We start from the raw sequence: 72,089 nt of genomic DNA, 5'->3' as shown, positions 1-72,089 counted from the left end.
TGTGCAGGGACCGGACGGGGATGCCTGCTGATATCGTTCGGCAGGCATCCCGGCATATCGCCCAGGGGAGTCCAGAGGTCCCCCCCCCCCCATATCGGCGATCGACGCAAATCGCTCGTCAATTCAGACAAGCGATTTGCAGTTATTCCGTGTCAATCGGGTCTCTGGTGACCCGGAAAAAAATGGGTGACTGGGTCTGTCCGAGACAGCCCCATTCACCCTTACTCAGCAGGAGTGAGGTGGCACTGGTGCCACCTCACGATCACATGATTGATGGGTCGGAACGACCGATCAATCACGGACCTGCTGGGGACAGCGATCGGAGCGGAGATCGGCTCAGGCGGGGGTCTCCTACCTTTCTCTGGTCCACCGGGGGTCCCCTCAGGATCGGTGGCGGCGACAGGAGCATGCACTTTGGTAGTCTGTGCATGCTGGGAGTTGTAGTTATGCAACAGCTGGAGGCACATTTTTTCTATGAAAAAGTGTGCATCCAGTTGTTCATAACTACAACTCCCAACATGCACAGACTACCAAAGGGTATGCTGGAATTTGTAGCAGTGTGCCTCCAGCTGTTGCAAAACTACAACTCTCAGTATGCCCTTCGGCTGTCAATGCATGCTGATTGTTGCAGTTTTGCAACAGTTGGAGACACATTGGTTGTGAAACAGAGTTTGTTACCTAACTCAGGGTTCTGCAACCAGGGTGCCTCCAACTGTTGCAAAAATACAACTCCCAGCATGCACTGAGAGACTGTACATGCTGGGAGTCCTAGTTTTGCAACAGCTGGAGGCACAATGGTTGTGAAACACTAAAGTAAAGTAACAAACTCTCAGTGTTTCGCAACCAATGTGCCTCCAGCTGTTGCATAACTACAACTCCCAGCATGTATGGTCTGTCAGTGCATGGTGGGAGTTGTAGTTTTGCAACAGCTGGAGCCCCCCCCCCATGTGAATGTACATGGTACATTCACACTGGAAGGTTTACTACGAGTTCTGCTGCAAGTTTGAGATGTGGCAAATTTTCCGCAGCAGCTCAAACTCTCAGCGAGAAACTTACTGTAAACCTCTGCCTGTGTGAATGTACCCTAAAAACGCTACACTACACAAAATAAAAAGTAAAACATTACATACGCCTACACAGTCCCCCCCCACCCCTACCCCCCCAATAAAAAAAAAAGTCTTGTACGGCACTGTTTGCAAAACGGAGACTCCAGCTGTTGAAAAACAACAACTCACAGTATTGCCGGACAGCCACTGACTGTCAAGGCATGCTGGGAGTTTTGCAACAGCTGGAGACACCCTGTTTGGGAAATACTGCCATAGGGTATTTTTGTGGCAGATTCAATTCCCCAATTTAGGCCTCAAATGTGCATGGTGCTCTCTCGCTTAAGAGCCCTGTCGTATTTCAAGGAAACAGTTTAAGGCCACATATGGGGTATTTCCGTACTCGGGAGAAATTGCGTTACAAATTTTGGGGGGCTTTTTTTCCTTTTACATCTTATGAAAAGGTAAAGTTGGGGCCTACTAACATGCTGGTGTTGCCCCATACTTTAAATTTTCATAAGCGGTAAAAGGAAAAAAAGATCCCCAAAATTTGTAATGCAATTTCTCTTGAGTACAGAACTACCCCATATGTGGACGTAAAATGCTGTGTGGGCGCACAACAAGGCTCAGGAGTGAGAGCGCACTATGTACATTTGAGGTCTAAATTGGTGATTTGCAAAGGGGTGGCTGATTTTACAGCGGTTCTGACATAAACGCGAAACAATAAATTCACACATGTGACCCCATTTTGGAAACTAAACCCCTCACGGAATGTAATAAGCGGCATAGTGAGCCTTAACATCCCACAGGTATTTGACAAATTTCCGTTAAAGTTGGATGTGAAAATAAAAAAATTAAAAAAAATTCATTAAAATGCTGGTGTTACCCTACATTTTTCATTTTCACAAGGGAGAATAGGAAAAAAGCCCCCCAAAATTTGTAACCCTATTTCTTCTGACAAACAACAAAAAACGTGGTCTCAAATGGCTGGAAGTGCTCAACCCCAAATGCGGTTGTGCATTTATACTGGGGGAGCAGATCCTGCCCTTGTAGTCCGTTGCTAGGGGCGGTCCCCAGCATAAAAATGCATACAATGGAGGATGCCTGCAGCGGACTACAAGTGCCACAATAGAATCCTACACCAGATAAGCGGTGTGGATATGTAACAATTAGAATACAATACAAGAATATGGGTGCACTACTGTGGTAGATGTAAACAATACATTGGCTATCCCTCAACACTGATGTTAAAATTGAGACATTCGCCAGTGTATCCTTATATGAAGGACACACCAGAGCCCGCACACCAACGCCAAGGTTTCTCAATTCTGGTGTAGGATTCTATTGTGGCACTTGTAGTCCGCTGCAGGCATCCTCCATTGTATGCATTTTTATGCTGGGGATCGCCCCTAGCAACGGACTACAAGGGCAGGATCTGCTCCCCCAGTATAAATGCACAACCGCATTTGGGGTTGAGCACTTCCAGCCATTTGAGACCACGTTTTTTGTTGTTTGTTTAAATTTTAAATTTGGAGGTGTGTAAACTCCAACATTAATGCGCCTTGAATATCTACCAGGCAGCATTAAGGTAGCACCTGTGAGGCCAGGCACCCATAATAGCCAACTCAGGTGGGGCTTGCAGCTTGCCTCCCTCCTCCCATTGCATGTGTGCGTAGTAACACTGGAGGGTATCTGGAAGGGAGTTGTGAGCCAGCCGAATGCTGCCGTAATTGCCCACTGGCCCCTGTTCTGTTTATCAAGCACAGGTAGGACTAGCGTTAGGTCTCGCACCAAATTGAGAAACCTTGGCGTTGGTGTGCGGGCTCTGGTGTGTCCTTCATATAAGGATACACTGGCGAATGTCTCAATTTTAACATCAGTGTTGAGGGATAGCCAATGTATTGTTTACACCTATTTCTTCTGAGTAAGAACATACCCCATATATGTATGTAAAGTGCTCTGCGGGAGAACTACAATGTTCAGAAGATAAGGAGTAACATTGGGCTTTTGGTAAGAGAAGGTGTCTGAAATTGAAGGCCATGTGTGTTTACAAATCCCCCATAGTGCCGGAACAGTGGACCCCCCCCACATGTGACCCCCATTTTGGAAACTACAGCCCTCATGTAATGTAATAAGGGGTACAGTGAGCATGTACGCCCCATAGGTGTCTGACAGATTTTTGGAACAGTGTTCCGTGAAAATTAAAAATGTTATATTTTATTTGCACTGCCCACTGTTCCAAAGATCTATCAAATGCTAGTGGGGTGTAAATGTTCACTGCACCCTTTATTAAATTCTAAGAGGGGTGTAGTTTCCAAAATGGGGTCGCATGGGGGGGGGTCGACTGTTCTGGCACCATGGGGGCTTTGTAAACACACATGGCCTCCCACTTCTATTCCAACCAAATCCTCTCACCAAAAGCTCAATGGCGCTCCTTCTCTTCTGAGCATTGTAGTTCGCCCGCAGACCACTTTACATCCACATATGGGGTATTTCCATACTCAGAAGAAATGGGGTTACAAATTTTGGGAGGCTTTTCTCCAATTACCCCTTGTGAAAATGAAAAATTTGGGCTTACACCATCATTTTAGTGAAAAAAATAAATTTTTTAATTTTCTCGTCCAACTTTAGCAGAAATTTGTAAAGCACCTGTGGGGTGTTAAAGCTCACTGTATGCTTTGTTAAGTTCCTTGAGGGGTGTAGTTTCCAAAATAGTATGACATGTGTTTTTTTTTTTTTTGCTGTTCTGGCACCATAGGGGCTTACTAAATGCAACATGCCCCCCAAAAACAATTTTAGCACAGTTTGCTTTCCAAAAGCCAAATGTGACTTCTTCTCTTCTGAGCATTGTAGTGTGCCAGCAGAACACTTGACGTCCACACAGTGGGTCTTTCCATATTCAGAAGAGATGGGATTACAAATTTTGGGGGGCATTTTCTCTTATAACCCCTTGTAAAAATGTAAAAATTTGGGGGAAAACCAGCATTTTAGTGAAAAAAAAAATCATTTACACATCCTACTTTAATGAAAAGTCGTCAAACACCTGTGAGGTGTTTAGGCTCAGTGGACCCCTTGTTACATTCATTGGGGTGTGTAGTTTTCAAAATAGTATGCCATGTGGGGGGTTTTCTGATGTTTTGGCACCATAGGGGCTTCCTAAATGTGACATACCCCTTAAAAACCATTTCACAAACACTCTCCAAAATCCCATTGTCGCTCCTTCCCTTCTGAGCCTTGTAGTGCACCCACAGAGCACTTGACATCCACATATGATGTATTTCCTTACTCGAGAGAAATTGGGTTACAAATTTTGGGGGGGCTTTTTCTCCTTTTACCCCTAGTAAAATTTCAAAAACTGGGTCTACAAGAACATGCGAGTGTAAAAATTAAGATTTATTCCTTTACCTTGCTGCTATTCCTGTGAAACTGAAACTTTTGGGGGGGGGGGGGGGGTGCAGTTTTTATAAGGGGGTCATTTATGGGGTATATCTAATAAGAAGACACCTCAAACGCACTTCAATACTGAACTGGTCCCTGAAAAATTCAGATTTTGAAAATTTTGTGGAAAATGTGAAAATTGCTGCTGAATTTTGAAGCCCTTTGATGTCTTCCAAAAGTAAAAACATGTCAACTTTATGATGCAAATATAAAGTAGACATACTGTATATGTGAATCAATATATCTTTTATTTGCAATATCCATTTTCCTTAAAAGCAGAGAGTTTCAAAGTTACAAAAATGCTAAATTTTCAAAATTTGCATGAAATTTGGGGATTTTTCACCAAGAAAGGATGCAAGTAACGATGAAAATTTACCACTGTGTTAAAGTTGAATATGTCACGAATAAACAATCTCGGAATCAGAATAATTGGTAAAAGCATCCAAGAGTTATTAATGTATAAAGTGACAGTGGTCAGAATTGCAAAAAAGGGCTGAGTCCTTAAAGGGGTACTCCGCCCATAGACATCTTATCCCCTATCCAAAGGATAGGGGATAAGATGTCAGATCGTCGGGGTCCCACTGCTGGGAATCCCCGGGATCGCCACTGCGGCACCACGCTATCATTACTGCACAGAGCAAATTCGCTCTCTGTGTAATGACGGGCAATACAGGGGACGGAGCAGCGTGACGTCATGGCTCCGCCCCTTGTGACATCTCGACCTGCCCCCTTAATGCAAGTCTATGGCAGGGGGCATGACAACCGCCACGCCCCTCCCATCGATTTGTATTGAGGGGACGGGCCGTGACATCACAAAGGGGGTGGGGCCGTGACGTCACAAGGGGCGGAGCCGTGACATCACGATGTTCCAGCTCCTGTATTGACCGTCATTACTCGCAGAGCGAACTCGCTCTATGCAGTAATGATAGCGTGGTGCCGCAGCGAAGATCCCGGGGGTCCCCAGCAGTGGGACCCCAGCAATCTGACATCTTTTCCACCATCCTTTGGATAGGGGATAAGATGTCTAGGGGCGGAGTACCCCTTTAAGGTGAAAAAGGGCTCAGTCCTTAAGGGGTTAAAATACGAGAGTTCATTTTCGCTACACTTTTTTTTTTTTGCGACAAATATGCTGAGTTTGGAACCAAATTTTGAATCATGGAAAATTCTGGCGGAGCATCTCACACAATATTCCATGATTACCAGTGCCCATACAAGCAATTACTATATGAATACAACATGTCCAGGGGTTAAAAGTTCAGTGACCATAAAAAATTATTTATTTTTAACCCCTTTGACCCCTTAAGGACCCAGGGCGTATGGATATGCCCTCGGTTTCTGATCATTAAGGACCCAGGGCATATCCATACGCCCCTTGGGAATTCCAGGCCCCACCGCGCGGGGATGGGGATGCCTGCTGAAATCATTCAGCAGGCATCCCGTGCAAATGCCCAGGGGGGTCCTGCGACCCCCAATGTCGACGATCGCAGCAAATCGCCTGTGAATTCACACCAGCGATTTGCGCCGATTCCGGGTCATAAGGGTCTATGGTGACCTGGAATATAAGGGGGATCGCGGTTGTCCAAGACACCCACGATCCCCCTGAAGGGAAGAGGTGCCACCCCTCCTATCCCTCCTATCCCTGCTATTGGTCATCAAGAAGCAACGACCAATAGCAGATTGGGGGCGGGGGGGGGGGGGGGTTAACTTTCGGTTTCCCCGTTCTGCCCACCCACAATAGGCAGGGCAGAACGGGGAAACCGACAGGGACCGGCACCGAAGTACACTCACCTGTCAGCGGCAGCTGCGGGTGGCGATCGGTGGCAGAAGAGGATGGCGATGTGGCTCCCTGGATCCGACGGAAGCTAGTGAGTTGCCTAGCAACATCTGGAGGGCCACAGTTTGGAGATCACTGTGCAGTGGTCTCTAAACTGTGGCCCTATAGATGTTGCAAAACTGCAAATCCCAGCATGCCCAAACAGCAAACAGCTGTCTCGGCATGCTGGGAGTTGTAGTTGCGTACCTCCAGCTGTTGCATAACAACATCTCCCAGCATGCCCTTTGGCGATCAGTACATGCTGGGAGTTGTAGTTTTTCAACAGCTGGGGGCATACTGGTTGGAAAATACTGAGTTAGGGAACAGAACCTAACTGAAGGTTTTCCAACCAGTGTGCCTCCAGCTGTTGCAAAAGTACAACGCCCAAAATGCAGGGTACATTCACACGGGCGAGTTTACAGTGAGTTTTCCGCTTCAAGTTTGAGCTGCGGCAAATTTTTCGCCGCAGCGCAAACTCCTAGCGGGGAAACTCACCATAAATGCCCACCAGTGTGAATGTACCCTACAAACACTACACTACACTAACACATAATAAAGGGTAAAACACTACATATACACCCCCTTACACTGCCCCCCCCCCAATAAACAAAAAAAATAAAAAATATATCGTACAGCAGTGTTTCCAAAACGGAGCCTCCAGCTGTTGCAACACAACAACTCCCAGCATTGACTGTCCAGGCATGCTGGGAGTTTATTAACAGCTGGAGGTACCCTGTTTGGGAATCACTGGTGTAGAATACCCCTATGTCCACCCCTATGCAATCCCTAATTAATTCCTCAAATGCACATGGTGCTCTCTCACTTTGGAGCCCTATTGTATTTCAAGGAAACAGTTTAGGTCCACGTATGGGGTATTTCCGTACTTGGGAGAAATTGCACTACAAATTTTGGGGGGCTTTTTCTCCTTTTACCCCTTATGAAAAGGAAAAGTTGGGGGCTACACCAGCCTGTTAGTATAAAAAAATAAAAATGTTTTACACTAACATGCTGGTGTTGCCCCATACTTTTTATTTTCACAAGTGGTAAAAGGAAAAGCACGGAAATACCCCATATGTGGGGTGTAAAATGCTCTGTGGACGCACAACAATGCTCAGGAGTGAGAGCGCACCATGACCATTTGAGGCCTAAATTGGTGATTTGCACAGGGGTGGCTGATTTTACAACGATTCTGACATAATCACAAAAAAATAAATACCTACATGTGACCCCATTTTGGAAACTACAACCCGCACGGAACATAAGGGGTATAGTGAGCCTTAACAATCAAGAATTTTCATTAAAGTTGGATGGGAAAATGAAAAAACAAACATTTTTTGACTAAAATGCTGGTGTTACCCTAAATTTTTCATTTTCACAAGGGAAAATAGGAAAAAAATGCCCCCCAAAATTTGTAACCCCATTACTTCTGAGTAAGAACATACCCAATATGTGGATGTAAAGTGTAACCCCACATGTAACCCCAATTTGGAATCTACACCCCTCACATATTGTAATAAGGGGTGCAGTGAGCATTTACGCTCCACAGGTGTCTGACAGATTTTTGGAACAGTGGTCCGTGAAAATGAAAAATGCAATTTTTCATTTGCACAGCTCACTGTTCCAAAGACCTGTCAAACATCAGTGGGGTGTAAATACTCACTGCACCCCTTATTAGATTCTGTGAGGGGTGTAGTTTCCAAAATGGGGTTACATGTGGGGGGGTCTACTGTTCTGGCACCACGGGGGGCTTTGTAAACGCACATGGCCCCTGACTTCCATTCCAAACAAATTCTCTCTCCAAAAGCTCAATGGCGCTCCTCCTCTTCTGAGCATTGTAGTGCGCTGGGTCCAGAGATCTTGAGACCAGAGAAGTAGATTGTCGATATTACTGATCAGTATTAACCCCTTGGGGACGGAGCCCATTATAACCCTAAAAAAGGGAGCATTTTTTGCAAATCTGACCACTCACTTTAAGCATTGATTACTCTGGGATGCTTTTACTTATAAATTTGATTCCGAGATTGTTTTTTCATGACATATTCTACTTTATGGTAGTGGTAAATTTTTGTCGATATTTGCATCATTTCTTGGTGAAAAATTCAAAAATTTGATGAAAAATTTGAAAATTTTGCAATTTTCAAACTTTGAAGCTCTCTGCTTGTAAGGAAAATAGACATTCCAAATAAATTATACATTGATTCACAAATACAATATGTCTACTTTATATTTGCATCATAAGTTTGACATGTTTTTACTTTTGGAAGACATCAGAGGGCTTCAAAGTTCAGCAGCAATTTTCACATTTTTCAAAAAATTTTCAAAATCGGAATTTTTCAGGGACCAGTTCAGGTTTGAAGTGGATTTGAAGGGCCTTCCTATTAGAAATACCCCACAAATGACCCAATTATAAAAACTGCACCCCTCAAAGTATCCAAGATGACATTCAGTAAGTTTGTTAACCCGTTAGGTGTTTCACAGGAATAGCAGCAAAGTGAAGGAGAAAATTCAAAATCTTAATTTTTTACACTCGCATGTTCTTGTAGACCCAGTTTTTTTACAATTGGTAATAGGAGAAAAAGCCTCCAAAAATTTGTAACTCAATTTCTCTCGAGTAAGGAAATACCTCATATGTGTGTGTCAAGTGTTCGGCGGGTGCAGTAGAGGGCTCAGAAGGGAAGGAGCAACAATGGCATTTTGGAGAGTGAATTTTGCTGAAATGGTTTTTGGGGGGCATGTCACATTTAGGAAGGCCCTATGGTGCCAGAACAGCAGAAAACCCCACATGGCACACCATTTTGGAAACTACACCCCTCAAGGCACGTAACAAGGGGTCCAGTGAGCCTTAACACCACGCAGGTGTTTGACGACTTTTCGTTAAAATCAGATGTGTAAATTTTTCCACTAAAGTGCTGTTTCTTCCCCAAATTTACAATTTTTACAAAGGGTTATGGGAGAGAATGCCCCCCAAAATTTGTAACCCCATCTCTTCTGAGTATGGAAATACCCCATGTTAGGACGTAAAATTCTCTGCATGCGAAATACAATGCTCAGAAGAGGAGGAGCGCCATTGAGCTTTTGGAAAGAGAATTCGTTTGGAATGGTAGTCAAGGGCCATGTGCGTTTACAAAGCCCCCTGTGGTGCCAGAACAATGGACCCCCCACATGTGACCCATTTTGGAAACTACACCCCTCACAGAATTTAATAAGGGATGCAGTGAGTATTTACACCCCACTGGCATTTGACAGATCTTTGGAACAGTGGACTGTGCAAATGAAAAATACAATTTTTCATTTTCACGGACCACTGTTCCAAAAATCTGTCAGACAAATGTGGGGCGTAAATGCTCACTGTACCCCTTATTACATTACACGAGGGGTGTAGTTTCCAAAATGGGGTCACATGTGTGGGGGGGGGGGGTCCATTGTTCTGGCACTATGGGGGCTTTGTAAACTCATGTGGCCTTCAATTCCGGACACATTTTCTCTTCAAAATCCCAATGGCGCTCCTTCTCTTCTGAGCATTGTAGTGCGCCTGCCGAGCACTTTACATCCACATATATGGTATGTTCTTACTCAGAGGAAATGGAGTTAGGAATTTTGGGGGGCTTTTTTCCTATTTTCCCTTGTGAAAATGAAAAATTTAGGGTAACACCAGCATTTTAGTGAAAACATTTTTTTTTTCATTTTCCCATCCAAATTTAATGAAAATTCGTCAAACACCTGTGGGGTGTTCAGGCTCACTATACCCCTTGTTACGTTCCGTGGAGGGTGTAGTTTCCAAAATGGGGTCATATGTGGGTATTTAGGTTTTTGCGTTTATGTCAGAACCACTGTAAAATCAGTCACCCCTGTGCAAATCACCAATTTAGGCCTCAAATGTACATGGTGCGCTCTCACTCCTGAGCCTTGTTGTGCATCCGCAGAGCGTTTTACGCCCACATCTGGGATACTTCCGCACTCAGGAGAAATTGCTTTACTAATTTTGGGGGGCTTTTTTTTTCCTTTTTCTGCTTGTGAAAATAAAAAGTATGGGGCAACACCAGCATTTTTTTTTTACACTAACAGGCTGGTGTAACCCCCAACTTTTCCTTTTCATAAGGGGTAAAAGGAGAAAAAGCCCCCCAAAATTTGTATTGCAATTTCTCCCAATTACGGAAATACCCCATATGTGGCCCTAAACTGTTTCCTTGAAATACGACAGGCATCCGAAGTGAGAGAGCGCCATGCGCATTTGAGGACTAAATTAGGAATTGCATAGGGGTGGACATAGGGGTATTCTACGCCAGTGATTCCCAAACAGGGTGCCTCCAGCTGTTGCTCAACTCCTAGCATGCGTGGATAGTCAGTGGCTGTCCGGAAATGCTGGGAGTTGTTGTTTTGCAACAGCTGGAGGCTCCGTTTTGGAAACACTGCCGTACAATACGTTTTTCATTTTTATTGGGGGGGGGGGGGGGGGGACAGTGTAAGGGGTGTATATGTAGTGTTTTACTCTTTATTATGTGGTAGTGTAGTGTATTTAGGGTACATTCGCACTGGCGTGTTACGGTGAGTTTCGCGCTAGGAGTTTGAGCTGCGGCGAAAAATTTGCCGCAGACCAAACTTGAAGCAGGAAACTTACTGTAAACCTGCCCGTGTGAATGTACTCTGTACATTCACATGGGGGGACAAACCTCCAGCTGTTTCAAAACCACAACTCCCAGCATGCACTGACAGTGCATGCTGGGAGTTGTACTTTTGCAACAGCTGGTGGCACACTGGTTGGAAAACCTTCAGTTAGGTTGTGGGGCAAAATTGAAAAAAACAAACGCCATTTTGAATTTTTTTTTAGGGGCTTACGGTTCTACACAGTGCAGTTTTCGGTAAAAATTACACCTTATATTTATTCTGTAGATCCATACAATTAAATTGATACCCAGCTTATTAAGGTTTGATTTTGTTTTACTTATTATAACTTTTTTTTTTCTTCTCCTTTTTTATTTGCTCAAAAAAATGCATACAAAATTGTGTTACAAAAAAAAAAAAACACACTGATAAATTTTATGCCTATACGAGCCCATCTCCTTCTCACTCTTCCCTTCATTCAACAATAGGATTATAATGGATTCCCTCATAGAAAGTGGCAACCCTAATCCCTTCCCACTAGAGGACAAAACTCAGGCTAATGCTGGTAACAGGCAGCTACTGTATCTTCTGTATACCTCAAAAGGGAGGCCATCACTCCCAGGGGTGGTATTACCCCGTGTTTTTTTAAGAGCATGTTCTAATTCCCCCACACTTACTGAATTCTCCATTTCCTCCCTAACTTCACTCGGGATTTGAGGGAGCCCTATTACTTGTAGGTACTTTTTTATTTCTTTACTTTCTTTCTCTATTTCTGATGTATATAATTCCTTGTAATATTCTCCAAATTTTCTAAGAACCTCTTTCCTTCCCACACATTCCTTACCTTCCCTCCCTATAATTCTCTGAGGCCCTGGAGAGGCTCTCTGCTACCTCACCAGTGACATCAGAAACTTATTTGAGGTACCCGCCTCTACCAGTCTCTGGTGTCCCTGGAAAAGGGACTTGCTCTTACTTTTACGTAACAGATAGCCGTCCAGGGCATCCTGGCACTCCTGCCACTTACTTTTACCTTCCTCCGTGGGGTTCCGTACTTGTTGTTCTTCTGCCTTCAAACAATTGTTCCTCAGCTCTTCCTCCCTACTCCTAAACTCCCGCTTCTTTCTTTTAATTGCTCTTATTAACTCTCCCCTGAGGAACGCCTTCCCCGCTTCCCATACCATCTGGTCACTCGCTGTCCCCCAGTTGTTCCTAAAGTACTCTACAAGACTCTTTAATATCCCTCCATTATCTATAAGTGTAAACCAGTGTGCGTTAATTTTAACAAACCCTCCCAGGGCAACCCTCCCGTAATAATATTTATCTCTATCACTGCGTGGTCAGACAGGCAGCGAGTGAGATAAGGAATCTGGCTTATTTTATCCCAGCTTATTTTATCCCAGCTCCAAATATCCTTCCATCCGAACTCTGTGCAGATTTTAGCCAATGGGGACACCCCCGTACTTCTAACTGCTCCCTGCATACGAAGTCTATCCATTTCCTCTGAGCTTACACAGTTTATATCTCCCTGCAGGAACATAGGACAGTCCTTCCCTACACAAAAATCCAAAAGCTTAATCAAAATATCTGAGGAGAAAGGAGGAGGGACATAAACAAATGCTAGAACACAAATCAAACCATCCATATTGCCATGTAAAAAGATGAATCGCCCATACTCATCCACCCTCTTCCCAAACAGCTCCCATTTTATACGGCTATGAAAGAGAACCGAAACTCCCCTTGAGTGAGAAGAGAAAAAGGAGTGGTAGCTATTACCCCACCAATTTCTTCCCAGGAGGTGCACCGTGTCCCCCGTAAGGTGTGTCTCGAGCAAGCCCACCACACACGGGAGGTGGTTTCTTACTACCCTCATTACTGCCATCCTCTTAACATTGTCCCCTAATCCCCTAACGTTCCATGCGAGAATCTTAATTTTGTTTACCTTATTCTGCAACACAACAGAGGGGATGGGAAAGAGCAACGCCTAGGCATCCTAACCATTGGGAAAGAATAAAGAAAGCAGAGGAGAAAGAAAAAAAAAAAGAAAAAAGAAAAGGAAACCATCACAACCCCCTCTGGGCATGCCCACCCCCTTTTTTTCATGTCTTCTCTTATTAGATTTATATCTACCCCAATTACACCAATCTGACCAGAGAGATCATCTATGGAGTTGTTACACTTGTAACTTTTTGCACAAAAATTAGTAGGTTTAAAATTGTCCTCTTCTGGCCTCTATAAATTTTTTATTTTTCCATATACAGGGATGAATACAGCAAAAAACTTAGCCCTCATACAGTTTAAAACATACTTATATTGTTTAAAAAGTTTGATATATATTTATATTTTTTGAAGCAGTACTGTTACGCCGAGCGCTCCGGGTCCCCGCTCCTCCCCGGAGCGCTCGCTTCACTCCCTCCGCTGCAGCGCTCCGGTCACGTCCTCTGACCCGGGGCGCTGCGATCCTGCTGCCAGCCGGGATGCGATTCGCGATGCGGGTAGCGCCCGCTCGCGATGCGCACCCCGGCTCCCCTACCTGACTCGCTCCCCGTCTGTTCTGTCCCGGCGCGCGCGGCCCCGCTCCCTAGGGCGCGCGCGCGCCGGGTCTCTGCGATTTAAAGGGCCACTGCGCCGCTGATTGGCGCAGTGGTTCCAATTAGGGTTTTCACCTGTGCACTTCCCTATATTACCTCACTTCCCTTGCACTCCCTTGCCGGATCTTGTTGCCTTAGTGCCAGTGAAAGCGTTCCTTGTGTGTTCCTTGCCTGTGTTTCCAGACCTTCTGCCGTTGCCCCTGACTACGATCCTTGCTGCCTGCCCCGACCTTCTGCTACGTCCGACCTTGCTTCTGCCTACTCCCTTGTACCGCGCCTATCTTCAGCAGCCAGAGAGGTGAGCCGTTGCTAGTGGATACGACCTGGTCACTACCGCCGCAGCAAGACCATCCCGCTTTGCGGCGGGCTCTGGTGAAAACCAGTAGTGGCTTAGAACCGGTCCACTAGCACGGTCCACGCCAATCCCTCTCTGGCACAGAGGGTCCACTACCTGCCAGCCGGCATCGTGACAGTAGATCCGGCCATGGATCCCGCTGAAGTTCCTCTGCCAGTTGTCGCTGACCTCACCACGGTGGTCGCCCAGCAGTCACAACAGATAGCGCAACAAGGCCAACAGCTGTCTCAACTGACCGTTATGCTACAACAGTTGCTACCACAGCTTCAGCAGTCATCTCCTCCGCCAGCTCCTGCACCTCCTCCGCAGCGAGTGGCCGCTCCTGGGATACGCTTATCCTTGCCGGATAAATTTGATGGGGACTCTAAGTTTTGCCGTGGCTTTCTTTCCCAATGTTCCCTGCATCTGGAGATGATGTCGGACCTGTTTCCCACTGAAAGGTCTAAGGTGGCTTTCGTAGTCAGTCTTCTGTCCGGAAAAGCCCTGTCATGGGCCACACCGCTCTGGGACCGCAATGACCCCGTCACTGCCTCTGTACACTCCTTCTTCTCGGAAATCCGAAGTGTCTTTGAGGAACCTGCCCGAGCCTCTTCTGCTGAGACTGCCCTGTTGAACCTGGTCCAGGGTAATTCTTCCGTTGGCGAGTATGCCGTACAATTCCGTACACTTGCTTCAGAATTGTCCTGGAATAATGAGGCCCTCTGCGCGACCTTCAAAAAAGGCCTATCCAGCAACATTAAAGATGTTCTGGCCGCACGAGAAATTCCTGCTAATCTACATGAACTTATTCACCTAGCCACTCGCATTGACATGCGTTTTTCTGAAAGGCGTCAGGAACTCCGCCAAGATATGGACTCTGTTCGCACGAGGCGTTTCGTCTCCTCGGCTCCTCTCTCCTCTGGTCCCCTGCAATCTGTTCCTGTGCCTCCCGCCGTGGAGGCTATGCAGGTCGACCGGTCTCGCCTGACACCTCAAGAGAGGACACGACGCCGTATGGAGAACCTCTGCCTGTACTGTGCTAGTACCGAACACTTCCTGAGGGATTGTCCTATCCGTCCTCCCCGCCTGGAAAGACGTACGCTGACTCCGCACAAAGGTGAGACAGTCCTTGATGTCTACTCTGCTTCTCCACGTCTTACTGTGCCTGTGCGGATGTCTGCCTCTGCCTTCTCCTTCTCTACAGTGGCCTTCTTGGACTCTGGATCTGCAGGAAATTTTATTTTGGCCTCTCTCGTCAACAGGTTCAACATCCCAGTGACCAGTCTCGCCAGACCCCTCTACATCAATTGTGTAAATAATGAAAGATTGGACTGTACCATACGTTTCCGCACGGAGCCCCTTCTTATGAGCATCGGATCTCATCATGAGAGGATTGAACTTTTGGTCCTCCCCAATTGCACCTCGGAGATTCTCCTTGGACTTCCCTGGCTTCAACTTCATTCCCCAACCCTGGATTGGTCCACTGGGGAGAACAAGAGTTGGGGGTCCTCTTGTTCCAAGAACTGTCTAAAACCGGTTCCCAGTAACCCTTGCCGTAACTCTGTGGTTCCTCCAGTAACCGGTCTCCCTAAGGCCTATATGGACTTCGCGGATGTTTTCTGCAAAAAACAAGCTGAGACTCTACCTCCTCACAGGCCTTATGATTGCCCTATCGACCTCCTCCCGGGTACTACTCCACCCCGGGGCAGAATTTATCCTCTCTCTGCCCCAGAGACTCTTGCCATGTCCGAATACGTCCAGGAGAATCTAAAAAAGGGCTTTATCCGTAAATCCTCCTCTCCTGCCGGAGCCGGATTTTTCTTTGTGTCCAAAAAAGATGGCTCCCTACGTCCTTGCATTGACTACCGCGGTCTTAATAAAATCACGGTTAAGAACCGCTACCCCTTACCCCTCATCTCTGAACTCTTTGATCGCCTCCAAGGTGCCCACATCTTCACTAAATTGGACTTAAGAGGCGCCTATAACCTCATCCGCATCAGAGAGGGGGACGAGTGGAAAACGGCATTTAACACCAGAGATGGACACTTTGAGTATCTGGTCATGCCCTTTGGACTGTGCAATGCCCCTGCCGTCTTCCAAGACTTTGTCAATGAAATTTTTCGTGATCTGTTATACTCCTGTGTTGTGGTATATCTGGACGATATCCTAATTTTTTCTGCCAATCTAGAAGAACACCGCCAGCATGTCCGTATGGTTCTTCAGAGACTTCGTGACAACCAACTCTATGCCAAAATTGAGAAATGTCTGTTTGAATGCCAATCTCTTCCTTTTCTAGGATATTTGGTCTCTGGCCAGGGACTACAGATGGATCCAGACAAACTCTCTGCCGTCTTAAATTGGCCACGCCCCTCCGGACTCCGTGCTATCCAACGCTTTTTGGGGTTCGCCAATTATTACAGGCAATTTATTCCACATTTTTCTACCATTGTGGCTCCTATCGTGGCTTTAACCAAGAAAAATGCTGATCCCAAGTCCTGGCCTCCTCAAGCAGAAGACTCCTTTAAACGACTCAAGTCTGCCTTTTCTTCGGCTCCCGTGCTCTCCAGACCTGACCCTTCCAAACCCTTCCTATTGGAGGTTGATGCCTCCTCAGTAGGAGCTGGAGCTGTTCTTCTACAAAAGAATCCTTCCGGGCATGCTGTCACTTGTGGTTTTTTCTCTAGGACCTTCTCTCCAGCGGAGAGGAACTACTCCATCGGGGATCGAGAGCTTCTAGCCATTAAATTAGCACTTGAGGAATGGAGGCATCTGCTGGAGGGATCAAGATTTCCTGTTATTATCTACACCGACCACAAGAACCTCTCCTACCTCCAGTCGGCCCAACGGCTGAATCCTCGCCAGGCCCGGTGGTCTCTGTTCTTTGCCCGATTTAATTTTGAGATTCACTTTCGTCCTGCCGATAAGAACATTAGGGCCGATGCTCTCTCTCGTTCCTCGGATGCCTCAGAAGTTGATCTCCCTCCGCAACACATCATTCCACCTGACTGCCTGATCTCCACTTCTCCTGCCTCCATCAGGCAGACTCCTCCAGGAAAGACCTTTGTTTCTCCACGCCAACGCCTCGGAATCCTCAAATGGGGTCACTCCTCCCATCTCGCAGGTCATGCGGGCATCAAGAAATCTGTGCAACTCATCTCCCGCTTCTATTGGTGGCCGACTCTGGAGACGGATGTTGGGGACTTTGTGCGAGCCTGCACTATCTGTGCCCGGGATAAGACTCCTCGCCAGAAGCCCGCTGGTTTTCTTCATCCTCTGCCTGTCCCCGAACAGCCTTGGTCTCTGATTGGTATGGATTTTATTACTGATTTACCCCCTTCCCGTGGCAACACCGTTATTTGGGTGGTCGTTGATCGATTCTCCAAAATGGCACATTTCATCCCTCTTCCTGGTCTTCCTTCTGCGCCTCAGTTGGCTAAACAATTTTTTGTACACATTTTTCGTCTTCACGGGTTGCCTACGCAGATTGTCTCGGATAGAGGGGTCCAATTCGTGTCTAAATTCTGGAGGGCTCTCTGTAAACAACTCAAGATTAAATTAAATTTTTCCTCTGCATATCATCCCCAGTCCAATGGACAAGTAGAAAGAATTAACCAGATCCTGGGTGATTATTTGCGACATTTTGTTTCCTCCCGCCAGGATGACTGGGCAGATCTCCTTCCATGGGCCGAATTTTCGTATAACTTCAGGGTCTCTGAATCTTCCTCCAAATCCCCATTTTTCGTGGTGTACGGCCGTCACCCTCTTCCCCCCCTCCCTACCCCCTTGCCCTCTGGTCTGCCCGCTGTGGATGAAATTTCTCGTGACCTTTCCATTATATGGAGAGAGACCCAAAATTCTCTCTTACAGGCTTCTTCACGCATGAAGAGGTTCGCGGATAAGAAAAGAAGAGCTCCCCCCGTTTTTTCCCCTGGAGACAAGGTATGGCTCTCCGCTAAATATGTCCGCTTCCGTGTCCCTAGCTACAAGTTGGGACCACGCTATCTTGGTCCTTTCAAAATTTTGTGTCAAATTAATCCTGTCTCTTATAAACTTCTTCTTCCTCCTTCTCTTCGTATCCCTAATGCCTTTCACGTCTCTCTTCTCAAACCACTCATCCTCAACCGTTTTTCTCCCAAATCTGTTCCTCCCACTCCTGTTTCCGGCTCCTCGGACGTCTTCTCGGTCAAGGAAATTTTGGCTGCCAAAAAGGTCAGAGGGAAAAATTTTTTTTTAGTAGACTGGGAGGGTTGTGGTCCTGAAGAGAGATCCTGGGAACCTGAGGACAACATCCTTGACAAAAGTCTGCTCCTCAGGTTCTCAGGCTCCAAGAAGAGGGGGAGACCCAAGGGGGGGGGTACTGTTACGCCGAGCGCTCCGGGTCCCCGCTCCTCCCCGGAGCGCTCGCTTCACTCCCTCCGCTGCAGCGCTCCGGTCACGTCCTCTGACCCGGGGCGCTGCGATCCTGCTGCCAGCCGGGATGCGATTCGCGATGCGGGTAGCGCCCGCTCGCGATGCGCACCCCGGCTCCCCTACCTGACTCGCTCCCCGTCTGTTCTGTCCCGGCGCGCGCGGCCCCGCTCCCTAGGGCGCGCGCGCGCCGGGTCTCTGCGATTTAAAGGGCCACTGCGCCGCTGATTGGCGCAGTGGTTCCAATTAGGGTTTTCACCTGTGCACTTCCCTATATTACCTCACTTCCCTTGCACTCCCTTGCCGGATCTTGTTGCCTTAGTGCCAGTGAAAGCGTTCCTTGTGTGTTCCTTGCCTGTGTTTCCAGACCTTCTGCCGTTGCCCCTGACTACGATCCTTGCTGCCTGCCCCGACCTTCTGCTACGTCCGACCTTGCTTCTGCCTACTCCCTTGTACCGCGCCTATCTTCAGCAGCCAGAGAGGTGAGCCGTTGCTAGTGGATACGACCTGGTCACTACCGCCGCAGCAAGACCATCCCGCTTTGCGGCGGGCTCTGGTGAAAACCAGTAGTGGCTTAGAACCGGTCCACTAGCACGGTCCACGCCAATCCCTCTCTGGCACAGAGGGTCCACTACCTGCCAGCCGGCATCGTGACAAGTACAAAAATAGTAAAGTGTTTACCCAAGCATTGACCCGCAGTATAAAAAGAACATGTCGGTGTTATCATACAGTTCATTGTGTAAAAACAAAAACTATCAAAAGTTGCAAAATTGCGGTTTTCTTCTCAATTTCCTGTCGCAAATAATATATATATTTTTTTATAGTACCATATATTCTATGTTAAAATGAAAGGCTTCATTACAAAGTACAGTTGGTTGCAAAAGAAATAAACCCTCATATTGGTCTTTAGGTTGAACATTTTAAGATTTATGGCTCTTAGAAGGGGAGGAGGAAAAAATTTTAAGGTAAAAATGAAAATTTCCTGTGTCCTCAAGACCAAAAAGGGCTGTGACCCTGAAGGGGTTAAAGCTGTAATCTTCAAATCCTTTGTAAACCCCCAGTATATAACTGTACATAGTGTAAGTAAAGTACAGTACAGCCATTACAATGGATACACATACACGTGATGTCATCTGCTGTGACATCACACATCAAAGAGACTTTCTCCAGGGTAGAATCCAATCCCTAACACTTATTTCCTCGGTTCGGCGGGTGAACACGTTCTCCTACTAGACCTGCGCTTATTTTGCAAATTGAAGATAATTTTGTCTATTTAGGCAAAAGGATCCTGTAAGGGCGGTGACCATGAAGCTAAGAGGTAGGAATAATGAAACCTTCCAAAATTTCAGTTTATAAATGGATTTAACATGAATGTATTAGTGTAAAGTTAATATAGTAGAGTGCAGTAAAGTTACTGATGTTCTCTTGTACAGTCTATCCTGGGTGGCTTTGATGGGGTACTCTGCTGCCCCCGGGGTCGTGATGTCAGGGCCACGCCCCCTCAATGTAAGTCTATGGGAGGGGGTGTGGTGGCTGCATTGAGGGGGTGTGGCGTGATGTCACGAGGGGCGTGGCCGTGACATTATGACCCTGTCACCCAGTGTTGTGAACGAATGCTGGGTGCTGCACAGAGATTACTGAGGTACCAGCTGCGAGACCCCTGCGATCAGACATCTTATCCCCTATCCTTTGTATAGGGGATAAGATGTCTAGGGGCAGAGTACTCCTTTAAGTCTCTTACAGCAATTAGGAAAAGGTTTACTCCTGTGAGATAAATGATTTTAGTTTGTGAATCAATGTTTTAAGTATTTTGCCTTCTAAAAGAAAACATGGGAAACTACTCTGAAATAATAATATTTGATTAATAATATATAAATAATACATTTTTATACATATATATTATATGTGTGAATATATCAATTTACATATATATACATAAATAAATGAATGAATATAGGTCTAATATATTGTATCCTGTCGCTATTTTGCAGATATCCCAGTTCTATCGGTGCCTGTCGTGTGTCTCATACATTACGTGACGAGTTTCCTTTGGCGGTATACTAACCTATATCATTATAAGGTCACTCCACCATATTATGAGATCCATAAAATACCTGGGAAGAAGATTAAGCACCGTGGTCAGCGAGCAGATGTGGCTATTGACATGGCTTTAGGTGACAATTCAGACCCACATGAATCCAGGCACAGCGATCATGTGACAGTCACCATGGCGGATAACCAGATGGATTTACCAACAACCTCTGAAGATGCCTCGGAGCCCAAAGTGTCTTGGCTGCAGCGGACTTGGCAATATGCTAAAAGCAAACTGAAGTGGTCCAATTATGTATCCAATGTGTGGGTTGGAGCATGGGCCATGGCCAACCGCACACTAACCGGCATGATGACCACATTCAAGATGCCATTTTACTTCCTACATACAAAGCTAAGAAGTATTACAGCAAAGGCCATTGACGATCAATGTGAACCAATTTAACAAGATGCTGATTGGGTCACACAAGGTCTGCATATGGTTGGGGGTGGGGGTGGGGAGGAGCCCGAAATGCAGCCACCTCCACGTGGTGGGCTCTGGGTCACTTGATACATTAACAAGTGAGCGAGGAGCTGCATAATTCAAGGCACATTTCCCATATTGGACATACAGCTTGTAATGGAGACAGAAGATATTGTCCATCTAGAAATTTTTTTGTACATAAGTGGGAAACAAGCCCCCCTATTGGATGATTAAGGAATCAGAGATATGTAGAAGGGGAGAGGTGGATTCCCAGGAATGGAGGATGACAATATATCTCTAGCATAAAATCTCTGGATAAGTGGATATGGTAGAAACAGTATAATTATTATTATTATTACTATTACTTTTATTAACCCCTTAACCCCTTAAGGACCCAGGGCATATGGATACGCCCTGGGTTTTTGATCGTTAAGGACCCAGGGCGTATCCATACGCCCCTGGGAATTCCGATCCCCACCACACGCTGGGCGGGAACCGGACCGGGATCCCAGCCGAAATCATTCAGCAGGCATCCCGTGCAACATGTCGGCGATCGCTGCAAATCGCCGGTGTATTTACACCGGCGATTTGCGCCGATTCCGGGTCATACACATAGGCGTGCGCACGGGGTGTGCCGGGTGTGCCTGGGCACACCCTAATCAAGCCCAGGCTCAGGGGCGTCACTAGGTCATTTTATTCGGGGCCTGGGCCCCGGATGTCAGCTGCTCCGGCTTTTTTTAAAATCTTCCTCCATTTTTTAAATATATTTGTAAAACAGTGGGGCCACTCTGGCACGCAGAAAGGGACCCCACTCAGGGCAGGTCCTCCGGTCCCAAGTTCCTTAGGCCGGGCCGGGGACACTGCTACTTTAGGAGTAGCACACTTCCGTGCGCAGGCACGCCCCCCTGCCCCGGCTGCTCCGAGCAGGACGGAAGCTCGGAGCTTAAACCACTGCAGAAGGCAGCAGCCAGGCGTGACCAGGAGGGGGGGTGGTTGTTGGGGTCAGGGATCAAAAGATTGTGAAGGAGGGGGTCTGTGGAGGGACAGTCACAGAACAGTGCGAAGAAGTGGTGGCAGAGGGGGCTGGGAAGGAGCAAATGTACAGGAGGAGGGGACAGAGGGGCAGGGGGCAGAGGAGTCTAAAGTAGGGTGCCACCTGGCCGGTATTTATATAACCAATCCACCAACTACCAGAATGTTGCACCATATACTATACCAGTGTTTCCCAACCAGAGTGCCTCCAGCTGTTGCAAAACTACAACTCCCAGCATGCCTGGACAGCTGTTGGCTGTCCGGGCATGCTGGGAGTTACAGTTTTGCAACAGCTGGAGGCACCTCTGGTTGGGAAACACTGATCCATACTATATTCTACTATATAGTCCAACATGCTGCTGAGCCACAGGCTGTATCAAGGCATGCTGGGAGTTGTAGTTAGTAACTAACTGCAACTCCAGAATTTAATCAAAAAGACAAAAGAAAGCAATCAAAAGGTCCCATCGAAACAAAAATGGAACCGTTAAAAATCACAGATCGGGGCGCAAAAAAATGCCCCTCATACAGGACATATAAGGAGAAATAAAAAATAGGGGTCAGAATAGGAGAAAATATCCCCCGCATATGTGTATCCTGTGATGTCACGCATATATAATTAATTGTGTGTATATTTTGTGTGTTTTTATACACTGTTTTTGCCCTTTATATGGAGTTTATCCTGAGAGACTACTTATACTCAAGTGCAATAAGATAAATGTGTCCTAATCCATAGGTGATCGGTGGCAGCCTGTATATTTTGTAGTGTAAGTCGATATTTTATTGGAACATAATAAAAGGTATATTTAATTGTATGGAAGGTCCCTATTCAAATCAGTGTCTATATTATTAATGTACTGGGAAACCCATCATTTTAACCTGAAAAGTGTTAATTCCTACCTGCCAATCTAGCTAACAACCTACCTACCTGGTTTCCTACTTCCCTGGCTATCTAACTACCTGGCTACCTACATAGCAAGCTGGCTACCTGACTATCTACCTGGCTATCTAGCAACCTGAATATCTACCTACCTAACTATCCATCTACCTAACTACTTGGCTACCTACCTAGCTATCTATCTACCTAGCAACCTAACTACATGGCTACCTAGCTAGCTAACAACCTACCTAGCTAATTGCCTACCTGGCTACCTAGCTAGCTACCCACCTATGTTGCTAATAACCAACCTTGCTACCTACCTAGCTATTTACCTAGCAACCTAACTACCTACCTGTATGGCTATCTACTTAGCTAGCTAACAATCTACCTAGACACTTAACAAGCTATCTAGCTAACAACCAACCTAGCTATGAACATACCTAGCTACTGACATAGTTGCAACCTACCCATGTAGCTAGCTACCTACTTACCTGCCTACCTACCTATCTAGATAGCTAACAACCTACCTACTTTCAGACGTATTTATCTAATGAGGGGGTCTATGGTGGGGGAAAGGCCTACTTAATGGGGTACCTACTATTCCTTATTATGAGAGGGCATTGCACTGGAAAAATGCAGAGTCTAACATGTTTTTCCTGCAGATGCTAAAGAGATGGTTTTTACCTGGAAGAAGTTGACATGTCAATCTGATCCAGATACACAAGAAAAGGAAAGAGGACATCGCTGATCATAAATTATGTTACCTGTGAGTCCCTAGATGTAACTATAATCCCCTATATGGTATACAGATCCTGTGTACAGCTGGTATCTACCTTTATATGATCCTGGATACAATTACTTATATGGTATACAGGTTTGCAACAAAGTCCAAGACCACAGCACCAAAAATTATAAACTGATACGTGCAAAAGAACTGTAGTTTATTAGTTCCCCAAAAGTTTTTTTGAGGAACCAATAAATAATAGCTCTTTTTTTCCAATTTTGGTGCTGTGGTCTTGGACTTTCTTGCATGTTTGGTATCTGTATTGGCTATCTGGATGACTACGGGGACAATGGATTTATCTAGTGGTGTCTTCTCTGTTTATGTATGTGTGCATGCAAGCAAGAGTGTATTTGTGTGTTTGTATGTGTGTGTGTGTGTATGTATATGTATGTATGTATATATATATATATATATATATATATATATATATACGCATGCGTGCGGCGTGAGTTTGTACTTTAGGATGCACACCCTAATGCAATAGGCTGCGCACGCCTATGGTCATACAGGTCTATGGTGACTGGTATATGAAGGGGATCGCGGTTGTCAAAGAAACCCACGATCCCCCTGAAGGGATTGGAGTGAGGTGGCAGGGGTGCCACCCCTCCTATCCCTGCTAATGGTCATCAAGAAGCGACAACCAATTGCAGATCGGGGGCAGGGGGGTTAACTTTCAGTTTCCCCTTTCTACCCACCCACAGTAGGCTGGGCAGAACGGGGAAACCGACAGGGTCCGGCACCGAAGCCCAATCACTAACCGGCGGCGGCAGCAGGCGGCGATCGGCAGGGGTGATCGGCGGCAGAAGAGGAGGACGGCGATGCGGCTCCCTGGATCCTACGAAAGCCGGTGAGTTGCCTAGCAACATCTGGAGGTCTACAGTCTGAGACCAATATACAGTGGTCTCTAAACTGTAGCCCTCCAGATGTTGCAAAACTACAACTCCTAGAATGCCCACAAAGCAGTTTGCAGTCTGGGCATGCTGGGATTTGTAGTTTTGCAACATCTGGAGGCCCACAGTTTGGAGATCAATGCACAGTGATCTCCAACCTGTGACCCTCCAGCTTTTGCACAACTACAAATCCCAGAATGCCCAAATAGCAAACAGCTGTCTTGGCATGCTGGGAGTTGTAGTTGCGTACCTCCGGCTGTTGCATAACTACATCTCCCAGCATGACCTTCGGCGATCAGTACATGCTGGGAATTGTAGTTTTGCAACAGCTGGAGGCACACTGGTTAGAAAGTGCTGAGTTAGGTAACAGAACTTAACTGAAGGTTTTCCAACCAGTGTGCCTCCAGCTATTGCAAAAGTACAACTCCCAGCATGCACGGTCCGTTAGTACATGCTGGGAGTTGTAGTTTTGAAACAGATGGAGGTTTGCCCTCCCATGTGAACATACAGGGAAAATTCACACGGGCGAGTTTACAGTGGGGTTTATGTTTCAAGTTTGAGCTGCGGCAAATTTTTCGCCACAGCGCAAACTCCTAGCGGGAAACTCGCTGTAATCCGCCAGTGCGAATGTCCCCTAAAAATACTACACTAACACATAATAAAGGGTAAAACACTATATATACACCCCCTTACACTGTTCCCCCCCAATAAAAATGAAAAACGTATCTTACGGCAGTGTTTCCAAAATGGAGCCTCCAGCTGTTGCAAAACAACAACTCCCAGCATTTCCAGAGAGCCACTGACTGTCCAGGCATGCTGGGAGTTTAGCAACAGCTGGAGGCACCCTGTTTGGGAATCACTGGGATAGAATACCCCTATGTCCACCCCTATGCAATCCCTAATTTAGTCCTCAAATGCGCATGGCGCTCTCTCACTTCGGAGCCCTGTCATATTTCAAGGAAACAGTTTAGGGCCACACATGGGGTATTTCCATAATCGGGAGAAATTGTACTACATATTTTGGGGGGCTTTTTCTCCTTTTACCCCTTATGAAAAGGAAAAGTATGGGGCTGCACCAGCCTGTGTAAAAAAATAAAAATGTTTACACTAACATGCTGGTGTTGCCCCATACTTTTTATTTTCACAAGCAGTAAAAGGAAAAAAATACCCCTAAAATTTGTAACGCAATTTCTCCTGAGCACGGAAATACCCCATAGGTGGGCGTAAAATGCTCTGCGGACGCACCACAACGCTCAGGAGGGAGAGTGCACTATGTACATTTAAGGTCTAAATTGGTGATTTTCACAAGGGTGGCTGATCTTACAGCGGTTCTGACATAAACGCAAAAAAAGAAATACCCACATATGACCCCATTTTGGAAACTACACCCCTCAAGGAATGTAACAAGTGGTATCGTGAGCCTTAACACCCCACAGGTGTTTGAAGAATTTTTCATTAAAGTTGGATAGGAAAATAAAAAAGTAAAAAAAACAGAAAATAGGAAAAAAGCCCCCCAAAATTTGTAACCCCATTTCTTCTGAGTAAGAACATACCCCATATGTTGATGGAAAGTGCTCTGCGGGCGAACTACAATGCTCAGAAGAGAGGAGCACCATTGGGCTTTTGAAGATAAATTTTGTCCGGAATTGAAGGCTACGTGTGTTTACAAAGCCCCCATAGTGCCAGAACAATGGACCCCGCCCCACACATGTGACCCCATTTGGGAAACTACACCCCTCACATAATGTAATAAGGGGTACAGTGAGCATTTACACCCCACATGTGTCTGACAGATTTTTGGAACAGTGGTCCTTGAAAATGAAAAATGTAATTTTTAATTTGCACAGCCCAATGTTCCAAAGACCTGTCAAACGCCAGTGGGGTGTAAATACTCACTGCACTCCTTATAAAATTCTGTGAGGGATGTAGTTTCCAAAATGGGGTCACATGTGTGGGGTCCATTGTTCTGGCACCACGGGGGCTTTGTAAATGCACATGGCCCCTGACTACTACTCCAAACAAATTATCTCTCCAAAAGCTCAATGGCGCTCCTTCTCTTCTGAGCATTGTAGTTCACCAGCAGAGCACTTGACATCCACACATGGGGTATTTCCACACTCAGAAGAAATGGGCTTACAAATTTTTGGGGTCATTTTCTCCTATTACCCCTTGCAAAAATGTAAAATTTGGGGGGAAAACAGCATTTTAGTGTAAACATTTTTTTTCACTTACACATCAGACTTTTTTTTTTTCAAACAAGTTTTTATTTTATTTTAAAGTCATTAACGCACAATACAAAGAGATAAGGAACAAAGGTAGGCGAGGGGGTCGCTGTCGCAGCAGCGCCTTCTCCATCATAGTATAGATAACAGTACAGATCTGGCATCAAAACATTGACCTGCACTTATTAACATCTGAGTTTTTCCTACCCAGGTTTTTCCTACCCATCCATAGGATCAGGGGAAGATCATATCCAGCCAATGTCTCTTTAATCTCTGCTAGTAGGGGTTTGAAGTTAAGTTGAAAAATGCTTGTGAGCGAGCTAGGTATTTTAACCCCTAGATACGTGAGTGACGATTTGGCCCAGGGGAAAGGGGACAGGGAGCCGATCTCCCTAATCTTAGCTGCAGATAGAGTAATGTTTAATAATTCCGACATAGAAACATTTACTTTAAAGTACGACAGCGAGCCAAATTCTCCGAACAGGTCTAATAAACTAGGCAGTCCGTGTGCAGGGTCACTTAAGAGAAATAGTAAATCATCTGCGAAGGCTAGTGCTTTAAGCTCTCCCCTCGGGGTTTTGTATCCTGAGATACTGGTCAACTGTCGAACTCTCTTTAAAAGCGTTTCCATTGTTAGTATAAAAATGGTTGGGGACAGGGGGCATCCCTGCCTGGTCCCGTTTGTGATCCAGAACGGGGGGATATGTCATCGTTGACCATCAACGAAGCATACGGTTGTGTGTAAAGGGACATAAGAGCTGTTATAAACTGCAGGGGAAATCCGAAGCGGTGTAGCGTCTCCTTCATATACTCCCAATTGACCCTATCAAATGCCGTCAATGCCAAGAAGGACAAGGGGCAGTCTTTTCATGTGAGCATGTTGGATCGCAGTTAGCAGTCTCAATGTGTTCGTGCGACCCTCCCTACCTGGTACAAATCCCGACTGGTCCACGTCTACTAAGTGGGGAAGATGACTCTTGATTCTCAAGGAGAGCAGTTTAGCCCAGATTTTGAGGTCTAAGTTCAGAAGTGATATTGGTCTGTAGCTCCCACAGTCTTCTGGGTTCTTGCCTTCCTTGTGAATGAGAGTGACATGTGCTTCAAGGGACTGTTTAGGGAGAGGAGACCCACGGAATAAAGCCTCGCAAACAGAGGTGAGGTGGGGGATCAGAACGTCCGCAAATTTACGGTAGTATTCCAGTGGAAGACCGTCCGGGCCCAGACTCTTCCCCGGTGGGAAAAAAGAGACCACTCTCTGCACTTCTTCTGGGGTAATAGGTAGCATGAGTTCTCTCTGCATGTGTTCGTCTAAAGTAGGGAGGTTTAGTGATGTCAGAAATCTTTTCGTCGCCTCTCTACGTCCGGAAGCAGAGTCCGGGGACTCTCCCTCTGATAAATTATACAGAGAGGTGTAAAACGTCTGGAAAGCTTTAGCAATGGAGGGCGTGTCTGTATACCGGTGGCCTCTCTCATCTCTCACTGCATGAATGTGTTGTTTTGTTCTCGCCTTCTTTATAAGTGTGGACATGAGCTTACCTCCCTTGTCCCCGTGTGCATAAATACGGTGCCTGTGGTGGAGGTAGGCCTCCGCTGATTTTTCGGTGAGGAGAGTATTAAGGGTGGTGCATAGGGATTTAAGTGTCTCCTGAATCGCTATCGCCCCGGTACACTTGTGTATCCTCACCAGGGTGGAGATTTCAGACAGAATGTCAGTGATCTTGCGCTGCCTCTCTTTCTTCAGTTTGGAACCCCAGGAAATGAATATCCCTCGCATGAAGGCCGTTCCCGACTTAGAGTTTAAATCAAAGTATAAGGATAACTGTTGCGTAATGTCAGCTAGAGCAGTCTGATTAGAAAGGATGCCTTCATTCAATCTCCAGCGCCAAGAATTGGAGGGGAAAGGGGACAGAGACAAAGAAAGATGTACAGGAGCGTGATCGGAGACAGTAATAGAGTCAATACCTGTGGTCATGAGCGCCGGGAGGTCGTGGGCGCAATGTCCTGGTACAGTGTAACTTCTAGACATGTGCAATTCAGTTCAGCACGAATGTCTAATTTACCGAATTTTACCGTTTTCGGGCATTCGGACCGATCCGAATGCACGAAAACATATTTTGAACATTCCCGAATAGCCACGATAATACGAATAGCTGTAAATAACGAATGCATTCATTATCCCTAAATGACGTAAAGAATTCATTCTGATAACAAAGATAATAAAAAGGATAAAGATGCAATTTGATTTTTCGGATACATTCGGTATTCGGGTACATTCGGTAAATCTTTTTATTCTTTTTTTGGACTTTAGCGATCCTAAAAAATTATGGAGATACCTTTTTTATTAAAATTTCGTAGGGTACCATAAAAAAAATCATAATAAAATAGATACAGTAGTGATGGAAAAAATTGTATCTAACGAAATGTATCTTTTTTATTATGAAATGTTTATTCATTTTTAAACAGGGATCAATTTATGTGAGCGGGTAAAGCACTAAAAATGTAGCCGACAATAATAAAAATGTAGTGTGTGCGTGTTTTTCACTTTTCTAAAAAACATTTTTTAGGTAGTACTACTACTCCCAGCATGGAACACACTCTTCCATGATGGGAGTAGTAGTTACCTGTACTAATTGACAGATCGCAGGGATCCCTTGCAATCCTCTTGTATAAGGTATAGATGCGGTGGCAGCTCTTCTATGGTCCCCTGCACTCACGTATATATACACATATTCATATTTCCCGCAGAGCTGTGATTGGCCAGATGGTTCCAGCCAATCACAGCTCTCTGTGAGAAATAGGAATATGTGTATATATACGGCCGTGCAGAGGACCATAGGAGCGCGGCCGCCGCATCCATACATTATACAGGAGCATCACAGCGGGTGTCAGGAGTGATACCTGCAGTGATCTTTCCTTTACTACAAGTACTATTACTCCCAACGTGGAGTACACTCTGCCTCATGCTGGGAGCTGTAGTACCTGCATTAATAGACAGATCGCAGTGGGTGTCAGAAGTTACACTCTGCTGCGATATGTCTATTAATGCAGGTACTACAGCTCCCAGCATGGAGAAGAGTGTGCTCCATGTTGGGAGTATTAGTACCTGCAGTAAGGAACAGATCCCAGGGATGTCACTTCTCCTGACACCCGCTGCGATCCTCCTGATGTGAATGTCGGGATCAGCTGTTCTCAGGGCTACATAGCCGGGAGAACAGCTGACGCTGAGCCGTAGGTATACATCGTATATCTACTGCCCAGCAAGAACTTACAGTGAGCCTGCAATGTGTATACAGTATACACATTGCTGGCTCACTTAACCCCTTGCTGAGCTGTGCGCTATGTGCAAGCCCAGCAAGGGAAGATTTAACTTACACTGCTGGACAGTGTAGGTTAACCCTTTGGGCGTTATACACTATATACAGCTATCTCTAGATAGAAGACCTATATCGCAGTGAGTTAGGCCTGAGCCTTGCGGCAACGGCTGAATGATCTAAATTATAGAGTGTGTCATCCCCTAAGCACTCTGCAGTATCACCGGACCCAATATTTCCCCTAAATCCGGACGGATCTGCACATCACTCCCTAAATTCAGAAACTACAAGTTTAATGCAAGGTCCGCAACTTCTGCCAGTCGCTAAGCAACCTAAGAACTGTTATATGAGACTGTTACTACGCATTGGATATTGCAAGCACTGCAGTAAAGTTATTCAAGTTCAAGGTAAATCTGCTTGTGGACCTTCAGTCATTTCATTGCACCTATCGTTTCTGGGAAGGGCGGTGATAGGCCGGAACATGGATTCAGCATACCACCCCTCACCCTGGCGTCACGAGTGGCTGGGTTAATATTAACCCCTCATATACCAACATTATACCATCCCTACCATACACCCCCCAAGGGCTACCACATGTATGTAGTGTATACAGAAGACGAAGTCCGCTTACTTCCCTCGAGTACCGGGCAGGTCCATGTAGCTCCACCCCCTAGTGATGACGTCATTAGAGGGCGGAGCTACAGAAGGGAACAAGGCTAGTTAATCTGAAGCTCTGTTCAAATTGTCCGTTTTGCATAATGTTAACAGACCCTTCTGGCAGTGTCTACCCAGACAGGGAGACTCCAGCTGTTGCTAAACTACAACTCCCAGCATGCCCAGATAGCCAAAGGCTGTCTGGGAATGCTGGGAGTTGTAGTTTTGCACCAATTGGTGGCTCCCTGTTTGGGTAGACATTGCATCATGGGTGCTCTCCCCAGCGGACAGCGCCAAAAATGTCATAACCAATTTTTTGTGTTGTTTTTCTTTCTTCTCGTTTCAGATGCGTGTATACAGAGGATTACTGCGGATTTGATGGATTACGGCGGATTATTATTTTTTTCTTTTAATAAAATGGTTAACGAGGGCTGTGGGGGAGTGTTTTTTAAATAAAATAATTTTTCCAATGTCTTGTGTTTTTCTTTATTGAATTTTCAGGCTTATTAGTGGAAGCTGGTCTTATTGACTGACTCCATTACTAAGACAGGGCTTAGTGCTAGCCCCAAAAACAGCTAGAGCTAACCCCCAATTATTACCCCGGTACCCACCGCCACAGGGATGTCGGGAAGAGCCAGTACCAAAAGGCCCGGAGTGTCAAAAATGGTGCTCCTGTTCCTAGGCGGTAACAGGCTGGCGTTATTTAGGCTGGGGAGGGCCAGTAACAATGGTCCTCGCCCACCCTGGTAACATCAGGCTGTTGCTGTTTGGTTGGTATTGTGCTGAGAATGAAAATACGGGGAACCCTATATGTTTTTTATTTTATTTAAATAAAAAAAATAAAAAAAAACGTAGAGGGTTCCCCGTATTTGCATTCTCAGCACAATACCAACCAAACAGCAACAGCCTGACGTTACCAGGGTGGGCGAGGACCATTGTTACTCTCCCTCACCAGCCTAAATAACGCCAGCCTGTTGCTGCCTAGGCCCAGGAGCGCCATTTTTTGACGCTCCGGGACTGTTGGTACCAGCTCTTCCCGGCACCCCTGTGGCGGTGGGTACCGGGGTAATAATTGGGGGTTAGCACTAGCTGTTTTTGGAGCTAGCACTAAGCCCTGGCTTAGTAATGGATTCAGTCAATAAGACCGGCTTTCACTACTAAGCCTGAAAATTCAATTAAATAAAAAACACACATTGGAAAAATTATTTTATTTAAAAAAAACACTCCCCCACAGCCCTCGTTAACCATTTTATTAAAATAAAAAAAGTAATCCGCCATAATCCATTGAATCTGCAGTAATCCTCTGCATACATGGATCTGAAACGAGAAGAAAAAAACACAAAAAATTGGTTATGACATTTTTGGCGCTGTCCGCTGGGGAGAGCACCCATGATGCAATGTCTACCAAAACAGGGAGCCACCAATTGGTGCAAAACTACAACTCCCAGCATGCCCAGACAGCCTTTGGCTGTCTGGGTATGCTGGGAGTTGTAGTTTAGCAACAGCTGGAGTCTCTCTGTCTGGGTAGACACTGCCAGAAGGGTCTGTTCACATTATACAAAAGGGACAATGTGAACAGAGCTTCAGATTAACTAGCCTTGTTCCCTTCTGTAGCTCCGCCCCCTAATGACATCATCACTGGGGGCGGAGCTACACGGACCTGCCTGATACTCGAGGGAGGAAAGCGGACTTCATCTTCTGTATACACTATATACAGCTATCTATAGATAGCTGTATATAGTGTATACTGCCCAAAGGGTTAACCTACACTGTCCAGCAGTGTAAGTTAACTCTTCCCTTTCTGGGCTTGCGCATAACGCACAGCTCAGCAAGGGGTTAAGTGAGCCAGCAATGTGTATACTGTATACACATTGCAGGTTCACTTTAAGTTCTTGCTGGGCAGTAGATATACGATGTATACCTACGGCTCAGCGTCAGCTGTTCTCCCGGCTCTGTAGCCCTGAGAACAGCTGATCCCGACATTCACATAAGGGCGATAGCAGCGGGTGTCAGGAGGAGTGACACCCGCTGGGATCTGTCCTTTACTGCTGGTACTAATACTCCCAACATGGAGCACACTCTGCTCCATGCTGGGAGCTGTAGTACCTGCATTAATAGACATATCGCAGCGAGTGTAACTTCTGACACCTGCTGCGATCTGTCGATTAATGCAGGTACTACAGCTCCCAGCATGGAGCAGAGTGTACTCCATTGTTGGGAGTAGTAGTACTTGTAGTAAAGGAAAGATCACTGCGGGTATCACTCCTGACACCCGCTGTGATGCTCCTGTATAATGTATGGATGCGGCGGCCGCGCTCCTATGGTCCCCTGCACGGCCGTATATATACACATATTCCTATTTCTCACAGAGAGCTGTGATTGGCTGGAACCATCTGGCCAATCACAGCTCTGCGGGAAATATGAATATGTGTATATATACGTGAGTGCAGGGGACCATAGAAGAGCTGCCGCCGCATCTATACAAGAGGATCGCAAGGGACCCCGGCGATCTGTCAATTAGTACAGGTAACTACTACTACCATCATGGAACAGTGTGTTCCATTCTGGGAGTAGTAGTACTACCTAAAAAATGTTTTAAAAAAAAGTGAAAAACACGCACACAATACATTTTTATTATTGTCGGCTACATTTTTAGTGCTTTACCCGCTCACATAAATTGATCCCTGTTTAAAAATTTATAAACATTTCACAATAAAAAAAGATACATTTCGTTAGATACAATTTTTTCCATCACTTCTGTATCTTTTTTATTATTATTTTTTTATGGTACCCTACGAAATTTTAATAAAATCTCCATAATTTTTTAGGATCGCTAAAAAAGTCCAAAAAAGAATAAAAAGATTTACCCGAATGTACCGAATACTGAATGTCCGAGACAGCACCAATCACAATTGCCCAGCAGGAGTGAGGTGGCACTGGTGCCACCTCACGTTCATGGTGATTGGTCGGCTGAGACCGGCTGATGAATCATGGCGTCTTCTGGGCTGTCCTGACGGCACCCGTTCTGCCCCTAGTCTGGAGGGCGAGAGCGGGTACCGACCATGTAGTGTGCAGCGGCGGGGAAAGCTTACTGTCGGCGGCAGGAAATGACTGGCAGCAGGAGGTGAGGCCTGTGTGCCTCCTACTGTTTCATAACTACAACTCCCAGCATGCACAGCCAAAGGGCATGCTGGGAGTTGTAGTTATGTAACAGGTGGAGACACCCTGGTTGGGAAACACTGTGCTGTACAGATGCAGTGGGGCCGGTATGAGAATAGCTCTTAGTGTAAGATTATATGGGAATGGTCCTAACCTTTGAAGTGGGAACTTGCACTTAATGCAGATTCCATTTCTTTGGAGCCAAAAGCAACACGAGTTGTGTGTCTCATCTTGCTCCTCCGCTGCTGCTGAAGCCGTCTCCAGAATTTTTGTGATCTGGAGTATTGTTATTGGAAGTCTCCTTGGCAGCTCTGGAAGACGGATATCATGGTAGAGACGTCTGTGCCGAGAAACGAAGTTCCAGAAAAAACTTTTTGAAGGAGATTTATCATTCTTTTCAAACGTACGGCTTTTATATGACAATTGTTTTTTAACTTACTTTTGCTTATGTGTGACCTATTTATCAAAAAGTCGCACGACTTTGAAAAATAAATCGCACGGAAGCAAAACCTGGGAAACCCACTTGCAAAAGCATTTTTTTAAAATAGAAAAGTTTTCCCTTATGTTTAATAGCCGAAGTTCTTTATCTACCCTTTATTACCATTAGTGTTACTAGAGAGTGACTGGGAGGGGGTGTACTGCATCAGGTGACACCCTGACTGGCCTCCCTGGCACTAAATAGCTGCACTCCAACTATCCCGCAACAACCCATCCACCCTCCTCTGAAATTAAAAAAGTATTAAAAACATACTATGCCGCACCATGAATATCCGTACCCTGGGGGCTTTTTTGTTTAATTTTGAGACCACATTTTGTGACGTTGGTGGGTGGAGACATGCGTCACCGCGCTGAGGAAGGAGTTTACATCAGGAAGGAAGGCAGCGCAGCACCAACAGGCACATAAACAATAGTGAAGCCACAAAAAAAAAAAAAAAGCGGCTCGGTACATTACCCACCCCAAAATGTGCATGAAGCTGCATTACTATGGATTTTTTATTTTTTTTTTTATGGAAAATTTTAGTGCCACATATGGGTTATTTACGTAGTCTGTAAAAATCTTACACAATTATTTTGTGCCTTATTCTATTTTTTACACAACATTTTCAAATTTAGTGGGTACGCCAGCATGTACGTGTCCTACAATTAACAAGGTGTGCAGTGTGTATTTTTAACCATAAAATAATAGAGTTGTTATATAATTGTTTCTATAATTAACATTAAGCTTTGTGGTGTCCCGGTACAGGACCTATCCTGTACCATCCTTAAGTCCCCTCAGGAAGAGTCCCTTAGGTTCATAGGGCTCTCCTGCAGGGCTCCCCCCTTGTCTTATAAATGCAGTGTATATTCATTATGTGTATTAATTGTTCATATGTATAAATTTGTACAGTTTGTATAAAATGTATAGGACCTTCATTGGTCATGTGATCTACTGTCATGTGATATACCCAGAGTTCCATCGGCACAGGAACCCCAGGCATTAGCAACCAATGGGCTTTAGTCCAGCCCCCTAGTATATAAGTGGCTGTAGTCTCTATACTCTCTTATTTCTTGGACTCAAAAGGAAGCACAAAGTCCTGTATACTGCAAATTCATCTCATCTAGACCAAAGCCAAAAGAAACACAACCACTTCTAAAACATGAGTTACAATTCTCTCTACAAATCCAGTGACTACTCCTCAGCTAAGGAATATATCAGTAGCACAGTGGTCTACCTAAATATCTCAATAATAACAAGTCCAAGCAAACCTGTGAGGTATCCTGTGTCCCGGTTGCCTCTGAAGGAACTGCATAATTGTAAAGACTGTTCCCTAAACAAGTAAACGTTCCAGTTTATTTAGAATCCTTGCTGTGGACATTCCTTTATTACAAACCGTTCTTGGGTTGATTGATGGCGGTTACCATACCAGAATAACCACATCCTGGCATCACGAACACTAAGGGGTTAACAACATCTTGCCCCCAGGGTTTATACAACCAGACCCTGTTACATACTGCTACACCCCAGTCACCACATCTCAATGTAGTAGCAGCAACAGTGAGATAATGTCGAGTATGTATAACCATTGCAGACATCATGCATACCATACAGTGGGGATCAAAAGTTTGGGCACCCCAGGTAAAAATTTGTATTAATGTGCATAAAGAAGCCAAGGAAAGATGGAAAAATCTCCAAGAAGCATCAAATTACAGATTAGACATTCTTATAATATGTCAACAAAATTTAGATTTTATTTCCATCAATTACACTTTCAAAATAACAGAAAACAAAAGTTTGGGCACCCTGCAGAGTTAATATCTTGTACTGCCCCCTTTGTCAAGTATCACAGCTTGTAAACACTTTTTGTAGCCAGCCAAGAGTCTTTCAATTCTTGTTTGAGGTATCTTTGCCCATTCTTTCTTACTAAAGTTTTCCAGTTCTTTGAGATTTCTGGGCCGTCTGTCACGCACTGTTCTTTCAACATCTATCCATACATTTTCAATTATGTTGAGGTTGGGAAATTGTGAAGGCCATGGCAAAACCTTCAGTTTACGCCTCTTGATGTAATCCCCCGTGGATTTCGAGGTGTGTTTAGGATCATTATCCATTTGTAGAAGCCATCCTCTATTTAACTTCAGCTTTTTCACAGATGGCATCAAGTTATCATCCAAAATTTGCTGAAGTTTTATTGAATCCATTTTTCCTTCTACTCGTGAGATGTTCCCTGTGCCACTGGCTGCAATACAACCCCAAAGCATGATTGATCCTCTCACCCATGCTTAACAGTTGGACAGAGGTGCTTTTCATTAAATTCTGTTCCCCTTCTTCTCCAAACGTACCTTTGCTCATTCCGGCCAAAAAGTTCAATTTTAACCTCATCGATCCACAGAACTTGTTTCCAAAACGGTCAAACGCTAATTTTTGTGGTGAGGATGTAAAAGAGGTTTTCTTCTGATGACTCTTCCATGAAGACCATATTTGTACAAGTATGTTTTTATAGTGGAATAGTGTACCACAACTCCAGTGTCTGCCAGATCTTTCTGGGTTTTGAATTGTTTTTCTCACAATCCTGCGAGCTGTTCTGTTTGATATTTTTTTGGTCTTCCAGATCTTGTTTTAACTTCCACTGTTCCTGATGACTGCCATTTCTTAATTACATTCCGAACAGAGGATATTGACACCTGAAAATGTTTTGCTATCTTCTCATAGCCGTCTCCAGCTTTGTGAGCATCAACTATTTTCAGTTTCAGATTTCTAGACAACTGCTTAGAAGAACCCATGGTGCTGATTGTTGGGGCAAGGTCAGATCAGTCTGGGCATTTAAAACCTTTGAGATTCACATCACCTGGTCTTCCCAGATGATGATTGAGAACAATCCATGACACTGGCAGGTCTCAGCTGTGCAAAGGGGGCAGTGCATGCTATAAATTCTGCAGGGTACCCAAACTATTGCAGACGCCATCTTTTTGTTTTCTGTTATTTTGAAAGTGTAAATGATGGAAATAAAATCTAACTTTTGTTGACGTATTATAAGAATGTCAAATCTGTAATTTGATGCCTTTTGGAGATTTTTCCATCTTTCCTTGGCTTCTTTAATACAAATTTTTACATGGGGTGCCCAAACTTTTGATCCCCACTCTATATAGCAGTCAAATGTCAGTAAGATTGTCAGTCAGTCAAATGTGATAGTACTAATAATATGTGCATAGTCATTAGAGATGCATAGTAATATGTAGGTATATCTCTATAAAAAAAACAATAATAAAAATAAATAAAGGTATTGTTGTAAAATGTAAAAGTATTGTTACCATATTCATGGCTGTGTTCTTAAAGGGGTACTCCGCTGCCCTGTGTCCGATGCTCCGCTTCCCAGCGTCCGGAAGTTTATTGTTCCGGACGCTGTGTGCGGGCTTCCGTGTTCAGGGCTGCCCCTCGTGACGTCACGCCCGCTCCCTTCGTGATGTCACGCCCTCCCCCTCAGCGAAAGACTATGAGAAGGGGGGCACGATGGCCATCATGCCCCCTTCCCATAGACTTTCATTGAGGGGGCGGGCATAACATCATGAAGGGGGCGGGCATGACGTCACGAGGGGCAGCCCTGAACACGGAAGCCCGCACACAGCGTCAGGAACAATAAACTTCCGGACGCTGGGGAGCGGAGCTTCCGACACAGGGCAGCGGAGTACCCCTTTAAGGAACCTTGTGTCAACAATTAAATGGTAAATTATATCCAGCAAGTACTAAAGTTAACCAATATCCTCCTGTTCCCAAGTTACAGAGCATGTATGGACATTTTAATGTGTACTGAAATTGGACGTTATAGTTAAATGCTTCAGAACTGCATTCGGCCCAATGGCCATTTCGCTCCTCTCCCTAAGGGGACAGACGTTGAGGGCGACTTTCATTAAACAAGGGGATTTGAGGTGTCCCGGTACAGGACCTGTCCCCTCAGGAAGAGTCTCTTAGGTCCATAGGGCTCTCCTGCAGGGCTCCCCCCTTGTTGTCTCATATAAATGCAGTGTATATTCATTATGTGCATCTATTATTCATATGTATAAAGTTGTACAGTTTGTATAAAATGTATAGGACCTTCCTTGGTCATGTGATCTACTGTCATGTGATATACCCAGAGTTCCATGGGCACAGGAACCCCAGGCATTAGCAACCAATGGGCTTTAGTCCAGCCCCCTAGTATATAAGGTGCTGAAGTCTCTATTCTCTCTCTCTTATCTCTTGGACTTAAAAGGAAGCACAAAGTCCTGTATACTGCAAATTCATCTCATCTAGGCCAAAGCCTAAAGAAACACAACCACTTCTAAAACGTGAGTTACAATTCTCTCTACAAATCCAGTGACTACTCCTCAGCTAAGGAATATATTAGTAGCACAGTGGCCTGCATAAATATCCTCAAAACTACAAGTCCCAGCAAGCCTGCAAGGTATCCTGTGTCCCGGTTGCCTCTGAAGGAACTGCATAATTGTAAAGACTGTTCCCTAAACATTTCAAGTAAAAGTTCCAGTTTATTCAGAATCCTTGCTGTGGACATTCCTTTATTACAAACCATTTCTGGATTGGTTGACGGCGGTTACCATACCGGAATAAACACATCCTGGCGTCACGAACACTAAGGGGTTAACAACATCTTGCCCCCAGGGTTTATACAACCAGACCCTGTTACATACTGCGACACCCCAGTCACCACATCTCAATATAGTAGCAGGTAAACTCAGACTTACAAGTGGGTTGAGTTCAGTTCACATTGGGTGAGATATTAAAAAATTACTGTCATTTCTGTTCCAGCGATATTAATCACACCATTTTTTTTCTCCTCACATTTTTAAAGGTCTCTTGTGCTGCTTTTAAAATATTAACCCCTTAAGGACGCAGGGCGTATCCATATGCCCCCATTTCCGAGTCCTTAAGGACTCAGGGCGTATAGGTATGCCCTGCGTTCTTCCAGCTCCTGCCGTTCGCTGGGCATGGACCGGGATGCCTGCTGATATCGTTCAGCAGGCATCCCGGCATATTGCCCAGGGGGGGTCCAGAGGTCCATTCAGATGTGCGATTTGTGGTTATTCCGTGTCAATTGGGTCTCTGGTGACCCGGTGACCCGGAAAAAAAGGGTGAATGGGGCTGTCCGAGACAGCCCCATTCCCCCTTACTCAGCAGGAGTGAGGTGGCATGGGTGACACCTCACGATCACGTGATTGATCGGTCGAAGCAGCAGCAGGATTGGGCCCGGCGGCAGGATACAGTGCGGCGGTCCCGGCGGCAGGATACAGCAGGAGGTGAGGCCTGTTCACCTCCTGATGTTGCTTAGCAACAACTCTCGGCATGCAAAGCCAAAGGGAATGCTGGGAGTTGTAGTTTTGCAACAGCTGGAGTTCCAACTACAACTCCCAGCATGCCCTTTGGTAGTCTGTGCATGCTGGGAGTTGTGGTAATGCAACAGCTGGAGGCACATTTTTTCTATGAAAAAGTGTGCATCTAGTTTTTCATAACTACACCTCCCAACATGCACAGACTACCAAAGGGTATGCTGGGAGTTGTAGCAGTGTGCCTCCAGCTGTTGCAAAACTACAACTCTCAGCATGCCCTTCGGCTGTCAATGCATGCTGATTGTTGCAGTTTTGCAACAGCTGGAGACACATTGGTTGTGAAACAGAGTTTGTTACCTACCTCAGTGTTTTGCAACCAGTGTGCCTCCAGCTGTTGCAAAAATACAACTCCCAGCATGCACTGAGACTGTACATGCTGGGTGTTCTAGTTTTGCAACAGCTGAAGGCACAATGGTTGCGAAACACTGAGTAAAGTAACAAACTCTGTGTTTCCCAACCAATGTGCCTCCAGCTGTTGCATAACTACAACTCCCAGCATATATGGTCTGCCAGTGCATGCTGGGAGTTTTTCCAAATTTTCCATCGCAGCTCAAACTTACTGTAAATCTCCGCCCATGTGAATGTACCATAAAAACACTACACAACCAATGCCGTTACTGAGACATGGTTTAATGAAGGGAATAACTGGGACATATCCATACCAGGGTACTCTTTATACAGAAGAGAAAGAGAAGGCAAGAAAGGAGGAGGAGTGGCCCTGTATGTGAAAGATAGCATAAAATCTAACCTAATACAAGTTAGTGAGGAAACCACAGAGTCAGTTTGGGTTACGTTGCAGTTTGGTAACCGTGCAGTCACTCGTGTAGGTGTGATATACAGACCACCTGGCCAAGTTAAAGAAGTAGATGATCTACTAGTTGAAAAAATATCTAAAATGACAATGAAAGGAGAAGTTATCATTATGGGAGACTTCAATCTTCCGGATATAAACTGGAAAACCAAAATAGCTGATTCGGCCAGGAGTACAAATATTCTAAATTCCCTACTGGGATTATCTCTACAACAAGTGGTTGAGGAGCCAACGCGGAAGGAGGCCATTTTGGATTTGGTATTCACATATGGGGATTTGGTATATGATGTTATTGTAGGCGAAAGCTCTGGATCTAGTGATCACCAGTCAGTGTGGTTTAATATAAGAACAGTGAAGGAGTCACACCAGGAGTCATAAATGAGTCCCTATCAGACTGGAACAAATTACATGGAGTTCAGGAGAAATGGGACTACTTAAAAGACGCTTTATTGAAGGCAACAGAAAATTGCACAAGACTTGTCAGTAAAAGCAGAAAAAGGAAGAGACCACTGTGGTACTCAGCAGAAGTGGCCAAAATCATAAAAAACAAAAAACTAGCATTTAGTAATTATAAAACAACCAGAGCAATGAAGATAGGCAGAAAGAGACCAAGCAAGTTATAAGAACTTCTAAAGCACAGGCAGAAGAAAAACTAGCTCAGTCTGTGAATAAAGGGGATAAGACATTCTTCAGATATATAAATGAAAAAAGGAAATCAAAAAAAGGAATAACTAAATTAAAAACAAAGGAAGGAAGGCATGTAGAAGAGAATAAGGGGCTAGCCGACTGCCTTAAGTGAAGACAAATAAATCACAGGGGCCTGATGGGATACACCCAAAATTATTAAAAGAGTTTAGTGGTGAGCTAGCAAAACCGTTAGCAGATTTATTTAACCAATCAATGGTAACAGGAGCCGTCCCGGAAGATTGGAAATTAGCAAATGTTGTGCCCATTCACAAGAAAGGTAGTAAGGAGGAATCAAGCAACTATAGGCCAGTAAGTCTGACATCAATAGTGGGGAAATTAATGGAAACCCTACTAAAGGATAAGATTGTGGAACATCTAAAATCCCATGGATTGCAAGATGAAAAACAACATGGGTTGACTTCAGAGAGATCATTTCAAACAAATCTTATAGATTTTTTTGACTGGGTGACTAAACTAATAGATGGCGGAGGGGCAGTAGACATTGCATATCTAAATTTTAGTAAGGTTTTTGACACTGTCCCACATAGAAGACTTATCAATAAACTACAGTCATAGAGCTTGGACTCCAATATTGTTGAGTGGATTAGGCAGTGGCTGAGTAACAGACAACAGAGGGTTGTAGTCAATGGAGAATATTCAGAGCAAGGTCTTGTCACCAGTGGGGACCTCAGGGATCTGTACTGGGACCAATATTGTTTAATATCTTCATTAGCGATATTACAGAAGGTCTCGATGGTAAGGTATGTCTTTTTGCTGATGACACAAAGATATGTAACAGGGTTGATGTTCCTGGAGGGATCCGCCAATTGGAAAAGGATTAAGGCAAACTAGAAGAATGGTCAGAACTCTGGCAACTGAAATTAAATGTGGATAAGTGCAAGATAATGCACCTGGGGCGTAAAAACCCTCAGGCAGAATATAGATTATTTGACACTGCCCTGACCTGAGTATCTGAGGAAATTGATTTAGGGGTAATTATTTCAGAAGACTTAAAGGTAGGTAGACAATGTAAAAGAGCAGCAGGAAACGCTAGCAGAATGTTTGGCTGTATAGGGAGAGGTATAAGCAGTAGAAAGAGAGAAGTGCTCATGCCGCTGTACAGAACACTGGTGAGACCTCAATTGGAGTATTGTGCGCAGTACTGGAGGCCGTATCTCCAGAAGGATATAGATACTCTAGAGAGAGTTCAGAGAAGAGCTACTAAACTAGTACATGGATTGCAGAATAAAACTTACAAGGAAAGGTTAACCCCTTAAGGACCAAGGGCGTACAGGTACGCCCTTGGTCCTGCTCTCCTGATATAACGCGGGGTTACACAGTAACCCCGCGTCATATCACGGCGGGCCCAGCGTCATAGTGAAGCCAGGACCCGCCTCTAATAGCGCGCAGCGCCGATCGCGGCGCCGCGCGCTATTAACCCTTTAGCCGCGCGCTCAGAGCTGCATCGCGGCATCCCGAACAGCTGACAGGACAGCGGGAGGGCCCCTACCTGCCTCCTCGCTGTCCGATCGCCGAATGACTGCTCAGTGCCTGAGATCCAGGCCTGAGCAGTCATGCGGCAGAATCGTTGATCACTGGTTTCTTATGAGAAACCAGTGATCAATGATGAAGATCAGTTTGTGCAGTGTTATAGGTCCCTATGGGACCTATAACACTGCAAAAAAAAAAGTGAATAAAGATCATTTAACTCCTCCCCTATTAAAAGTTTGAATCACCCCCCTTTTCCAATAAAAAAAAAAAACACAGTGTAAATAAAAATAAAAATATATGGTATCACTGCGTGAGGAAATGTCCGAATTATAAAAATATATCATTAATTAAACCACTCGGTCAATGGCGTGCGCGCAAAAAAATTCCAAAGTCCAAAATAGTGCATTTTTGGTCACTTTTTATATCATTTAAAAATGAATAAAAAGCGATCAATAAGTCCTATCAATGCAAAAAATGGTATCGTTAAAAACTTCAGATCAGGGCGCAAAAAATTAGCCCTCATACTACCCATACACAGAAAAATAAAAAAGTTATAGGGGTCAGAAGATGACAATTTTAAACGTATTAATTTTCCTTCATGTAGTTATGATTTTTTCCAGAAGTCCGACAAAATCAAACCTATATAAGTAGGGTATCATTTTAATCGTATGGACCTACAAAATAAAGATAAGGTGTCATTTTTAACGAAAAATGTACTACGTAGAAACGGAAGCCCCCAAAAGTTACAAAACTGCGTTTTTTTTTTCAATTTTGTCGCACAATGATTTTTTTTTCCGGACCGGAGGTTTTTCCGTTTTTGCATTTTCGTTTTTTGCTCCTTGCCTTTAAAAAATCATAACTCTTTCAAATTTACACCTAAAAATCCATATGATGGCTTATTTTTTGCGCCACCAATTCTACTTTGTAATGACGTCAGTCATTTTGCCCAAAAATCTATGGTGAAGCGGGAAAAAAAATCATTGTGCGACAAAATTGAAAAAAAAACGCTGTTTTGTAACTTTTGGGGGCTTCCGTTTCTACGTAGTACATTTTTAGGTAAAAATGACACCTGATATGTATTCTATAGGTCCATACGATTAAAATGATACCCTACTTATATAGGTTTGATTTCGTCGGACTTCTGGAAAAAATCATAACTACATGCAGGAAAATTAATATGTTTAAAATTGTCATCTTCTGACCCCTATAACTTTTTTATTTTTCCGTGTATGGGGCTGTATGAGGGCTAATTTTTTGCGCCGTGATCTGAAGTTTTTAACGGTACCATTTTTGCATTGATAGGACTTATTGATCACTTTTTATTCATTTTTAAATGATATAAAAAGTGACCAAAAATGCACTATTTTGGACTTTGGAATTTTTTTGCGCGCACGCCATTGACCGAGCGGTTTAATTAATGATATATTTTTATAATTCGGACATTTCCGCACGCGGTGATACCACATATGTTTATTTTTATTTACACTGTGTTTTTTTTTTTATTGGAAAAGGGGGGTGATTCAAACTTTTAATAGGGGAGGAGTTAAATGATATTTATTCACTTTTTTTTTTCACTTTTTTTTTGCAGTGTTATAGGTCCCATAGGGACCTATAACACTGCACACACTGATCTTCTATGTTGATCACTGGTTTCTCATAAGAAACCAGTGATCAACGATTCTGCCGCATGACTGCTCATGCCTGGATCTCAGGCACTGAGCAGTCATTCGGCGATCGGACAGCGAGGAGGCAGGAAGGGGCCCTCCCGCTGTCCTGTCAGCTGTTCGGGATGCCGCGATTAGCCGCGGCTATCCCGAACAGCCCGACTGAGCTAGCCGGGAACTTTCACTTTCACTTTTAGCCGCGCGGCTCAGCTCTGAGCGCGCGGCTAAAGGGTTAATAGCGCGCGGCGCCGCGATCGGCGCTGCACGCTATTAGAGGCGGGTCCCGGCTTCACTATGACGCCGGGCCCGCCATGATATGACGCGGGGTTACTGTGTAACCCCGCGTTATATCAGAAGAGCAGGACCAAGGACGTAGCGGTACGTCCTTGGTCCTTAAGGGGTTAAAGAAGAAAAACTACCACAAGAGGACATAGTTTTAAATTAGAGGGGCAAAGGTCTTTGCAGTAATATCAGGAAGTATTACTTTACTGAGAGAGTAGTGGATACATGGAATAGCCTTCCTGCAGAAGTGGTCGCTGCAAATACAGTGAAGGAGTTTAAACATGCATGGGATAAGCATAAGGCTATCCTTCATATAAGATAGGGCCAGGGACTATTCATAGTATTCAGATTATTGGGCAGACTAGATGGGCCAAATGGTTCTTATCTGCCGACACATTCTATGTTTCTATGGTTCTGCAAGAACATACGAGTGTAAAAAATGAAGATTTTGAATTTTCTCCTTAACGTTGCTGCTATTCTTGTGAAACACCTAAAGGGTTAACACACTTTCTGAATGTCAGTTTGAATACTTTGGGGGGTGCAGTTTTTATAATGGGGTCATATATGGGGTATATCTAATAAGAAGACCCCTCAAACGCACTTCAAAACTGAACTGGTCCCTGAAAAAATTTTGTGGAAAATTTGGGGATTTTTCACCAAGAATGGATGCAAGTAACGATGAAAATTTACCACTGTGTTAAAGTTGAATATGTCGCGAATAAACAATCTCGGAATCAGAATAATCAGTAAAAGCATCTTAGAGTTATTAATGTATAAAGTGACAGTGGTCAGAATTGCAAAAAAGGGCTGAATCCTTAAATGGGTACTCCGCCCCTACACATCTTATCCCCTATCCAAAGGATAGGGTATAAGATGTCCGATCGCCGGGGTCCCTCTGCTGGGGACCCCCGGGATCGCCGCTGCGGCACCGCACTATTATTACTGCACAGAGCGAGTTCACTCTCTGCGTAATGACGGGTGATACAAGGGACGGAGCAGCGTGACGTCACAGCTCCGCCCCTTGTGACATCACGGTCCACCCCCTTAATGCAAGTCTGTGGCAGGGGGTGTGGCAACCGCCATGCCCCCTCCCATAGACTTGTATTGAGGGGGCGGGTCGTGACGTCACGAGGGGGCGGAGCCGTGACATCACGATGCTCCGTCCCCTGTATCACCCGTCATTACGCGCAGAGCAAACACGCTCTGTGCAGTAACAATAGAGGTGTGGCGCAGCAGAGATCCTGGGGGTCCCCAGCAGCGGGACCCCGGCAATCTTCCATCTTATCCACTATCCTTTGGATAAGGGATAAGATGTCTAGGGGCAGAGTACCCCTTTTAGGTGAAAAAGGGCTCTGTCCTTAAGGGACTAAAATATGTGAGAGTTCTTTTTCGCAACCCTTTTTTTTCCGTCAAAATTGCTGAGTTTGTCACCAAATTTTGAATCATGGAAAATTCTGGCGGAGCATCTCATATAATATTCCATGATTACCAGTGCCCATACAAGCAATTACTATATGAATACAACATGTCCAGGGGTTAAATGTGAGTGCAAGTGCAGTGACCATAAAACATTTATTTATTTATTTTTAGCAGTTTGGGGACAGGGGGGGACGGGGGTTAACTTTCGGTTTCCCCATTCTGCCCACCCACAATAGGTGGGTCAGAACGGGGAAACCGACAGGGACCGTCACCGAAGTCCACTTACCATTCGGTGGCAGCAGCGGGCGGCGATCGGCGGCAGAAGAGGATGGAGGTACGGCTCCCTGGATCCTACGGAAGCTGGTGAGTTGCCTAGCAATATCTGGAGGGCCACAATTTGGAGATCACTGTGCAGTGGTCTCTAAACTGTAGCCCTCCAGATGTTGCAAAACTGCAAATCCCAGCGTGCCCAAACAGCAAACAGCTGTCTTGGCATGCTGGGAGTTGTAGTTGCGTACCTCCAACTGTTGCATAACTGTAGGGTGGGCCATTTATATGGATACACCTTAATAAAATGGGAATGGTTGGTGATATTAACTTCCTGTTTGTGGCACATTAGTATATGTGAGGGGGGAAACTTTTCAAGATGGGTGGTGACCATGGCGGCCGTTTTGAAGTTGGCCATATTGAATCCAACTTTAGTTTTTTTCAATAAGAAGAGGGTTATATGACACATCAAACTTATTGGGAATTTCACAAGAAAAACAATGATGTGCTTGGTTTTAACGTAACTTTATTCTTTCATGAGTTATTTACAAATTTCTGACCACTTACATAGTGTTCAATGTGCTGCCCATTGTGTTGGATTGTCAATGTAACCCTCTTCTCCCACTCTTCACACACTGATAGCAACACCGCAGGAGAAATGCTAGCACAGGCTTCCAGTATCCGTATACACTGCTATATACTACTATATACACCGCAGGAGAAATGCTAGCACAGGCTTCCAGTATCCGTAGTTTCAGGTGCTGCACATCTCGTATCTTCACAGAATAGACAATTGCCTTAAGATGACCCCAAAGATAAAAGTCTAAGGGGGTCAGATCGGGAGACCTTGGGGGCCATTCAACTGGCCCACGACGACCAATCCACTTTCCAGGAAACTTTTCATCTAGGAATGCTCGGACCTGACACCCATAATGTGGTGGTGCACCATCTTGCTAGAAAAAACTCAGGGAACGTGCCAGCTTCAGTGCATAAAGAGGGAAACACATCATCATGTAGCAATTTCGCATATCCAGTGGCCTTGAGGTTTCCATTGATGAAGAATGGCCCCACTATCTTTGTACCCCATATACTACACCATACCATCAATTTTTGTGTTCCAACAGTCTTGCAAGGATCTATGCAATGTGGGTTAGTGTCAGACCAATAGCGGTGGTTTTGATTGTTAAAGGGGTACTCCACCCCTAGACATCTTATAGCGAGATGTCTGATCGCGGGGGTCCCGCCGCTGGGGACCCCCGCAATATAGCATGCGGCACCCACCTTTTTTTCTGCTCGGGAAGCGCTGGAGGGTCTGAGTCCCGACCATGGGAACAGAAGTTTGTGATGTTATGACTCCTCCCTCATGTGACGTCACGCCCCGTCCCCTCAATGCAAGTCTATGGGAAGGGGCGTGAGGCTATCAGGCATCTTATCCCCTATCCTTTGGATAGGGGATAAGATGTCTAGGGGTGGAGTACCCCTTTAACTTCACCATTCACATAAAAGTTTGCCTCATCACTGAACAAATCTTCTGCGTAAACTGAGGGTCCTGTTCCAATATTTCTTTTGCCCATTCTGCAGCACCTGAAACTACGGATACTGGAAGCCTGTGCTAGCATTTCTCCCGCGGTTTTGCTATCAGTGTGTGAAGAGTGGGAGAAGAGGGTTGCATTGACAATCCAACACAATGGGCAGCACATTGAACACATTTTAGAAGTGGTCAGAAACTTCTAAATAACTCATGAACATTAAAACCAAGCAAATCATTGTTTTTCTTTTGAAATTCGCAAAAAGTTTGATGTGTCACATGACCCTCTTTCTATTGAAAAAACAAAAGTTGGATTCAAAATGGCCAACTTCAAAATGGCCGCCATGGTCACCACCCATCTTGAAAAGTTTCCCCCCTCACATATACTAATGCGCCACAAACAGGAAGTTAATATCACCAACCATTCCCATTTTATTAAGGTGTATCCATATAAATGGCCCACCCTCCCAGCATGCCCTTTGGCGATCAGTACATGCTGGGAGTTGTAGTTTTGCAACAGCTGGAGGCACAATGGTTGGAAAATACTGAGTTAGGTAACAGAACCTAACTGAAGGTTTTCCAACCAGTGTGCCTCCAGCTGTTGCAAAAGTTCAACTCCCAGCAGGCACGGTCTGTACAGGGTACATTCACACGGGCGAGTTTACAGTGAGTTTTCCGCTTCAATAAAGAAAAATGTATCGTATGGCAGTGTTTCCAAAACGGAGCCTCCACCTGTTGCAAAGCAATGACTCCCAGCATTTCCAGACAGCCAAAGACTGTCCAGGCATGCTGGGAGTTTAGCAACAGCTGGAGGCACCCTGTTTGGGAATCACTGGCGAAGAATACCCCTATGCAATCAATAATTTAGTCCTCAAATGCACATGGCCCAGTCGTATTTCAAGGAAACAGTTTAGGGACACATATGGGGTATTTCCGTTCTCGGGAGAAATTGCACTACAAATTTTGGGGGGCTTTTTCTCCTTTTACCCCTTATGAAAAGGAAAAGTTGGGGGCTACATCAGCCTGTTAGTGTAAAAAAATTAAAATTTTTACACTAACATGCTGATGTTTCCCCATACTTTTTATTTTCACAAGCGGTAAAAGGAAAAGCACGTAAATACAACATATGTGGGTGTAAAATGCTCTCAGATGCACAACAAGGCTCAGGAGTGAGAGCCCACCATGACCATTTGAGGCGTAAATTGGTGATTTGCACAGGGGTGGCTGATTTTACAGTGGTTTTGACATAAACGCAAAAAAATAAATACCCACATGTGACCCCATTTTGGAAACTACAACCCGCACAGAACATAAGGGGTATAGTGAGCCTTAACACTAAAGAATTTTCATTAAAGTTGGATGGGAAAATGAAAAAAAAAAAAAAAAAATCACTAAAATGCTGGCATTACCCTAAATTTTTCATTTTCATAAGGGAAAATAGGAAAAAAAGCCCCCCAAAATTTGTTCTTCAGATTAAGAACATACCCCATATGTGGATGTGAAGTGCTCTGCGGGTGCACTACGATGCTGAGAAGAGAAGGAGTGCCATAGGGCTTTTGAAGATAAATTTTGTCCGGAATTGAAGGCCACGTGTGTTTACAAAGCCCCCATAGTACCAGAACAATGGACCCCCCCCCACATGTAATCCCATTTTGGACACTACACCCCTCATGTAATGTAATAAGGGGGTACAGTGAGCATTTACACCCCACAGGTGTCTGACAGAATTTTGGAACAGTGGTCCTTGAAAATGAAAAATGCATTTTTTCATTTGCACAGCCCACTGTTCCAAAGACCTGTCAAACGCCAGTGGGGTGTAAATGTTCACTGCACCCCTTATTAAATTCTGTGAGGGGTGTAGTTTCCAAAATCGGTTCACATGTGGGGGGTCCACTGTTCTGGCACCACGGGGGCCTTTGTAAACGCACATGGTCCCTGACTCCCATTCCAAACAAATTCTCTCTCCAAAAGCTCAATGGCGCTCCTCCTCTTCTGAGCATTGTAGTGCGCCATCTCCAGAGATCTTGAGACCAGAGAAGTAGATTGTCGATATTACTGATCAGTATTCAAAATCAAAAGATAGCTATTAACTGTTATAATTTAATAATGGGAATAAGTATCTCCTCCAATAAAAAAATTAATTCCCCCTCTTCCCATTTTACAAATAAAAATTTGTAAAAAAAAAAAAAAAATGAATCAACATATTTGGCATAACAATGTCCAGAAAAGTCAGAATTATTAAAATATAGTGTTAATGATTCCATATGGTGAACGGCATAAAACGTAAAAATAAAAAAAAGTCCAATGCTGAATTGTGATCACATCCCAGAAAAAAATAAAATAAAAAAAAGTCATCAAAAATCACATGTACGCAAATGTGGTACCGATAAAAACAACAAATCACAGATTAAGTGCCAATACAAGCATAACCATATGAATAAAACATGTCCAGGGGTTAAATGTGAGTGCAGGTGCAGTGAACATGAAAAATTCAGGACAACAGGTTTTCATTTTTGCGCTTAAGTTTTTTCCTCCTCACCTTCTTAAAATCATAACACAGACTCCTATAAGGGCTGTTTTTTTGCGCCACATATTGTACTTTGTAATGACATCAATCATTTCACCACAAAATCTACAGCAAAACGAGAAAAAAAATATTAGTGGGGCAAAATTGAAAAAAAAACAAACACCATTTTGAATTTTTTTTTAGGGGCTTCCGATTCTACACAGTGCACTTTTCGGTAAAAATGACACCTTGTTCTTTAGATCCATACAATTAAATTGATATCCAGCTCATTAAGGTTTGATTTTGTTTAACATTAAAAGTTATAACTTTTTGCACCAAAATTAGTACGTTTAAAATTGTCCTCTTCTGACCTCTATGACTTTTTCCGTATGCAGGGATGTATACGGAAAAAAATTAGCCCTCGTACAATTTAAAACGTACTTACATTGTTCAAAAAGTTTGATTTTTTTTTTTTAAACAGTACAAAAAGAGTAAAGCGTGTACCCAAACATTGACCCACAGTATAAAAAGAACATGTCAGTGTTATCATACACTTCACTGTGTAAAAATAAAAACTATCAAAAGTTGCAAAATTGCCGTTTACTTCTCAATTTCCTGCCGCAAATAATATATATACATTTTTATAGTACCATATATTTAATGTTAAAATTAAAGGTTTCATTACAAAGTACAGTTGGTCGCAAAAGAAACAAACCCTCATATGGGTCTTTAGGTTGAACATTTTAAGATTTATGGCTCTTAGAAGGGGAGGAGGAAAAATTTTAAACATAAAAATGAAAATTTCCTGTGTCCTCAAGACCAAAAAGGGCTGTGACCCTGAAGGGGTTAAAGCTGTAATCTTCAAATCCTTTGTAAACCCCCAGTATAACTGTACATAGTGTAAGTAAAGTACAGTACAGCCATTACAATGGATACACATACACGTGATGTCATCTGCTGTGACATCACACATCAAAGAGACTTTCTCCAGGGTAGAATCCAATCCCTAACACTTATTTCCTCGGTTCGGCGGGTGAACACGTTCTCCTACTAGACCTGCGCTTATTTTGCAAATTGAAGAGAATTTTGTCTATTTAGGCAAAAGGATCCTGTAGGGACGGCGACCATGAAGCTAAGAGGTAGGAATAATGAAACCTTCCAAAATTTCTGTTTAAAAATGGATTTAACATGAATGTATTAGTGTAAAGTTAATATAGTAGAGTTCTGAATGCTTGGAGCGGGCGGTGGGGGTCGTGACATCACGGCCACGCCCCCTCAATGTAAGTCTATGGGAGGGGGTGTGGTGTGATGTCACGAGGGGCGTGGCTGTGGCGTTACGACCCTGTCACCCAGTGTTCTGAATAAAGGCTAGGTGCTGCACAGAGATCACTGGGGTCCCAGCTGCGGGACCCCGGCGATCAGACATCTTATCCCCTATCCTTTACATAGGGGATAAGATGTCTAGGGGCAGAGTACCCCTTTAAGTCTCTTACAGCAATTGGGTAAAGGTTTACTCCTGTGAGATAAATGATTTTGTGTGAACATACACACAGACATATATATATATATATATACATAAATAAATGAATGAATATAGGTCTAATATATTGTATCCTGTCGCTATTTTGCAGATATCCCAGTTCTATCGGTGCCTGTCGTGTGTCTCATACATTACGTGACGAGTTTCCTTTGGCGGTATACTAACCTATATCATTATAAGGTCACTCCACCATATTATGAGATCCATAAAATACCTGGGAAGAAGATTAAGCACCGTGGTCAGCGAGCAGATGTGGCTATTGACATGGCTTTAGGTGACAATTCAGACCCACATGAATCCAGGCACAGCGATCATGTGACAGTCACCATGGCGGATAACCAGATGGATTTACCAACAACCTCTGAAGATGCCTCGGAGCCCAAAGTGTCTTGGCTGCAGCGGACTTGGCAATATGCTAAAAGCAAACTGAAGTGGTCCAATTATGTATCCAATGTGTGGGTTGGAGCATGGGCCATGGCCAACCGCACACTAACCGGCATGATGACCACATTCAAGATGCCATTTTACTTCCTACATACAAAGCTAAGAAGTATTACAGCAAAGGCCATTGACGATCAATGTGAACCAGTTTAACAAGATGCTGATTGGGTCACACAAGGTCTGCATATGGTTGGGGGTGGGGGTGGGGAGGAGCCCGAAATGCAGCCACCTCCACGTGGTGGGCTCTGGGTCACTTGATACATTAACAAGTGAGCGAGGAGCTGCATAATTCAAGGCACATTTCCCATATTGGACATACAGCTTGTAATAGAGACAGAAGATATTGTCCACATGGAAACAAATTTTGCACATAAGTGGGAAAACAAGCCCCCCTATTGGATGATTAAGGAATCAGAGATCTGTAGAAGGGGAGAGGTGGATTCCCAGGAATGGAGGATGACAATATAACTTTAGCATAATATCTCTGGATAAGTGGATATGGTAGAAACAGTATCATAATTTTTATTACTATTATTATTATTAACCCCTTAACTCCTTAAGGACCCAGGGCGTATGGATACACCCTGGTTTTTTTATTGTTAAGTACCCAGGGCGTATACATACGCCCGTGGGAATTCAGGTCCCCGCCGCGCACCGGTTGGGGACTGGACTGGGATGCCTCCTGAAATCATTCAGCAGGCATCCCGTGCAACATGTCGCCAATTCCGGGTCATACGGGTCTATGGTGACCCGGAATATAAGGGGGATATCAGTTGTCCGAGACACCCACGATCCCCCTGAAGGGATAGGAGTGAGGTGGCATGGGTGCCACCCCTCCTATCCCTACTATTGGTCATCAAGAAGCGACGACCAATAGCAAATTGGGGGCGGGGGGGGGTTAACTTTCGGTTTCCCTGTTCTGCCCACCCACAGTAGGCAGGGCAGAATGGGGAAACTGACAGGGACTGCCGCAGAAGTTTAATTACTCATGGGCGGCGGTAGCAGGCGGTGATCAATGGGGGTGATCGGCGGCAGAAGAGGAGAACGACGATGCGGCTCCTTGGATCCTACGGAAGCTGGTGAGTTGCCTGGCAACATCTGGAGGTCTACAGTCTGAGACCACTATACAGTGGTCTCTAAACTGGAGCCCTCCAGAAGTTGCAAAACTACAACTCCTAGCATGCCTACACAGCAGTTTGCTGTCTGGGCATGCTGGGATATGTAGTTTTGCAACATCTGGAGGGCCACAGTTTGGAGATCACTGTACAGCGATCTCTTAAACTGTGACCCTCCAGCTGTTGCAAAACTACAAATCCCAGCATGCCCAAACAGCAAACAGCTGTCTCGGCAAGCTGGGAGTTGTAGTTGCGTACCTCCAGCTGTTGCATAACTACGTCTCCCAGCATGCCCTTCTGCGATCAGTACATGCTGGGAATTGTAGTCTTGCAAAAGCTGGAGGCACACTGTTTGGAAAGTACTGAGTCAGGTCACAGAACCTAACTGAAGGTTTTCCAACCAGTGTGCCTCCAGCTATTGCTAAAGTACATCTACCAGCATGCATGGTCTGTCAGTGCATGCTGGGAGTTGTAGTTTTGAAACAGCTGGAGGTTTAACTCCCCATGTGAATGTACAGGGTACATTCACATGGGCGAGTTTACAGTGAGTTTTCTGCTTCAAGTTTGAGCTGCGGCAAATTTTTCGCCACAGCCCAAACTCCTAGTGGGCAACTCAACGTAAACCTCCGCCAGTGCGAATGTACCCTAAAAACACTACACTACATAATAAAGGGTAAAACACTACATATACACCCCCTTACACTGTCTCCCCCCCCCCCCCAATAAAAATGAGAAACGTATCGTATGGCCGTGTTTCCAAAACAGATCCTCCAGCTGCTGCAAAACAACAACTCCCAGCATTTCCGGACAGCCGCTCACTGTCCAGGCATGCTGGGAGTTTAGCAACAGCTGGAGGCACCCTGTTTGGAATCACTGGCGTAGAATACCACTATGTCCACTCCTATGCAATCCCTAATGTAGTCCTCAAATGCGCAAGGCGCTGTCTCATTTCGGGGCCCAGTCGTATTTCAAGGAAACAGTTTAGGGCCACATAAGGGGTATTTCCGTACTCTGGAGAAATTGCACTACAAATTTTGGGGGGCTTTTTCTCCTTTTACCCCTTATGAACAGGAAAAGTTGGGGGTTACACCAGCCTGTTAATGTAAAAAAATAAAAATGTTTACACTAGCATGCTGGCGTTGCCCCCTACTTTTTATTTTCACAAGCAAGTAAAGGAAAAAAAGACCCCCAAAATTTGTAACGCAATTTCTCCTGAGCACGGAAATACCCCATATGTGGGCGTAAAATTCTCTGCGGACGCACAGCAGGGCTCAGGAGTGAGAGCACACTATGTACATTTGAGGTCTAATTTGGTGATTTGCACAGGGGTGGCTGATTTTACAGCGGCTCATTTTGGAAACTACACCCCTCACGGAACGTAACAAGGGGTACAGTGAGCCTTAACACCCCACAGGTGTTTGAAAATTTTTCATTAAATTTGGATGGGAAAATGAGAAAAAAAAAACTAAACATAATATGCTGGTGTTAACCTAAATTTTTCATTTTCACAAGGGAAAATATGAAAAAGCCCCCCAAAATTTGTAACCCCATTTCTTCTGAGTAAGAACATACCCCATATGTGGATGTAAAGTGCTCTGCGGGTGAACTACAATGCTCAGAAGAGAAGGAGCACCATTGGGCTTTTGAAGATAAATTTTGTCCGGAATTGAAGGCCACGTGTGTTTACAAAGCCCCCATAGAGCCAGAACAATGGACCCCTCCCACATGTGACCCCATTTTGGAAACTACACCCCTCAAGTAATGTAATAAGGGGTACAGTGAGCATTTACGCCCCACAGGTGTCTGACAGATTTTTGGAACAGTGGTCCTTGAAAATGAAAAATGTAATTTTTCATTTGCACAGCTTACAGTTCCAAAGATCTGTCAAACGCCAGTGGGGTGTAAATACTGGGTCTTCAATTTTCTCCTTAAACTTACTGCTATTCCTGTTAAACACCTAAAGGGTTAACAAACATTCTGAATATAATTTTGTATACTTTGATGGGTGCAGTTTTTATAATGGGGTAATTTATGGGGTATTTCTAATATGAAGACCCCTCAAATCCACTTCAAATCTGAACTGGTCCCTGAAAAATTCAGATTTTGAAAATTTTGAGAAAAATTTGAAAATTGCTGCTGAACTTTGAAGCCCACTGATGTCTTCCAAAAGTAAAAAAAAAAAACATGTCAACTTTATGATGCAAACATGAAGAGATTGTATATGTGAATCAACATATAATTTATTTGGTTTGTCTATTTTCCTCACAAGCAGAGAGCTTCAAGGTTAAAAAAAAAAAAGCAAAATTTTAAAATTTTGGAATTTTTTACCAAGAAATGATGCAAGTATTGACGAAAACTTACCACTATGATAAAGTAGAATATGTCACGAAAAAACTATCTCGGAATCAACTTCATAAGTAAAAGCATCCCAGAGTTAGTAATGCTTAAAGTGACAGTGGTCAGATGTGCAAAAAATGCTCTGGTCCTTAAGGCCAAAATGACCTCGATCCTTAAGGGGTTAAAGCAGAAAAGTTTTCCCTTATGTAAATAGCTGAAGTTCTTTATCTACCCTTTATTACCAGTAGCATTGCTAGAGAGTGACAGGGGGGGTACCGCATCTGGTGACACCCTAACTAGCCTGCCTGGCACTAAATAGCTGCACTCCAACTATCCCGCAAAAACCCATCCACCGTCCTCAGAAATAAAAAAAGTATTAAAAACATACTATGCCGCACCATGAATATCCGTACTCTGGGGGCTTTTTTGCTCAATTTTGAGCCCACATTTTGTAACGTTGGCAGACCAGAGAAGTAGATTGTCCATATTACCGATCAGTATTAATTGATCGTCCTAATCAGCGAGTACTTGCCGCGTTAGATGAGCCGGCTCGTCCTGAAGCTAAACTGTCACAGCATGTAAACATGGAAACATGCTGTGACATTGAAGTGACTTCAGCTTTCATAGACAGCTGATCATCACAGACATCGTCCGCGGGTCTCCCCATGGCTGGCCTGGCCCCCTGATTGTTGTGATTGGTCAATCAATCCAGATTGACCAATCACAGCAGAGGCAGTTGAAAAAAACTGCCTTTCACAGCTCCGATCTCCTCAGTGTAGGGAGATCTGTGAGGAGATTGGAGCTGTGTGAGCTCTGTGTGAAATAAAACATCAAACAGACCCCTATAACCCCCCCATACCCATCCTAGTGCTCCTGTCTAGGGGACATCAGCTGTCTTGGACATCTGATTGTCACCATGCAGTGATTTCTGTAAACTGTAAGCCTCCTTATGTTGCTAAACTACAACTCCCAGCATGCCCAGACAGCTGTTGGCTGTCAGGGCATGCTGGGATTTGTAGTTTTGCAACATCTGGAGAGCCACAGTTTGGAGATCACTGTGCAGTGATCTCTAAACTGTGGCCCTCCAGATGTTGCAAAACTACAACTCCCAGCATGCACGAACAGCAAACTGCTGACTTGCCATGCTGGAAGTTAGAGTTGCGTGTGTGGTAAGTCTCAGGGGTAGGGGTAGTACAGTCAGAGATTTGCTTTGGTATATCAGGGGTTAATGTTAACCCTATAGTTCGTGACGACAGGCTGAGGGCTAGTATGTTGAGATGACTCTCCGGCCTATCGCCGCCCTTCCCAGTAACGATAGGTGCATAAGAATAAAGACTGAAGGTCCACAAGATAGTTGAATTTGAACTTGCATAAACTTTACTTAAAGGCTTGCGGTACATCCACAGAGTTGTAACAGTCTCAATTAAACAGTCTCTCTATACTTAAATGACTGACAGATGTTGCGGACCTTGACTTTAGATAATAGTCTCTGAATTCAGGGTATATTGCGAAGATCCGTCCGGATTTAGGGGATAGATAAGGTCCGGTGGTCTTGCAGAGTGTTTAGTGATTGATACACTCGCAATTTGGAATAGAACAGCCGTCGCCGCAAGGCTAAGGCCTAGACACACTGATGACAGCAGCGCAGATCCTTTCTCGTCAACAGCCAGAAACCAAGAGAGATTAATGGCCACCGCGCCCTTATATGGGCAGGGGCGGGGCCGTTTTGATTGGTCCAGCCATCTGTCCCTCACCGTCACAAAGGAAATGAGTGCATTATGTCACAGGGACCTCCAAAGGTCCTCAAGCAAAAATACCATTGAGTTTACCTGATCACGTGACCCGCAGGTCCTGCTACGCTTCTCAAAGGTAATTAACTATTTATGTACATTTTATACAGTTAAACTTCCACAAATAAGGAGCATATGACTAGAGTAATAACTATAGGGGTGAGAGGTGACTAGGGGTGGACTAGGGGTGGGCGCTTCGGGCCCAGAATAGTCACGTTGCCTTGACGACAACGCAGGGGGATGTTCATTACCAACGTCCGTCTGCGTCGTCGTCAAGGCAACGCCTCTATTTCGGGCTCGAAGCGCGGAGAAGAGGCCCCCCGGTGAAGATGGCAGCCCGGAACCACTATCCCACCGGACGACCTCCCCACCGGACAGTATTGCAGCACCGGACCAGTGGAGCACCGTCCCGCCGAACGGAGGTGAGTACAGAACTAAAGGGGGTGAGAGGGGGAGGCTGGATGATGTCGAAGGCCGCAGTGGTCTTCAACCTGCGGACCTCCAGAGGTTTCAAAACTACAACTCCCAGCAAGCCCGGACAGCCGATGGCTGCCCGGGCTTGCTGGGAGTTGTAGTTTTGAAACCTCTGGAGGTCCGCAGAAGACCACTGTATCAGACATTGACAAGCGGTGATGATGAAGGTGGGGGGGGGGGGAGGGACTGATGACAAGGGGATAATGACAAGGGGATGATGAAGGGGGGGGTGTGGGATGATGACAAGGGGATGATGAAGGGGGGGGGATTATGACAAGGGGATGATGAAGGGGGTGGGGATGATGAAAAGGGGATGATGACAAGGGGATGATGAAGGGGGGTGGGGGTGATGACAAGGGGATGATGATAAGGGGATGATGAAGGGGGGGGGTGTGGGATGATTACAAGGGGATGATGAAGGGGGGTGGGGATGATGAAAAGGGGATGATGACAAGGGGGTGATGAAGGGGGGTTGTGGGATGATGACAAGGGGATGATGAAGGGGGGGGTGATGACAAGCGGTGATGATGAAGGGGGGGGATGATGACAGGCGGTGATGATGAAGGGGGAATGATGACAGGCGGTGATGATGAAGGGGGGATGATGACAGGCGGTGATGATGAAGGGGGGATGATGACAGGCGGTGATGATGAAGGGGGGATGATGACAGGCGGTGATGATGTATTTTCTGGGATTTTGGGGTGAAATTAGGGGCCTCTGCCTATATTCGGGTCGGCTTATACTCGAGTATATACGGTGTGTGTATATATATCAAATTTTTTTCAAAGCTGCAAAATTGTGTTCTTTAGTCATTTATTGGTTTTTGCTTATGTGTGCAAAAAAAAAAATGGTATTCAAAAGTGATTTATTGGTTTTTGCTTATGTAAGCCAAATTTATCAACCCCCTGTAGTAGTTTAATAATGTGTCACACAAAGCAAAACCAAAAGCAAGAAAAGATGGCAGCCCGGAACCACTATCCCACCGGACGACCTCCACACCGGACAGTCCTGCAGCACCGGACCAGCGGAGTACTGTCCCGCCGAGCGGAGGTGAGTACAGAACTAAAGGGGGTGAGAGGGGGGGCTGGATGATGTTGAAGGCCGCAGTGGTCTTCAACCCTTCGGACCTCCAGAGGTTTCAAAATTACAACTCCCAGCAAGCCCGGACTATACAAAAGGACCCCGACATCCTAGGGACTCTGGCTATGGGGACCTATAAACAGGTACCGTATAGGATGCGGTACCGGGACACCACACGTGCCTCAAGCTGTTGCATAACTACAACTCCCAGCATGCCCTTTGGCCATCAGTGCATGCTGGGAGTTGTAGTTTTGCCACAGCAAGAAGCACACTGGTGACGAAACACAGTAAGGTAACAGAACCTAACTCAGTGTTTCCCCACCAGTGTGCCTCCAGCTGTTGCAAAACTACAACTCCCAGCATGCACTGACAGACCGTTTATGCTGGGAGTGTTCGTTTTGTAACAGCTGGAGGCACCCTGGTGGGGAAGCACTGAGTTTGTCTGTTCCCTAACACGGTTTTCCTCACCAGTGGGCCTCCAGCTGTGGCAAAACTACAACTCCCAGCATGCACGGTCTGTGAGTCCATGCTGAGAGTTGAAGTTTTGCAACAGCTGGAGGTTTGACCCCCCCCCCCCCCCCCCCAATGATGTGAACGTACAGGGTATATTCACACAAGCTGGGGTTTACAGTAAGTTTCCCACTACAAATTTGAGCTGCAGAAAATTTTCCACCGCAGCTCAAACTCCCAGCGGGAAACTCACTATGAACCCCCGCCCGTGGGAATATACCCTAAAAACCCTACACTACGCTACCACAAAATAAAGAGTAATACACTACATATACATATACCCTTACACAGTGTACACCCTCCCCCATAAAAATTTAAAACGTCTGGTACGGCACTGTTTGCAAAAAGGAGCCTCCGGCTGTTGCAAAACAACAACTTCCAGCATTGCCGGACAGCCATTGACTGTCCAGGCATGCTGGGAGTTTTGCCACAGCTGGAGGTACCCTGTTTGGGAAACACTGCTGTAGGGTATTTATGGTAGCAGAGTCAATTGTAATGCTTGCATCTGGGTCCTCCCCTATGCAAATCTCTAATTTAGTCCTCAAATGCGCATGGTGCTCTCTCACTTTGGAGCCCTGTCATATTTCAAGGAAACGGTTTAGGGACACATATGGGGTATTTCCGTACTCGGGAGAAATTGTGTTACAAATTTTGGGGGCTTTTTCTAATTTTACCCCTTATGAAATGGAAAAGTTGGGGTCTACACCAGTATGTTTTTTTACACTAACATGCTGGTGTTGTCCCATACTTTTTATTTTCAAAAAAGACCCCCAAAATTTGTACGGAAATACCCCATATGTGGGCGTACAATGCTCTGCGGATGCACAACAAGGCTCAGGAGTGAGAGCGCACTATGTACATTTGAGGCCTAAATTGGTGATTTGCACAGAGGTGGCTGAAAGTTGCAACGGTTCTGACATAAACACACAAAAAAAATACCCACATGTGACCCCATTTTGGAAACTGCATCCCTCATGGAACATAACAAGGGGTATAAAAATCTAATTTTTCACTTTCACGTCCAACTTAAATGCAAACCTGTCAAACACCTGTGAGGTGTTAAGGTTCGCTGTACCCCTTGTTACGTTCCTGGAGGGGTGTCGTTTCCCAAATAGTGTGCCATGTGTTTTTTTTTTTTGCTGTTCTGACACCATGGGGGCTTGCTAAATGCAACATGCCCCCCAAAATCCATTTCAGCAATATTCACCCTCTAAAAGCCCACAGTTGCTCTTTCCCTTTTGAGCCATGTTGTGAGCCCACAGAGCACTTTGCGTCAATATATGAGGTATTTCCATACTTCAGAGAAGTTGGGCTACAAATTTTGTGGGACTTTTTCTCCTAAGAACCCTTACAAAAATGTAAAAAAAAATTGGGCCACATGAACATGTTAGTATAAAAAATGGAAATCTTAATTTTTCTCCTCCACTTTGCTGCTGTTCCTGTAAAACACCTAAAGGGTTAACAAACTTTCTTAATGGCATTTGAATACTTTGAGGGGTGCAGTTTCTACAATGGGGTCATTTGTGGTATATTTCTCACAGAAAGGCCCCTCAAATCCACTTCAGACTTAACTGGTCCCTGAAAAATTCAGATTTTTTATTTTTCGTGAAAAGTTTGAAAAAATGCTGCTATACTTTGAAGCCCTCTAATGTCTTAAAAAAATAAAAACATGAAAACTTTACGATGCAAACATAAAGTAGACATATTCGGGGACATTTATCATTGTTGCTTTGGTAATCGAGTTCTGTTGGCATTTTTTTCTTGCTTTTGGTTTTGCTTTTGTGTGACACATTATTAAACTACCACAGGGGGTTGATAAATTTGGCTTACATAAGCAAAAACCAATAAATCACTTTTGAATACCATTTTTTTTTTTTTTTTTTTGCACACATAAGCAAAAACTAATAAATGACTACAGAACACAATTTTGCAGCTTTGAATTTTTATATATATATATATATATATATATATATATATATATACATACACCGTATATACTCGAGTATAAGCCGACCCAAATATAAGCCGAGGCCCCTAATTTCACCCCAAAATCCCAGGAAAAGTTATTGACTCAAGTATAAGCCTAGGGTGGGAAATACATCATCCCCCCTGTCATCATCCAGACCCCCGTCATTAACACCCCCTTCATCATCACCCTGTCATCATCCCCCCTTCATCATCACCGCCTGTCATCATCCCCCCTTCATCATCACCCTGTCATCATCCCCCCTTCATCATCACCGCCTGTCATCATCCCCCCTTCATCATCACCGCCTGTCATCATTCCCCCTTCATCATCACCGCCTGTCATCATCCCCCCCTTCATCATCACCGCCTGTCATCACCCCCCCTTCATCATCCCCTTGTCATCATCCCACACCCCCCCTTCATCATCCCCTTGTCATCATCCCACACACCCCCCTTCATCATCCCCTTGTCATCATCCCCACCCCCTTCATCATCCCCTTGTCATCATCCCCTTTTCATAATCCCCACCCCCCTTCATCATCCCCTTGTCATAATCCCACACCCCCCCTTCATCATCCCCTTGTCCTCATCCCCTTGTCATCATCCCCACTCCCTTCATCATCCCCTTGTCATCATCCCCTTGTCATCATCCCCACCCCCTTCATCATCCCCTTGTTATAATCCCACACCCCCAATTGATCATCCCCTTGTCATAATCCCCCCCCTTCATCATCCCCTTGTCATCATCCCACACCCCCCCTTCATCATCCCCTTGTCATCATCCCCTTGTCATCAGCCCCCCCCCCCACCTTCATCATCACCGCTTGTCAATGTCTGATACAGTGGTCTTCTGCGGACCTCCAGAGGTTTCAAAACTACAACTCCCAGCAAGCCCGGGCAGCCATCGGCTGTCCGGGCTTGCTGGGAGTTGTAGTTTTGAAACCTCTGGAGGTCCGCAGGTTGAAGACCACTGCGGCCTTTAATATCATCTAGCCCCCCCTCTCACCCCCTTTAGTTCTGTACTCACATCCGCTCGGCGGGACGGTGCTCCGCTGGTCCGGTGCTGCAGAACTGTCCGGTGGGGAAGTCCTGCAGCACCGGACCAGCGGAGCACCTTCCCGCCGAGCGGAGGTGAGTACAGAACTAAAGGGGGTGAGAGGGGGGGCTGGATGATGTCGAAGGCCGCAGTGGTCTTCAACCTGCGGACCTCCAGAGGTTTCAAAACTACAACTCCCAGCAAGCCCGGACAGCCGATCCCCTTGTCATCATCCCCTTGTCATCATCTCCACCCCCTTCATCATCCCCTTGTCATCATCCCCTTTTCATAATCCCACACCCCCTTCATCATCCCCTTGTCGTCATCCCCACTCCCTTCATCATCCCCTTGTCATAATCCCACCCCCCCTTCATCATCCCCTTGTCATCATCCCCTTGTCATCATCCCCACCCCTTCATCATCCCCGTGTCATAATCCCACACCCCCCCTTCATCATCCCCTTGTCATCATCCCCTTGTCATCATCCCCACTCCCTTCATCATCCCCTTGTCATAATCCAACACCCCCTTCATCATCCCCTTGTCATCATCCCACACACCCCCCCTTTATCATCCCCTTGTCATCATCCCCTTGTCATCAGCCCCCCCCCCACCTTCATCATCACCGCTTGTCAATGTCTGATACAGTGGTCTTCTGCGGACCTCCAGAGGTTTCAAAACTACAACTCCCAGCAAGCCCGGGCAGCCATCGGGCTTGCTGGGAGTTGTAGTTTTGAAACCTCTGGAGGTCCGCAGGTTGAAGACCACTGCGGCCTTCAATATCATCTAGCCCCCCCTCTCACCCCCTTTAGTTCTGTACTCACATCCGCTCGGCGGGACGGTGCTCCGCTGGTCCGGTGCTGCAGTACTGTCCGGTGGGGAGGTCGTCCGGTGGGATAGTGGTTCCGGGCTGCCATCTTCACCGGGGGGGCCTCTTCTCCGCGCTTCGGGCCCGAAATAGAGGCGTTGCCTTGACGACAACGCAGACGGACGTTGGTAATGAACGTCCCCCTGCGTTGTCCTCAAGGCAATGTGACTATTCCGGGCCCGAAGAGCGGAGAAGAGGCCCCCACGGTGAAGATGGCAGCCCGGAACCACTATCCCACCGGACGACCTCCCACCGCACAGTCCTGCAGCACCGGACCAGTAGAGCACCGTCCCGCCGAGCGGAGGTGAGTACAGAACTAAAGGGGGTGAGAGGGGGGGCTGGATGATGTCAAAGGCCGCAGTGGTCTTCAACCTGCGGACCTCCAGAGGTTTCAAAACTACAACTCCCAGCACGCCTGGACAGCCGATGGCTGCCCTGGCTTACTGGGAGTTGTAGTTTTGAAACATCTGGAGGTCCGCAGGTTGAAGACCACTGAGGGCGGATAGGTCACTCGAGTATAAGCCGAGGGGGGTGTTTTCAGCACGAAAAATCGTGCTGAAAAACTCGGCTTATACTCGAGTATATACGGTATGTATGTTTTTTTTTCCCTTTTTACCACTTTGTTTTTTTCCTCTAAATGTACTAACTCATTTTTTGTCTTCTCATTTCAGATCCGTGTATCTTGTGGATTACTTTAGATTCAGGGGAGTGCAGTGATTAGCATTTTTTTGGTTTAATGTTAATAAAATGGTTAATGAGGACTTTTGGGGGAGTGTTTTTTTGGAATACATTTTTTTTAAATGTGATGTTTTTTTTTTATTTACTTGGCATGCTTAGTAGTGGAAGCAGTATTATAGACAGAGTCCATTATTAAGCTGAGGCTTAGCATTAGCCCCCAAAACAGCTAGTGCTAAACCCCAATTATTTCCCCGGTACCCACCACCACAGGGGTGCTGGGAGGAGCCGGTACCACCAGGCCCAAAGCCTCAAATATGGCGCTCCTGAGCCTAGGCGGTAACAGGCTGGTGTTATTTAGGCTTGGGAGGGCCAGTAACAATGGTCTTTGCCCACCCTGGTAACATCAGGCTGTTGCTGCTTGGTTGGTATTTGGATAAAAATAGGGGGAACCTTATCTTTGTTTTGCATGAATAATTATTAAAAAAAAAAAAAAACGCATATGTAATAAAAACAGCAAAAATTCAAAATGAGAGACAGGTGGCCAAAGAAAGCAAAACTAATCCTAAATATTTTTTTAGATATATAAATGCAAAAAAACCAAGGACAGAGCATGTAGGACCCCTTAATAATGATAATGGGGAGGTTGTCACAGGCGATCAAGAGAAGGCGGAGCTACTGAATGGGTTCTTTAGTTCTGTATACACTATGGAAGAAGGAGCTGACATTGGCCAGGTCAGTGCTGGTAACACAACATGTAATGTACTGAACTGGCTTAGTGTAGAGATGGTACAAGGTAAGTTAAGTGATATAAAAGCAAATCCCCAGGACCGGATGGACTACACCCAAGAGTTCTTAGAGAGGTAAGTTCAGTAATATCTGTACCCCTGTTCATGATATTTAGATATTCTCTGGTGTCTGGTATTGTGCCAAGGGACTGGCGCAAGGCGAATGTGGTGCCAATCTTCAAAAAGGGCTCTAGGTCTTCCCCAGGAAACTATAGACCGGTAAGTTTAACGTGCATTGTGGGTAAATTGTTTGAAGGACTTATAAGGGATTACATACAGGAATACATAGGGGATAATTGTATTATAAGTGATAGCCAGCATGGGTTTACTAAGGATAGAAGTTGTCAAACCAATCTAATTTGCTTTTATGAAGAGGTGAGTAGAAGCCTTGACAGAGGAATGGCTGTGGATATAGTGTTTCTGGATTTTGCTAAAGCATTTGATACTGTCCCTCATAGACGTCTGACAGGTAAGTTAAGGTCTTTGGGTTTGGAAATTTTAGTTTGTAACTGGATTGAACACTGGCTCATGGATCGTACCCAGAGAGTGGTGGTCAATGATTCGTACTCTGATTGGTCCCCGGTTATTAGTGGTGTACCCCAAGGTTCAGTACTGGGCCCGCTGTTGTTTAATTTATTTATCAATGATATAGAGGATGGTATTAACAGCTCTGTTTCTATCTTTGCAGATGACACCAAGCTTTGTAGCACAGTACAGTCTATAGAGGATGTGCATAAGTTACAAGATGACTTGGATAGACTAAGTGTCTGGGCATCCACTTGGCAAATGAGGTTCAATGTGGATAAATGTAAAGTTATGCATCTGGGTACTAATAACCTGCATGCGTCGTATGTCTTAGGGGGGATTAAACTGTCAGAGTCACTGGTAGAGAAGGATCTGGGTGTACTTGTAGATCACAGACTACAGAATAGCATGCAATGTCAGGCTGCTGCTTCCAAAGCCGGCAGGATATTGTCATGTATAAAAAGAGGCATGGACTCAAGGGACAGGGACATAATACTCCCCCTTTATAAAGCATTGGTACGGCCTCACCTGGAATATGCTGTTCAGTTTTGGGCACCTGTCCATAAAAGGGACACTGCGGAGTTGGAAAGGGTGCAGAGACGCGCGACTAAACTAATATGGGGCATGGAACATCTTAGCTATGAGGAGCGATTAAAGGAGTTACAATTGTTTAGTCTTGAGAAGAGACGTTTAAGGGGGGATATGATAAACATATATAAGTATATTAATGGCCCATACAAAAAATATGGAGAAAAACTGTTCCAGGTTAAACCCCCCCAAAGGACGAGGGGGCACTCCCTCCGTCTGGAGAAGAAAAGGTTTAGTCTAAAGGGGCGACACGCCTTCTTTACCGTGAGGACTGTGAATTTATGGAACGGTCTACCTCAGGAACTGGTCACAGCTGGAACAATTAACAGCTTTAAAACAGGATTAGATACATTCCTGGAACAAAATAACATTAATGCTTATGAAGAAATATAAAATCTCATCCCTTACCCAATATCGCGCCACACCCCTACCCCTTAATTCCCTGGTTGAACTTGATGGACATATGTCTTTTTTCGACCGTACTAACTATGTAACTATGTAACTATAGGGTTCCCCCTATTTTTATTTTCAGCCAAATACCAACCAAGCAGCAACAGCCTGATGTTACCAGGGTGGGCGAGGACCATTGTTACTGGCCCTCCCCAGCCTAATTAACGCCAGCCCGTTACCACCTAGGCCCAGGAGCGCCATATTTGATCCTCCGGGCCTATTGGTACCGGCTCTTCTCGGCACCCCTGTGGCGGTGGGTACCGGGGTAATAATTGGAGGTTAGCGCTAGCTGTGTTGGGGGCTAACACTAAGCATAGGCTTAGTAATGGATTCCGTCTATTAGACAGCTTCCACTACTAAGCCTTTCAAGTAATTAAAAAAAACACGTTTAAAAAAAAATGTATTCCAAAAAACACTCTCATTAACATTAAACAGTTTGGCCTTAAGGACCAGACCGTTTTTTGCACATCTGACCACTGTCACTTTAAACATTAATAACTCTGGAATGCTTTTAGTTATCATTCTGATTCCGAGATTGTTTTTTCGTGACATATTCTACTTTAACATGGTGGTAAATTTTTGTGGTAACTTGCATCCTTTCCTTGTGAAAAATCCTAAAATTTGATGAAAAATTTGAAAATTTTGCATTTTTCTAACTTTGAAGCTCTCTGCTTGAAGCTCTCTGCTTTTTTTTACAAATAATTTTTTTTTTATTCACATATACAATATGTCTACTTTATGTCTGCATCATAAAAGTGACAAGTTTTTACTTTTGGAAGACACCAGAGGGCTTCAAAGTTCAGCAGCAATTTTCCAATTTTTCACAAAATTTTCAAACTCACTATTTTTCAGGGACCAGTTCAGGTTTGAAGTGGATTTGAAGGGTCTTCATATTAGAAATACCCCACAAAAGACCCCATTATAAAAACTGCACCCCCCAAAGTATTCAAAATGACATTCAGTCATCATTTTAACCCTTTAGGTGTTTCACAGGAATAGAAGCAAAGTGAAGGAGAAAATTCACAATCTTCATTTTTTACACTCGCGTGTTCTTGTAGACCCAATTTTTGAATTTTTACAAGGGGTAAAAGGAGAAAATGTATACTTATATTTGTAGCCCGATTTCTCTTGAGTAAGCACATACCTCAAATGTCTATGTAAAGTGTTCGGCGGGCACAGTAGAGGGCTCAGAAGGGAAAGAGCGATAAGGGAATTTTGGAGAGTACGTTTTTCTGAAATGGTTTTTGGGGGGCATGTTGCATTTAGGAAGCCCCTATGGTGCCAGAACAGCAAAAAACCCTCACATGGCATACCATTTTGGAAACTAGACCCCTTGAGGAACATAACAAGGAATAAAGTGAGCCTTAATACCCCACAGGTGTTTCACGACTTTTGCATATGTAAAAAAAAAATTATTTTTTTTCACTAAAATGTGTGTTTCCCCCCAAATTTCACATTTTTCCAAGGATTAATAGCAGGAAATACCCCCCAATATTTGTAACCCCTTCTCTTCTGAGTATGGAGGTATCCCATAAGTTGATCTGAAGTGCACTATGGGCGAACTACAATGCTCAGAAGAGAAGGAGTCATATTTGGCTTTTTGAGAGCAAATTTTGCTCGGGGGGCATATCGCATTTAGGAAGCCCCTATGGTGCCAGAACAGCAAAAAAAAAACACATGGCATACCATTTTGGAAACTAGACCCCTTGAGGAATGTAATAAGGAATAAAGTGAGCCTTATTACCCCACAGGTGTTTCACGACTTTTGCATATGTAAAAAAAAATAAAAACATTTTCCACTAAAATGTGTGTTTCCCCCCAAATTTCACATTTTTGCAAGGGTTAATAGCAGGAAATACCCCCCAATATTTGTAACCCCTTCTCTTGTGAGTATGGAGGTACCCCATAAGTTGACCTGAAGTGCACTATGGGCGAACTACAATGCTCAGAAGAGAAGGAGTCATATTTGGCTTTTTGAGAGCAAATTTTGCTCGGGGGGCATATCGCATTTAGGAAGCCCCTCTGGTGCCAGAACAGCAAAAAAAAAACACATGGCATACCATTTTGGAAACAAAACCCCTTGAGGAACGTAACAAGGGGTACAGTGAGCATTTGCCCCCCACTGGTGTCTGACAGATCTTTGGAACAGTGAGCTGTACAAGTTTTCATTTTCACGGACCACTGTTCCAAAGATCCGTCAGACACCTGTGGGGGGTAAATTCTCACTGCACCCCTCATTACATTCCGTGAGGGGTGTCGTTTCCGAAATGGGGTCACATGTGGGGTTTTTTTTTTTTTGCGTTTGTCAAAACCGCTGTAACAATCAGCCACCCCTGTGCAAATCACCTCAAATGTACATGGTGCGCTCTCCCTTCTGGGCCTTGTTGTGCGCCCCCAGAGCACTTTGCGCTCACATATGGGGTATCTCTGTAGTCGGGAGAAATTGCATTACAAATTTTGGGGGGCTTTTTTCCCTTTTACCTCTTCTGAAAATGTAAAGTATAGGGCAACATCAGCATGTTAGTGTAAAAAATGAAATTTTTTTACACTAACATTGTGGTGTAGACCCCAACATTTCCTTTTCATGAAGGGTTAAAGAAGAAAAAGCCCCCCAAACCTTGTAACCCAATTTCTCCCGTGTACGGCGATACCCCATATGTCGCCCTAAACTGTTGCCTTGAAATACGACAGGGCTCCAAAGTGAGAGCGCCGTGCGCATTTGAGGCCTAAATTAGGGATTTGCATAGGGGTGGACATAGGGGTATTCTACGCCAGTGATTCCCAAACAGGGTGCCTCCAGCTGTTGCAAAACTCCCAGCATGCGTGGACAGTCAACGGCTGTCCGGCAATACTGGGAGTTGTTGTTTTTCAACAGCTGGAGGCTCTGCTTTGGAAACAGTGGCGTACCGGACGTTCTTATTGGGGGAGGGGGGCTGTGTAGGGGTATGTGTATATGTAGTGTTTTTAACTTTTTATTTTATTTTGTGTTAGTGTAGTGTAGTGTTTTTAGGGTACAGTCACATGGGCGGGGGATTACAGCGAGTTTCCCGACGCAAAATTTGCTGCATCTCAAGATGCGATTGTCACGATGCCGGCTGGCAGGTAGTGGACCCTCTGTGCCAGAGAGGGATTGGCGTGGACCGTGCTAGTGGACCGGTTCTAAGCCACTACTGGTTTTCACCAGAGCCCGCCGCAAAGCGGGATGGTCTTGCTGCGGCGGTAGTGACCAGGTCGTATCCACTAGCAACGGCTCACCTCTCTGGCTGCTGAAGATAGGCGCGGTACAAGGGAGTAGGCAGAAGCAAGGTCGGACGTAGCAGAAGGTCGGGGCAGGCAGCAAGGATCGTAGTCAGGGGCAACGGCAGAAGGTCTGGAAACACAGGCAAGGAACACACAAGGAACGCTTTCACTGGCACTAAGGCAACAAGATCCGGCAAGGGAGTGCAAGGGAAGTGAGGTAATATAGGGAAGTGCACAGGTGAAAACCCTAATTGGAACCACTGCGCCAATCAGCGGCGCAGTGGCCCTTTAAATCGCAGAGACCCGGCGCGCGCGCGCCCTAGGGAGCGGGGCCGCGCGCGCCGGGACAGAACAGACGGGGAGCGAGTCAGGTAGGGGAGCCGGGGTGCGCATCGCGAGCGGGCGCTACCCGCATCGCGAATCGCATCCCGGCTGGCAGCAGGATCGCAGCGCCCCGGGTCAGAGGACGTGACCGGAGCGCTGCAGCGGAGGGAGTGAAGCGAGCGCTCCGGGGAGGAGCGGGGACCCGGAGCGCTCGGCGTAACAGTACCCCCCTCCTTGGGTCTCCCCCTCTTCTTGGAGCCTGAGAACCTGAGGAGCAGACTTTTGTCAAGGATGTTGTCCTCAGGTTCCCAGGATCTCTCTTCAGGACCACAACCCTCCCAGTCTACTAAAAAAAAATTTTTCCCTCTGACCTTTTTGGCAGCCAAAATTTCCTTGACCGAGAAGACGTCCGAGGAGCCGGAAACAGGAGTGGGAGGAACAGATTTGGGAGAAAAACGGTTGAGGATGAGTGGTTTGAGAAGAGAGACGTGAAAGGCATTAGGGATACGAAGAGAAGGAGGAAGAAGAAGTTTATAAGAGACAGGATTAATTTGACACAAAATTTTGAAAGGACCAAGATAGCGTGGTCCCAACTTGTAGCTAGGGACACGGAAGCGGACATATTTAGCGGAGAGCCATACCTTGTCTCCAGGGGAAAAAACGGGGGGAGCTCTTCTTTTCTTATCCGCGAACCTCTTCATGCGTGAAGAAGCCTGTAAGAGAGAATTTTGGGTCTCTCTCCATATAATGGAAAGGTCACGAGAAATTTCATCCACAGCGGGCAGACCAGAGGGCAAGGGGGTAGGGAGGGGGGGAAGAGGGTGACGGCCGTACACCACGAAAAATGGGGATTTGGAGGAAGATTCAGAGACCCTGAAGTTATACGAAAATTCGGCCCATGGAAGGAGATCTGCCCAGTCATCCTGGCGGGAGGAAACAAAATGTCGCAAATAATCACCCAGGATCTGGTTAATTCTTTCTACTTGTCCATTGGACTGGGGATGATATGCAGAGGAAAAATTTAATTTAATCTTGAGTTGTTTACAGAGAGCCCTCCAGAATTTAGACACGAATTGGACCCCTCTATCCGAGACAATCTGCGTAGGCAACCCGTGAAGACGAAAAATGTGTACAAAAAATTGTTTAGCCAACTGAGGCGCAGAAGGAAGACCAGGAAGAGGGATGAAATGTGCCATTTTGGAGAATCGATCAACGACCACCCAAATAACGGTGTTGCCACGGGAAGGGGGTAAATCAGTAATAAAATCCATACCAATCAGAGACCAAGGCTGTTCGGGGACAGGCAGAGGATGAAGAAAACCAGCGGGCTTCTGGCGAGGAGTCTTATCCCGGGCACAGATAGTGCAGGCTCGCACAAAGTCCCCAACATCCGTCTCCAGAGTCGGCCACCAATAGAAGCGGGAGATGAGTTGCACAGATTTCTTGATGCCCGCATGACCTGCGAGATGGGAGGAGTGACCCCATTTGAGGATTCCGAGGCGTTGGCGTGGAGAAACAAAGGTCTTTCCTGGAGGAGTCTGCCTGATGGAGGCAGGAGAAGTGGAGATCAGGCAGTCAGGTGGAATGATGTGTTGCGGAGGGAGATCAACTTCTGAGGCATCCGAGGAACGAGAGAGAGCATCGGCCCTAATGTTCTTATCGGCAGGACGAAAGTGAATCTCAAAATTAAATCGGGCAAAGAACAGAGACCACCGGGCCTGGCGAGGATTCAGCCGTTGGGCCGACTGGAGGTAGGAGAGGTTCTTGTGGTCGGTGTAGATAATAACAGGAAATCTTGATCCCTCCAGCAGATGCCTCCATTCCTCAAGTGCTAATTTAATGGCTAGAAGCTCTCGATCCCCGATGGAGTAGTTCCTCTCCGCTGGAGAGAAGGTCCTAGAGAAAAAACCACAAGTGACAGCATGCCCGGAAGGATTTTTTTGTAGAAGAACAGCTCCAGCTCCTACTGAGGAGGCATCAACCTCCAATAGGAAGGGTTTGGAAGGGTCAGGTCTGGAGAGCACGGGAGCCGAAGAAAAGGCAGACTTGAGTCGTTTAAAGGAGTCTTCTGCTTGAGGAGGCCAGGACTTGGGATCAGCATTTTTCTTGGTTAAAGCCACGATAGGAGCCACAATGGTAGAAAAATGTGGAATAAATTGCCTGT

Source organism: Hyla sarda, chromosome 2 (assembly GCF_029499605.1).
Source record: "Hyla sarda isolate aHylSar1 chromosome 2, aHylSar1.hap1, whole genome shotgun sequence".
In the NCBI taxonomy this organism is placed as follows: Eukaryota; Metazoa; Chordata; class Amphibia; order Anura; family Hylidae; genus Hyla; species Hyla sarda.
Note: the sequence above shows the minus strand (reverse complement) of the source record.